This window comes from Rhinatrema bivittatum, chromosome 4 (genome assembly GCF_901001135.1).
Source record: "Rhinatrema bivittatum chromosome 4, aRhiBiv1.1, whole genome shotgun sequence".
Taxonomy (NCBI): domain Eukaryota; kingdom Metazoa; phylum Chordata; class Amphibia; order Gymnophiona; family Rhinatrematidae; genus Rhinatrema; species Rhinatrema bivittatum.
This window is the reverse complement of record NC_042618.1, coordinates 330347331-330419419: the sequence shown is the minus strand read 5'-3', so window position 1 is coordinate 330419419 and position 72089 is coordinate 330347331. Positions and strand designations below refer to the sequence as shown.

The following is a 72089-nucleotide window of genomic DNA, read 5'->3' as shown; positions in this document are numbered from 1 at the left end:
CTTTTGGAAATGATCCGTATTTTTATTTAGGGTATTTACAGGATTTGGTAGTATGAACTCTATGGAGCATATGCATATAGGATGGAAATAAAATGAATTCTAATTAAGTGCAAAGTTGTCTGTTTTAAGTTTTTCTTTTAGAAAGCGAATTAGGAATTTATAGCATAGAAGGGAAAAAAAAAAAGGGGGTTTTAGATTTGTAAAAGGAAGTAGCTCTTATCACAGGGGACAGTGCCTCCTAGAGGTGGACCATCATAGAAAGGAAAGTAGTTTTATGACTGCTTTTTGCTGAATTAAGGTATAACAGCAGTTTGACTTTTAAGGCACCTGTAAAGTTATTTTTTAAATTTAATTTTAATCATTATATTAACTGTCATATATTAGATTTCTTTCCAGGGTACCAAAGCACAAAGCACATCTGTCTCTGTTCCATGGGAGATGAAGAATACAGTTTATTCCAGTTTGATTCCTTTTTCATTTTTAATAGATCTATTTTAATTTTAATCCTGAGTTTTTGTTTTCTTTTGTGGATCGATCCAATTCTTTTATATTTTTAAAGTACTTTTTAATTTTTTGAGCTCAAAAGTTTGTCATGTTGTCTGTTCTATGTTACATGTGTAAAATGAGGAATGAATGAATGCATGCATTATGTAGTCAGTTCTGTGACATATATGTTTTAATGTAAAGTCTAAGTATTTATGTTTGTGGTCTGGACCATTGCATGATGTTTTGAAATAATGTGGGGATTATTTTGCAAATTAAATATAGGGAGTACGTGATATAATAGTATTTTCTTACTACTTAATCGGATTTGTGTACTTTTATTTAGGTTTGAATCCATACACATACATCTAATCTAATGAGCTAAGAGATTCTACTCTGCCATCACTGAATCCTACTAAAAGAACTATATACGCACTGAATGCAGAAATTATTCTTGGCCACAGACATTCTTACATACTATATGGACTGCAATGCTTACAATTTATACCTGATTGTTGTTTTTCTCTTTGTTCTGTGGGAGTGACTTTATGCAGAATCTAGGTTCTTTCATTCTCTGCCCGAACTTAGGTGTTCAAGTTAATGATATCATCTGAAGTGATGTTGTTTTTATTAGTTTGTATGTTCCAAGTTAAGTAGTATTTTCCAGTCTTAGAATTTATAATACTTATATGCTGAATCAGCTAAATGACTATGTACTAGGTTTTTCTTTATCTTTATCTTTATCTATGGAAGCTGCTTTGATTACATAGAGGGTGATGTGTTTCAGTGTGATTCAAAGATGATAATTTAAGGTTCAAGAGGGAGATCTATATATGTTTCTCTTCCACACCAGCATAAGTTATAAGCTATTCCTATTCTTTTGTTTTGCAGCTTATACTTAGGGTAATCACTTTGCTGATCTTTAATATTTCAATATTCTATTTTTTATTCTAATGTCTTCGCTGAACCCTTCTTGGAATATCTTTTTACTATGACACTATTTACTAAATTTTACCTAATGACTGTTTCACTCTCTTTCATAATTATTTCTTCCTAGTGTAGCCTGTGATGCTTATTATGAGATTGTTCTCCTTGAAACAAATATACATATGAGGAGCTTTGTCATGGGGATCTGCAACATTCTATTACTATATCTTTCGGCATATTAATTGCTCATTGTTCTTTTCTTCTTATCTTGGCCCTTTTACTATAAACCCTATCTGTGACTTAAACTATTCTGTTTATAAGCTAGTTTGTTTCCATTTAAGATTCCAAAGGGGAAGATATTTTTCTTAGTTCTGTTTTTTATTTGTATTACATTCCTTCCCTTCCCTGTGCAAAGACTCACACTGATGGTTTATCAATCTTGCTAAGTACATTATTTTGTTTTAGATCATATAATATGCTAAAGACTTTCTCACAGAGTCAGCTTTTTCTTGTTTTTATGATTATCCCCAATTACACTTAGACTTACCATCATCTAAGAAGGGTATTAGCCCCACTTCTCTAGAAGTACCTGAAGACGAAGCAGTATTACTAGCCCTCATCTACCTTAATAACTAATACCCCTTGACTGAAATTGGTTTAGAAACCTTGCCATCCACAGCTGTATCATCTCTTGGACAGATGACTGCCACAATTGAATAAGGACTGTCCATACAGTGACTGCTTTCACTGCTACAGGTGGTTGTCATAATACTGTATAGCACCATTAATACCATACTGAACTAGCATGATGTTTTGGACTTTTGCTATGCCTTTGCATATCATGCATATGCCTCTGCATTTGATCTTCCATCACTAAAGCCTATGACCAGAATATGTCTTATGCTTTGCAACACCTTTATAACTTATCCCACATCATGTATGCACAACACAGTATGAATTCTTCTGCTGATTTTTGTTTTTTCTATTCTATTGGTTTCCTTTACTTTTCTGGTAAGGTGCATTGATTATATCCCTGCTTGCCATTTTAATGAATATTATCCTGGGTAGTTGTTTACAACAACAGTATTCATTGAAAAGATTTGCCCAGTATACCTAGTAGTATATGAGAAACATAGTACTTTCATACTGGTCTCTCTGTGTACTTATCTTTATATGTTATACCACTATTATGTAATTACTTGACTCTGATGTTATTGTTTGAGTAACTAGTGAATGCTTGTGGGAGTATCATTCATATTAATTAGGAATCTAGAGGGACACACACCTATGCACTACACCTGATAAATACCAAGGTTAGTGGTTAGGACACACTTTTAAGTTCCTTTGTCATGGCTCATCATCGAAGACTGGTTGGTGTGACACCTTTTCCATTGACGGTGTCACAAGAGGGAAAATGATATAATTCATAACTCTGGTTCATAATTTTGGCTTATTCAGCCATTCCCAGAATCCTCAGAGGGCTGATTCATACTGACAACTGCTGAAATATAGTGACTTTCTGACTATCACAGATTCAAAGGATGTAGAAGATTTGGGAAACTTGTAGCTCTGCAAAGCCTATAATTAAAGGCCAGGAAGGCATCAATGACAATATTTGCACCACAATACAGGGAAGCTTGGTTCGCATGAAGCCAGGATGCAAGCTTTTGTCTTGCAGAGGCCTATCTCAACGACAGGAGCCAGGTGAAAAGATTCTTCTTTTAAAGTTACAGTTTTAATTAAAGTCCTGGTGCCAGCAAACGGAATTCAGGCCTATTTCCTATTCAGAACCCAGACTTGATATCTGTTTACACAACACAGCGGATCAAGAGAAGATCAGCAGAAACAAAGGCCATCAAAGCTATGTTGATAAAGGAACTTTTATGGTGGGAGGATGGACAGGTGAAGAATTCTCAGTTGGGGGGAGTGATCCTCACAAGCATTTCCTATACATGATAGATTGTCATGACAACAGCATAATGTATCTTTGTAAATGAGTCTTTGGGCAGTCACGCCATTCTGGAAGTTTCGGCAATACTGTATGTTTTAACTATAAAAGTAAGGGCATGTCCTATATTCATTGAGATGCTGTTTATTTAGAAAGGGCACTCCACATACAGCATCTCCCAGGAACACTTTTAAAAAAAAGCCAAATAAAACTGATTTTATACCTTTTACTGAGTCTAAGTGTTCTTGCATGCCTGGCCCTGAGTCCAGAAATTATGGACACAGCTGCCACAGGAGAAATGAAGACCGGCGCAGTCAGCTGCCGATGGAGACAAGCTGTTCAGCTGGGGGCCTTTGTGTGTATATGTATTTGAGATCAGAAGGGTGCTTCTGTGTATGTGTATGTGAGAAAGGAATGGTGCTTCTGTGTGTGTTTTTATGTGTGGTGTGTATGTGAGAAAGGAATAGTGCTTCTGTGTGTGAGACAGGGAAGGTGCTTCATGTATATGAGATAGGATATATAGAAGGAGGTCGTTCAGCGGGGGTTCCGGACCCCCGCTGAACGACCTCCTGCAGTCGATCTCCTGCCGGCGCCATTTTCCATACGGAAAACGATTCGCGGCAAGAAATCGCTCCCGGAACCCCGCTGGACTCCCAGGAACTTTTGGCCAGCTTGGGGGGGCCTCCTGACCCCCACAAGACTTGCCAAAAGTCCAGCGGGGGTCCGGAACGACCTCCTGCGTCGAATCATTTTCGTCTATGGCCGCCGCCATTTTGCGGCGGCCATTTTGGAAAATGGCGCCGGTTGAAGACAACAGGATTCAATTGAGGGGGCCGTTCCGGACCGCCGCCGTTCTGGACCACCGCTGGATCCCCAGGTAATTTAAAGCATTTGGGGGGGGGTTCGGGAGGTTGGGGGATTTAATTTAAAGGGTCGGGGTGGGTTTTAGGGGGTTTTAGTGTGCCGGCTCACGATTTTAACGATTTTCACGATAGTTTACACACCCAAATGGCAACAATACGATTCCCTCCCCCTCCCAGCCGAAATCGATCGTTAAGACGATCGAGGACACGATTCACATCTCTATTGCCTATTAAATGAAGAATTAACTTACTAGAAGTCAATAGTTCATTTTATTCTAGCCAAATGATATGCAGATGACATTTTTCATTCTGCAAATGGTTTTGCAAATTCTTTGGAAAATTCACACAATCATAAATCTATGCTGTGCTGTTCTTATATGGCCATATATGTTTATGATTTGTAATCTATAGATTTTTGTTACAATTTGTATTTATTTTGTTATAAACTGTACCCTGCCGACAGTTATTTGGATGGGTGAATGAGAAATGAAAGGCAGGAGTTTTAAATTTAGCAAGAAAAATAAATCTAATTTCATTGTTTTGTCAAAAAATGTCATGCTTCGCAACTTTTTCCACTAAGGCAAAAAGCCAAAATGTTATAGTTTTCAATGTTTACTATGAATATTAATTTGCCTATTTCAAATTTTGTCTCAACCAATGCAAAAACATATCGCAAAATTAACATTTGAAAAATACACACAAAAACAAATGATGGCTCCCCCACCCCTACATTAATTAGGGGATGTGCGAATAAGTCTAGTTTTGTGCACCGAGTGGATGTTAAAAGCTCGTATCTACCGCCGTGCACACATCTTCAAAGTTTTCAAAATGGGGTGGCATTTTGGGGCATGAGCCAGAGCTGTGCACGTAAATACTTATGTGCCTGGGTGCACGCCAGGATCCCCTGCCGTATAGGTTTACTTCTGCTATGGAGGAGAAGTTATAAAATAAAGAAAAATAGACAGATCTGCTGGGTTTGAGGTTCGGGGCTAACTGGGGGGAGTGAAGGCTATTAAACTAGGGGGTTGTGGAGGACTTACCCCTTAACTGTTGTGATTCTGCTTGCGGGCCAAGCCACAAGCAGAATCTCACCTCCATTCCGCCAGCAGCCACATTCCCGATGCGGCCAGGAGGCTGCCGACACTGGGGTCGTCTCATGACAGACACGGCCTGGACCACCGTGGTGCCGAACACCCAAGCGGCCAGGAGGCCGACGCCGCTGCTGCCGCACCCGTGCGGCCGGACCACCGTGTTTGGGGCAGGGAGCCGCAAATCAGTTTGTCTTTAGCGGCAGGGAGCCACCAGCACCGTCTTGGCCCTGCCTTGTGGCCTAGTGCCATCCCTGCCTGTCCCTCGCATCATGGATGCTGCCACCAGGCTGTCCCTGCTTCTGCCTGCCTCTCTAGGCACGGAGCCGCACCTCCTTACAACATTTACAGGGCCCGCAGCTGGATATGCACCGGGCGCCACCTGATGAAGTCTTCCTGTTTGCCCTATAAAAGGGCTTCATCTTCACTTCTGCCTTGCCTTGCATCAGAGTTTCTTCTCCCTAGAAGCCCCCGTCTTCCAGCGCTCCGTCAGGTCTTTGTCTTCATTGGAGCTCCATGTCCTGTTTTGATTCCTGAATCTTCGTTACTTGCCTTATGTTCCGTGGTCCTGTCTTGATGTCCGTGATCCAGTCTTCATGTTCCTGGTGTTCCGTGATCCAGTCCTGATATTCTATGATGATCCTGTCTTGATGTCCTGAACCCCTGGTTCCTTCTCGTCACCCTTCCTGGTGTGCCATGTCCTGGCTCAAGGACACCTCCTCGTCCGCAGCTCAAGCCTCCAGAGGGTCATCCTACCCTGTAGCCAAGTCCCATCTTGGTCATGTTCCCTGAGGCTCGTTCGTCCCTCAGATTCCCTTATGGCTGCTCTGTCCATGCCTAAGACTCTGTTAGAACCAGCTCCGCTCCAGCGTGGTCCGTGACCAGCCATGGGTGGCTTTGTAGGGCACATCTCAGTGCAGGCTTCTTCTGAATCTTCACCATGTTCCAGCTTCAACTTCCATGAATTCGTCTGGAGTCTGACTTGCATTAATCATGGTCCGCAACCAGTCCCATGGGTCTGCCCTGTGCTGGGCTGTGTAGGGCGCACTGCGTCACAGCCTCAACCCCGTACTTGACTTTGTTCCTGAACCTTGATCCTGAGTCTTCACGTCCCAAGCTTCTCGTCTGTGTCTCCACGTTCCAAGTTCCTTGTCTGAGTCTCCTCGCCTGAGCCTTCCTTGTTCCAAGGTCTTCGTCTGTCCATGGCCTCTGTCCGGCCTGCCACTTCTTGCCATTTCCCGGCAGGTCTGAAAGGGCTTGGAACAGTCGGAGGACTTTTCAAAGACCACCATTGCTTTGTTGGTCTTCCTGAAGCATGCAGGTCCGGTGGAGAGTTCAAACCATCAGTTTCCACCCATGCTTGAACACGTCTCGCCTGCCTCGGTACTGCCTTGGAGCCCTCTGGGGTTGTGCCGTGGCCCAAGGACACACATTTCCCTCAAATGGGACTGCTCTCCTAGCACTCTCTAACAGAATGCAAGGCCATATGTCCAGTGACCATGTTCCTGTGATGGGGCTTGCCTTGTTCCTGGAGTCCTTCTTCAGAGTTTTTGTCCTGAGTTTGTTCTTGGACTTGTATCTGGTCCCAGAACATTTTTTTTTTGATTGGGGACTTCCTTTCCTACGATCTGTTGGAGGCGCCAGCTGTCTGGATTCCATGACCTGCAGAAGGTGCCTGCGTCCAGACATTCTTTTCCACTGTGGTCCAGGTTGGGGTTTTATGACCTGCAGGAGGTGCCTGCATCCTACCTGGCTTTGCTGGTTCTGGTTGTTCCCACTCTGGATTCCCTCCCCGGGTTTTCTTTGAAATTCCTGAGTTCCTTTGTTTCTCGCTTGTTCCTTGTTCTTTTGTTGTTTGTTTCTTAGCTCCGTGTTTATTTCCTTGCTCTGTGCCTGGTTCCTTGTTTGTGTTTGCTGTTTGTTTGCTTGTTTGCTCCGCTTGTCCCTTGTTTTGTTGTTTGTTCCACTTGTTTGTGCTGGTTGTTCCACTTGTTTGTGCTGTTTTTGTCCTTGTTTGTGCTGTTTGTCCCTTGTTTGTGCTGTTTTGTTCCCTTGTTTTGTGCTGTTTTGTTGTTCTTTGCCTTTGCTGTTTTATTCCCTTGTTTTGTTTGCTTGTTGCTTGTTTCTTGTTTTGTATTTCTCATTCTATCTCTGGCAGTTTCTTGTGCTCTCTTTGTTTCAGTCCCTGGAAATTCCAGCTTCCGTTCTTGGACCCTTGTTCTCTCCCTGACGGTATGGACTGATATCTTCATCCACTCTAAGCTGTTGATAAGAGGCTTGAGGAGGGGGTCTTTGAGGAGGGGGTACTGTTGTGATTCTGCTTATGGGCTGAGCCGCAAGCAGCCTCTCACCTCTGTTCCACTGAGAGCCACGTTACTAATGTGGCCAGGAGGCCGCCGACGCTGGAGTCGTCTCGAGGCAGTCACAGCCTGGACCACTGTGCTGCCGACCACCCAAGCGGCCAGGAGGCCGCCGCTGCTGCCGCACCCACGCGGTCCAGACCTCCACGTTTAGGGCCTTCACTCATGGCAGGGAGCCGCGAGTCAGTTTGTCTTTAGGGGCAGGGAGCCGCAGCACCTTCTTGGCCCTGCCTTGCAGCCTAGTGCCATCCCTGCCTGTCCCTCGAGGCATGGACGCCACCACCAGGCTGTCCCTGCTTCTGCCTGCTTCGTCTTCATTGGAGCTCCATGTCCTATTTTGATTCCTGAATCTTCATTTCTTGTTCTGATGTTCCATGGTCCTGTCTTGATGTCTGTGATCTAGTCTTCATGTTCCTGGTGTTCCATGATCCAATCATGTTGTTCCGTGATGATCCTGTCTTGATGTCCTGAACCCCTGGTTCCTCTTCATCACCCTTCCTGGCGTGCCATGTCCTGGCACAAGGCCATCTCCTCGTCCGCAGCTCAAGCCTCCGGAGGGTCATCCTTCCCTGTAGCCAAGACCCGTCTTGGTCATGTTCCTTGAGGCTCGTTCCGGCCCTCAGATTCCCTTGTGGCTGCTCCGTCCATGCCTAAGATTCTGTTAGAACCTGCTTCGCTCCAGTGTGGTCCGTGACCAGCCATGGGTGGCTATGTAGGGCACATCTCAGTGCAGGCTTCTTCTGAATCTTCACTATGTTCCAGCTTCAACTTCCATGAACTCGTCTGGAGTCTGCCTTGCATCAATCATGGTCCGCAACCAATCCCGTGGGTCCGCCCTGTGCTGGGCTGTGTAGGGCACACTGCCTCGCAGCCTCAACCCTGTACTTGACTTTGTTCCTGATTCTTGATCCTGAGTCTTCACGTCCCAAGCTTCTTTCTGTGTCTCCACGTTCCAAGTTCCTCTCCTGAGCCTCCTCGTCTGAGCCTTCTATGTTCCAAGGTCTTCGTCTGTCCATGACCTCTGTCCGGCCGGCCGCTTATTGCCATTATCCAGCGGCAGGTCCAAAAGGGCTTGGAATGGTCGGAGGACTGTTCAAAGACCTCCATTGCGTTGTTGGTCTTCCTGAAGAGTGCAGGTCCGGTGGAGAATTCGAACCATCAGTTTTCACCCATGCTTGGACACGTCTCCCCTGCCTTAGTACCACTTTGGAGCCCTCTAGGGTTGTGCTGTGGTCCTAGGACACACATTTCCCTCAAATGGGACCACTCTCCTAGCGCTCCCTAACATTATCTAGGCAAACTGGGGACAAACTTGTTTAACTGGAAATTGATTTAGGGCACGCCACTTTTAAAATCCCCCAGTTTACGTGGTAGAAGCAGGATTTGCACAAACATGCACATGCCCATTTATAATTTGGCACACAGCTAGACCATTTTATAGCATGGGAGCAAATACGCTCATATGTTATAAAATGTCCACATCCCTAGGCGTGGGCTGATGCACGTAGGCAAATGTGCGCCCACACACTGGTTTGAAAGTTACCATCCCTGGGAAGGGTTTGCACTTATGCTCAAACTCCTACATTTTTAAAAGCATGCACTTAAAATTTCCTAAAAAGTTTCTGTGACAGTTCAGCAGGTATAATTAAGCGTGGGTACTTTCTGTGGGAATTGAAAATCGCTGTAATTTATGCAAGTATTTGCTGTCTAATTTATGTGGGCTATTACAAAATTACCCCCTGAGAGTCTTATGTGAACTTCAATTAATTGGAAAATAAAATCCAGAATCTCTCTTTCATTTGCACCTCTATCAGCTGTTTCAAGACCATCCACCAGTCGCGGCTTTGCATGCAATTGGCCTGCCTTACCTGAGGGTTTAAATCATTTCCACCAGCTCTAGTAATTTCCACCAACCCTTCAAATAGCACTGTTAGTCTGTCCTCTCAAGGACACTCCTCCATTCCAATTCAGCCACCCATGGCAATCCTCTTGCACACTTCAGTGACAACTCCTTCTTTAATAAAAGATTTAGTTAGATTTCACAGTGAAACTATGCAGTTAAGATTCCCCATCAGCAAAAGACATCTGGCTATTAAGGTATGTTGTTGAAAGTATCTAATCACTTCCCATGGTTTAGCAAGCTATTATAAGAGCTGCCAATGGCACCAGCTGTGATTTGCAAATTAAGGCTGATCTGGCTGAAGCAACAATGACAGCAAGCTGAACATTGTAATAAGGCAGAAACAATAAGGATTGCACCCAATGAATGCAATATTAATTTACCACAAATACTTAACATATTAATGTATTTTTCACTTAGTAAATAATGACAATGAAGTAAGAAATGAATATATGTAAAGTACCTTCTAGCTTTTTTGCTTTTAGCTCTTCTTGCTCCAGTGCTCTGGAACAAAACTAGTCTTACTCATCCGAGAGGCTCCTAAAGATTGATGCTTGCACGACTGCCTGCCCTGATATTTAATTTCTTCAGTTATATGTTCTGCTTCAATATTTTATTTTTTTTATTATTCCATTCCTCGACTACTATGTACCACTGCTATTGTGCTCTTTCTATAAGGCACTTTATTAATGCCAAAAATAAATGCATAAATAAGTATATATGGTATTAGTGTAACAAGATTGCCTGCTCATCTAAAGGAAAAATGCTAGGGGTGAAAAGGGGAAATTTTTTTTGTTTCGTTTAGGATGTTTGTTTTTCTAATTCATGTTTAGGTTTGTTTAATGTTTATTTCTGTTGTGTTCCGTGGCCGTGGGAGGCCACAACCGCTGTCCCCTACCTCGTCCTTGGTGGCGACCCGCCGCGGCAGCTTCGGGGGAAACCCCTGACCGGGTGCCCGTTGCCCCTGCGCAGGTCCCCGGCCTGACCGCTGGGTGGAGAGCCGTCCCTGCTCTACCTCCGTGCCGTCCCTGCAGCCTTTCCTCCGCGGAGGAAATCCAAGATGGCCACCGCCATCTTTAGGCACGAGGCTGCGCCTCCTCTTTAGAATTAAAGGGACCTGATCCCTTTAATCCACTGCAGCTGTTCCTTATGAGCCAGAGCAGAGGAAGTATAAAAGGAGGCTTCCTCTGCTCATTCCTCGACCTGGCAACGTCTCCTGTGAGTGTTGTTTGAGTCTGCTTGCTTCAGTGAGTTCCAGCGTCTTGATTCCTTGTTCCAGTTTTGTCTTGGCATTCCTGGTTCCTGACTTCGGATCGGCTAGCGGTGATTCCTGGTTTTGACTTTGGACTGGCAAGTGGTGATTCTCTGGTGTGTGACTTCGGACTGGCAAGTGGTGATCCCTCGGTGTGTGACCTCGGACTGGTAAGCGAGTGGTGATCTCTCGGTGTGTGACCTCGGACTGGTAAGTGACGACTCTCTGGCACTTGACCTTGGACTTCTTCCTGACCATCGCTTCAAGGACCCACCTAAGTCCCAATGGCCCGGGTTCCTACGGGCTCCTGCCAGGGGGACCGCGGGCTTCCAGGGGTGAAGCTCCAGACAGCCCTTGCACCGTATGTCTGTCCCTTGACCTCTCAAAGGTCCACCTAAGTCCCAGAGGTCCGGGTTCCTATGGGCTTCTCCTGGGGGGACCACGGACTTCCAGTGGCGAATACACACCTCCGTTCCTTGACGTCACGCCTTTTCGTCCGCCTTCACAGTCGCACCTGTCTACTGTGCCGAGGGTCAGCTGGTCACATCTTCTGTTCCTGCCTCGCCACCCGACGGATCGTCCTCCAAAGTATACTATCCTCCTGTCGGCCAAAGGGTTCACAAGCCTGAGCATAACAATTTCAGTATGTTTCATTTACTGAATCAAAATAAACATTACAATTAAAATGAACAGAAAGAAAAAAAAAACCTGCCCTTATCCCCTCTTCCACCGTGCCAGAACAGCAACATTTTTGTATATCCATACAACAAATTGGAACTGGCCTTAGGGCAAACCAATGCCATTTTCAAATCAAACCCAGTGGGGCAGGAGCGACTGGGGGATAGCTCCTGCTCCTTTCTACTTTGCAGACCCCAGGAAAGGGATAAGAGACTTCTGGGAGGGATGGGGGTATTTATGGCAAAGGCCAGGGGGAGGGGTAATGGGTAATTTTGTCATTTTGTCATTTTTGGGTGGCTCTCAGGAGGGGTTTTTGTTGACTTTCAGAAAAAAAAAAAGTCAATGAAAAAAAGAATTTTGGAAGGATTTTTTTCCTTTTACTGTGACATGACTTCTGAAACATGTCTGTAGTATAAAACAAGGAAAGGAGTAAGTTTTAAAACTACATTTTGATGCAAAATCCAGAAATACTTTAAATCACAAAATTTACACCAATTCTCAAAGGGAAATTTATTTATTTATTTATTCCAGTTTATATTCTGCTGTATCAAAATTCACTGAAATGCTAATTATGCCAAAAATAGCTGGAAAACTTGAATCAGTACTAATAGAGAAAATTCTGCTATATAATAAAGGCTCTTATTGTATGTAAAGAGTGACCATCCTACAGCGCCCTTGCAACTGGAAGCTTATGCTGAGAAAGCTTTTATGAGCGCTGGGGCTTTATAATCATAGGTCACTTCTTGTGTGCTCATAGAATAAAATCTATGAAAATAATGTATTCCCCCTTCTTCTCTTTAGTTAATGGGGGCTATATAAAGATGCACTTATCTTGCAACGAGAAGTCCAAAAAAATGCAGCTGTACTAAAATCTTCTGCAATTGTCCTTTGGAATCACAGATCAATAGTGCCTTTGTGTCTACTGAGACTGCAATGTTTCGAAATACTTCTTCAGGAAACACAAAGTTATGAGCTGCAAGAGGATGAATTTGCGTGACAAAAATTAAATAAATACAATAGCCTTTTAAAGTCAGCTGGTGGCTTATATAAATAACATGGCTGCAGGATGAGTTGGAACACTTACTGTTTGAAATGTGTGGCCAATGTACCATCGGGAATAGATTGTCGTTGCGCTGTGAATATAACATAAGCGAAGCTAACATGCATTCCAAACTGTCCAAGTCTTTAAAGTGTGATCCTGTCCCGTAGAACATTACTTACTTTTAAGTGCCACAAGCTACCTGCTAGCATTCCTGCCAGAGATTGACACTGGACTTTGACAAAGATGCCGATTTTAAAGGAATCCCAATGGCTGAAAACTGACAACCGGATGTGACGGGGGTAGGCAATACCAAATAAGGTCAATGAAATTTTTAACCGCAGCCATATTAAAAACAAGCCACTGAAAAAGAAAGTAAAAGGCAAAAAATTAAATAAAGCCAAAAAATTGAAAATCACGTGTGAAGTTGCCAACTAGATCACTAAATGTTGACTAGACACCTTCTTTAATTGTTTTTTGTTTTTATGTTGTAAACAGGGTGAAAAAAAGGGAGAACCCCCTCAGTCAGGAAGATGGACTCCGATGAAAGCAACAAAGACATACCAAATAAGGTGTATGGCATTTTTGAGGGCAGCCATCTTTGAAAAAAAGACCGCTAACAATCTAGTGGCTTGTTTATAATGATGTGAAAAAGTGGCCATCTTACTCGTCGGGAAAAATCTCAGCGTTTAAATGAGAGAATATCACTCCACCCTCTCATTTAAACCCGCAGGTTCTACAGACTTCAAACGAAAAATCCATTGATTTTCTTTGATATTTATTATTGCAGCTCTATTACCCCCACGTTTCAAAGGAGGAACATGATAAAGAATAATCCATTTAATTTCTTCAAATTTATGAGAGAAATCTATGCAGTGTTGTACTGTTAGTGCTTTTTTATCTTGATTATTGATACGGCTTTGATGTTCGGTCAAGCGGGTCTGTATTTTTCGTTTTGTGCGCCCAATGTAGATTTTTTGGCAAGGACATTGTAAAGCATACACAACATAATCTGTATTGCAATTGAATCTCTCATTTAAATCTCTCATTTAAACGCTGAGGGGTAGATTTTCAAATACCGCGAATAGGCGTACTTTTGTTGGCGCTCCAGGCGCAAACAAAAGTACGCTGGATTTCAGTAGATACGCGCGTAGCCGCGCGTATCCGCTGAAATCCGGGATCGGCGCGCGCAAGGCTATCGATTTCGTATAGCCGGCGCGCGCCGAGCCGCACAGCCTACCCCCGTTCCCTCCGAGGCCGCTCCGAAATCGGAGCGGCCTCGGAGGGAACTTTCTTTTGCCCTCCCCTCACCTTCCCCTCCCTTCCCCTACCTAACCCACCCGCCCGGCCCTGTCTAAACCCCCCCTTACCTTTGTTGGGGGATTTACGCCTCCCGGAGGGAGAAGTAAATCCCCGCGCGCCAGCGGGCCGCTAGCGTGCCGGGACGCGATCTGGGGGCGGGTCCGGAGGGCGCGGCCCACGCCCCCGGGCCGCCCAGGGCCATAGCCACGCCCCCGGGCCCACCCCCGGAATGCTCCCGACACGCCCCGAAAACGCCGCGCGGTTCGGGCCCGCCCCCGACACGCCCCCGACACGCCCCCTCCGAAAACCCCGGGACTTACGCGAGTCCCGGGGCTCTGCGCGCGCCGGTAGGCCTATGTAAAATAGGCTTACCGGCGTGCAGGGACCTGCTCGCCTAAATCCGCCCGGATTTGGGCGGATTTAGGCGAGCAGGGCTCTTAAAATCCGCCCCTGAGGTTTTTCCCAGCGAGTAAGATGGCCACTTTTCATGTCATTATAAACAAGCCAATAGATTATTAGCGGTCTTTTTTTCAAAGATGGCCGCCCTCAAAAACATCATACACCTTATTTGGTATGTCCTTTGTTGCTTTCATCGGAGTCCATCTTCCCGACTGAGGGGGTTCTCCCTTTTTTTTACCCTGTTTTTACAACATAAAAACAAAAAACAATAAAAGAAGGAATCTAGTCAACATTTAGTGATCTATTTGGCAACTTCACACGTGATTTTCAATTTTTTTGGCTTTATTTAACTTTTTGCCTTTTACTTTCTTTTTCAGCGGCTTGTTTTTAATATGGCTGCGGTTATTTGGTATTGCCTACCCCCGTCACATCCAGTTGTCATTTTTCAGCCAGTGGGATTCCTTTAAAATCGGCGTCTTTGTCAAAGTCCAGTGTCAATCTTGGGCAGGAACACTAACAGGTAGCTTGTGGCACATAAAAGTAAGTAATGTTTTACGGGACAGGATCACACTTTAAAGACTTGGACAGTTTGGAATGCATGTTAGCTTCGCTTATGTTATATTCACAGCGCCATGACAATCTATTCCCAATGGTACATTGACCGCACTTTTCAAACAGTAAGGGGTACATTTTCAAAAACAGCGCACGCGCGTACTTTTGTTCGCGCACCAGGTGCAAACAAAAGTACGCTGGATTTTATAAGATACGTGCGTAGCCACGCGTATCTTATAAAATCCGGGGTCGGCGCGCACAAGGGGGTGCACATTTGTGCAACCTGCGCGTGCCGAGCCCGGTGCGCGCTGCCTGTTCTCTCTGAGGCCGCTCCGAATTCGGGGCGGCCTCGGAGGGAACTTTCCTTCCGCCTCCCCTCACCTTCCCCTCCCTTCCCCTACCTAACCCACCCCCCCCCCCGGCCCTATCTAAACCCCCCCCCCACCTTTGTCGGCAGATGTATGCCTACCCGAGGCAGGTGTAAATCTGCACGCGCCAGCGGGCTGCTGGCGCGCCATCACCCGAACCCAGACCCGCCCCAAACTGCCCCCTGACCCCCGGACACGCCTCCAAACATGCCCCCTCACGCCCCTTTTATGAAGCTCCGGGACTTACGCGCGTCCCGGGGCTATGCGCGAGCCGGCGGCCTATGCAAAATAGGCACGCCGGCGCGCAAGTACCCTGTGCACGTAAATCCAGCCGGATTTACGCGCGCAGAGCTTTTAAAATCCGGCCCTAAGTGTTCCAACTCATCCTGCAGCCATGTTATTTATATAAGCCACCAGCTGACTTTAAAAGGCTATTGTATTTATTTAATTTTTGTTGCACAGATTCATCCTCTTGCAGCTCATAACTTTGTGTTCCCTGAAGAAGAAGCATTTCGAAACATGGCAGTGTCAGTAGACACAAAGGCACTACCATATTTTTCATGCTAATCTGGGAATGCCTGGGAAAATAATAGTGCCTTCAGTTTTTCCTAAATTTTAAATAATCTGCCTCATTTCTTACTTCTATAGGCAAAGAGTTCCACAACATAGGGGCAGCAATACAAAATGCTTTCATTCTATTTTCTTACTTACGAAATTGATTGAAAGAATAATGAAATATTATTTAGAAGCCGATCTAAGTGGATTGCTGGGAAGATACCACTGCAACCAATTCTGTAAACAACAGGGTCCCAATTTTCAAAGATATTCAGTTTTGTAAGTTATCCAGTTATAATTTATCCAGCTAATTTAGAAGGGATATTCAGCAGCATGGCCATGCTGCTGAATATAACTGGATAAGTTCTAGTCAGCTGGATAAGTTATATCTGGATAACTTTAGACCTACTATTGAGCAGGTCTAACTTATTCAATTAACTTAACTGGATAAGTGCCTAAATTCAGCTTTATCTGGTTAAGATAACCAAACAAGTTAGACCTGCTTAGTAGATCAAAATTATACAGATATACAGTAACTTATCCAGCTAACTGGGACTAATACTCATTCCCCAGCATAACCCACAAATCAAATGAACAGCAGCATTTTGTATTAATTGCAATATGTCAACTGAGATATAAGGCAGTGCAGTAATCTATATTGATAAGTACTAATGGTTGCACAACTAATCTGAAATCCCAGGTTGTCTTTCCCTTTGAACTATGTGTAGTTTTAGGTCCTTTTAGGATGGGTAATTTTCAAATACCAATTCTGGGAAGGGTGGTGGTGGAGTTATTTAAAATTCAATGCAAAATTACACATTTGGTGCATCTAAAAATGCTGAAAGTAATCACAAATATATATAAAAAAATTATCCTAAAATAATTAGGGTTAAAACAATATTTGAAAAGCTTTCAACAAAAGTAAATATAAAATTAACTTTAAAAATCAACTGAATTTCTTGCCAAAAGGTATAAAAACAATTCATCTGTTACTAATTTTAACTTATAGGTTAATGCCACCTTGTGGCTGATCTTTAAATTTTTTTTTGTCTGTTAGTTTAGTCTTGTGGTGTTTGCTGGGTAACAGAACATGGTACCTGTTCACTAGAAGCTTTCAGTTGTCTTTATTAGGGATGTAAATCATTTTTTGAAGATTTAAAATATCGTCCGATACTTTTTAAATCGTCATTAATCGTTAAAGAGTGCGATACAATAGAAATTCCACCGATTTATCGTGAAAAAATCGTTAATCGGGTTAGTGCACACTAACGGGAGTTAGGACACAACCTAAAAACCCACCCCGACCCTTTAAAACTGCTCCCTTAGCCTCCACCACCCTCCCAACCCCCCCAAAAAGTTTTAAAACTACCTGGTGGCCCAGTGGGCCCCGGGAGCGATCTCCCACTCTCGGACCGTCAGCTGCCACTAATAAAAATGGCACCGATGGCCCTTTGCCCTTACCATATGACAGGGTAACCGTGCCATTGGCCGGCCCCTGTCACATGGTAGGAGCTCTGGACGGCCAGAGCCATTTTTAAAGATGGCGCCGGCTGTCCACTGGATGGCCCGTGCCATTTTTAAAGATGGTTTTTTGTTTATCGGCCGACAGCCCAAGCGCGAGAGAACGCTCCCGGGACCCCCGCTGGACCACCAGGTAATTTTAAAACATTTTTGGGGGGGTCGGGAGGATGGTGGAGGCTAAGGGAGCGGTTTTAAAGGGTCGGGGTGGGTTTTTTGTTTATCGGATCGGGCGCAACCGATAAAAAAAAAACGATCGGGCCGGACGAAAAAAAATGCACGATTTGAATCGGAACCAGAACTGAACCGATTCCGGTTCCGATTCACATCTCTAGTCTTTATTTCTATATATGAAACATAGTGTCAGAAGAATCTAAAACTGTATTGCTTCCCTACATCTGAAGTAGAGGGTTTCTGAAGTACAGTGGGCTCAGGAACTGTGAGCAGAACGCGAAAATGGTAACATACAAACTGTCATGCATGTGCACATTTGCACACATACATCAGCCTGAGCCCAGGTACGTGGTCCTCTTAAAACATATGAGCACATGTTATAAAATAGCCTGGCTGCTCACACATGTGTGTCAAATTTTATGTGGGCGTGAACATGTGCACACAAATCCCACTTCTACTGCATAAATCGGGGGATTTTGAAAGGGGCACATGCTGAGACCATTTCCAGTTTTACCAGGCTATTAAAAGGGGGGTTTGGAATTAGGATCTCCAAACCCCCCTTTTAATAGCCTTCATGCCCCCCAATTATCACGACCCTTAAAAATCCCGCAAATATGCCTATTTTTTTTTCTATTTTATTACTTGCACGTCATCAATGGCAGAAGTAAAGTTATATGGTAGGAGGCCTCAGCACAGACTGGATCACGTATTTATTCACACACCTCAGGTTCACATCCCAAAATGCCCATGCCCCATCCAGACCATTGCCATGTCCTGCCCCTTTTGGCAAACTTCTGAGACATGCACAATCCGGAAGATACATGCGTATTTTGGCAGCTTTTAAAATCTGCTCAGTGCGCATAAGCCTGCCATATTTGTGCATTCCCTAATTAATGCATGCGTCAGGCTTTTAAAATTCACCTTAAAACTTGCAGTAATATTGACAGGTTTAGGATTGCATATGCCCTCCAATAGATGCTGAAGCACAAGAACATTTCTGCATCATGGCAGCTGAAGTTTTCACTAACCTTAATGCCTTCAAGGGATAGACTGCTGTTAGCAACTGCTATGACACTGAAATACTCTCATGCTTCAGCATTGAATTCTGTTGTCCTCAATGGTTGGCTAGAAAAGAAGGAAGTATTAACTACCATAAGGGAATACCAGTCATTCAGGGATAAAATTAGCATACAAAATGGCATTCAGTTCAAAGGACCAAGGGCCATTATATCTAAATAGGTACAATCAGAAATGCTAACATGTATTCATTCCAGCCATACTGATGGGAAGCATGTTACAGGCAGGCATGCAATACCCTATATTGGCCTAACATGCAAGGTGAAATCAAAGACTTTGTCAGCAATTGTAATATGGGTAACCAGGACTCATGGCACCTCTCCCCTGGCTCCCTTTACAATATATTAGGGATGTGCAGCCAAAAAGTTTTCGTTGCATTCGTGATTCGGATTCGTCGGAGCGCAAATGCGTTACAATCGGCCGTATGGCACCCCGATGCGTTAATATGGCGAGTTAAATTCATGTCCCGGCTAAAATTAAAATTAACGACAACCCCCCACCCTCCTGACCCCCCCAAGACTTACCAAAACTCCCTGGTGGTCCAGCGGGGAATCCAGAAGCCATCCCTGCATTCTCACACCCTCGTTTGCCTGTTTCATCACGGCACCGATAGCCTGTGTCACAGGGGCTACCGGTGCCATTGGTCAGCCCCTGTCACATGGTCACCGGAGCCATCTTGTGCTCCTACCATGTGACAGGGGCTGACCAATGGCACCGGTAGCCCCTGTGACATAGTATGGGCAAAGGCTATTGGTGCCATTTTGAGTCCTGGCATCGGACGACCGGCGTGCAGGTCACTCCGGGACCCCCGTTGGACCCACAGGGACTTTTGGACAGCTTGGGGGGGCCTCCTGACCCCCACAAGACTTGCCAAAAGTCCAGCGGGGGTCCGGGAGCGACCTCCTACACGCCGGCCGTCCGATGCCAATACTCAAAATGGCGCCAATCGCCTTTGCCCTCACTATGTCACACATAGTGAGGGCAAAGGCGATCGGCGCCATTTTGAGACGCGATCACTTTGTGTCCTCCTACACACCGGCCGTCCGATGCCAATACTCAAAATGGCGCCGATTGCCTTTGCCCTCACTATGTCACACATAGTGAGGGCGATCACTTTGCATCTCAAGACGCGATCACTTTGCGTCTCAAAATGGCGCCGATCGCCTTTGCCCTCACTATGTGTGACATAGTGAGGGCAAAGGTGATCGGCGCCATTTTGAGTATTGGCATCGGACGGCCGGCGTGCAGGAGGTCGCTCCCGGACCCCCGCTGGACTTTTGGCAAGTCTTGTGGGGGTCAGGAGGCCCCCCAAGCTGGCCAAAAGTCCCTGTGGGTCCAACGAGGGTCCCGGAGCGACCTCCTGCACGCCGGCCGTCCTATGCCAGGACTCAAAATGGCGCCGATAGCCTTTGCCCATACTATGTCACAGGGGCTACCGGTGCCATTGGTCAGCCCCTGTCACATGGTAGGAGCACAAGATGGCGCCGGTGACCATGTGACGGGGCTGACCAATGGCACCGGTAGCCCCTGTGACACAGGCTATCGGCGCCGTGATGAAACCGGCAAACGAGGGTGTGAGAATGCAGGGATGGCTTCTGGATTCCCCGCTGGACCACCAGGGAGTTTTGGTAAGTCTTCGGGGGGTCAGGAGGGTGGGGGTTTTAAATTTTTATTTAGGAGGCCGAATAAAACAGAAATCTGTTAAATATGTGGGGAGTCGCAATGCGTTTCGCCTCCCCACATATTTAACAGATAGGACAAAATAAGTTGCGGATTACAAATACGTGGAAAACGGATGCACACCTCTACAATATAACTGATCACAAGAAAAATACAAGAAACAACTGATTGGAATGTAAAAAAAGGCCACAGCTTTATTAACATAACAGTTCACCAGAGCTACCAAGAGCCAAACACAATATATCCCCAAGGATACATCCACCTTGCACCAGCAAGATGTTTCCCTCTACAGGCCACCAAGCCTGTAACTACCAGCAGTATCCTGCTGCTCACCGTGACTCCCACCACACCCTCATTGTAACTGAACCCAATCACATGCATAAACTCAAAGTACACAGCGTCAAGATAACCTGCTACCTAGCGGATTCCTTGATATCACCCTCAAATTAACCATAGCTCTGGTATCTCCGCCAAAGGGGAACAGGGTAGGTGAAAACCAACCACCCAGCTGCCCCCACCCAAAATAAAGATGCGGCTGAAACAACCAGCTATAGGACATACTCCAAGGTCTCCTGAATAGCAGTATTAAATAAATCAGTACCAATTCCCGAAAGGTGCACTCTGTCCCTTCCATAGAGACCTGGACCAAGCATGATTAACATGCAAGCCATAATGGGCACAAAACCAAGCACCAGTCTGCCTATTCAGTTTAGGCCTACTGTGACCCCAAATCTTAGAACCCATACAAACAGGCTTTGGAATAATATCTGACCAACACAAAACCATGCCAGGCAATGAAGACATCAAAACATAAAAGTCCTATCGAGCTGAATCCAAAAAGTTGAAGACAGGACCAATCGCCCAAATCGTTGCCCCCCAAGATGGATCAGAAATACTGTAGGAGGTGGCCACTTGGATAAGAAGGACCAAACGAACGAGAGCAACTGGTCCCAACAAATCCCATGGTGCCCGAGCCAACTCACTCGCATACAATGCCAAGCCAGACCAAGATGAGGGCCATAAGGTCACTTTGCACCAAGTAATGAGCTGAAACCACATAAGAGTGCCCAATAATCCTGTTTAAAAAATACCTGACTGAAGTGTTAAAAATGCCAAATGAAACCATGCCTGTATAACTAAAGCACATTTCCTTTTTCACAATACTACAGATAAAGGTTCAGATAAAGAAAAACAATAATCTCAATTAAATATTACAGAAATGCTAGAGCTATCTCAGGAAGATGTGAGAGGGATACTCCTTGTGAGCTTTGCATTCCTACAGGATAAGAATACTGTTCTTAGATATTTTTTTAGGAATAGGAATCTTTTGTACTACAGCCAGAAATTATGGCTTTTTCCTGATATAATACGCATAACTCAGGAAAGGAGGAAGAAATTCCTCTCAATGAGGACAGACGCTTTGGGAATATGTTCTAAATTCACACTCCGTTATCCCTGTAAGTGTGTATTAAAATATTAGAATTCTACACTTGTATATTTTGAACCAGTACAATTAAGGGCATTTTTGGATGCTCACCCTAGATAAACAGCTATATACTCTCTTGGTAGGCATATGATTAAGAAGTTGAATCTCTGATACTTTATTTTGTATTACATAATTTTGCTTCAGTTATGTTACTGGTCTCTTGTCTCGCTCCTCAGTTTTCCAAAAATTAGGAGGAATTGCTTATTATAATGTACAATTTAAGATGTGTAAGTTGTAATTAGTATATCTTTTGAAAGAACCTCTTATTTTCTGTCACAAGTATATATTTGTGTTTGTTATGTAAAATCATATCAAAATAAAATAAAATTAAAATAAAGATTGCCCAATAATCCAAGCAAAGAACACATTGCCACAGTTACAATTTATCCCTATGAACATAGGATGCAAATGCCCCAGACTTCCAGTGACCCTTGCGATAAATCACACAGCCAGAAAGGCCAGAATCTGCCGCCAAGGTGGCTGCCCCTATGCAAAAGAAATGAGTCCCATATTTACCACTCCCAAGACCAAGGACCCCCAGAACTTTCTGCAACACCGAAGCAAACTGGCACCTGATAAGAGGGGTGCAATCAGCATGCACCAAAAAAGCGGTACCACCAAATGGGTACACAAGCAAGTATGCTCGGATATTAGAGACTGGACAAGTCCACAAGCCAGGATCCTTTCCCCACCTGATCAGTCTTAGACTAGTATATCTTCAGATGTACCCTGTCCCAAATATGGGCCGCCACCAAAGACCTAGATAAGCTCCGTGACTTGGCTGAAGTAATATAATCAGACATCAATTCCTTGAAACCGGCTCCCATGACCAACTATGAGTAAACAGAAATTGTAACACTTTAGAACACCCACTGGTGTAGGACGTCTATGTCTATGATGCTACTGATGCCCTCAACAATTTCCATGTCTCGGGATTCCATAATGACATAGAGAATCGGGAATCACTGCTCCATCTCAATCTGCAGTTGGTGCCACCTTTTTTAAACAGATCCCACTTAGAACGAGAAAGAGAGTCGGCAATTTTATTATCAACCCCTGGAATATGATGAGCAGAGGCCACTAGATACAACTGTAAGCAACGCAAAACAACTCATACTATAAATCAGCCACCAGAATACACTTCACTGAAACTTATTGATGACCTGGACAACCTCCAAATTATCGCACCAGAACCCTACTTTCTTGTTTCGCAATCTGTCACCCCAAATGACCAAAGCAACAACGATGGGGAACAATTCCAAGAAGGTAATATTCTTGATCGAGCCAGCCGTGACCCAAGACTCAGGCCATGCAGTGGCACACCAAGCACCCTGGCAGTAGACACCAAAACCAATTCCCCCAACAGTATCAGAAAAGAGCTCTGAATCCCGATTAGAAAGTGATTCCACTTGCCAAACCGACATTCCGTTAAAATAGCTCAAAAAGGTGACCCAAACCCTCAGATACTCACGTATCCTATGGGTACTCTGAATAAGGAGGTGCCGTCTCTGAACCCCAGACATTGCCATAGACTACTGGCACAAAAAAACACTGCCAATGGTAATAGCACGACACGCAAAATATAGACTACCCACCAATGACTGCATTTGGTGAAGCGTGACCTTCTGCACCCACAATACACCCACCACTAGCAATTTCAACTGGTCTACCTTAGTCAATGGCAAACAGGACACCATAGCCACCGAATCCAATTCAATGCCCAAAAACACCAGACGAGTAACAGGCCCCTCTGTCTTGCCCCGTGCAATTGGAATGCCAAAACAACTGCCACACTAGGAAAACTAGGCATAATATGAGCACATAACCCAGAACCAGCTGGCTCTACAAACAAAAAAATCATCCAAATAATGAACAATAACACCAACAATGACAACCCGCTCCGTGAACCAAGGTACAAAAAAACTAACATCTCAAAATAAGCACAGGAAACAGAGCAGCCCATAGGCATGCACTTGTCAAAATAATACCGGTTCCAAAATTGAAAACCCAGCAGCAGGAAACTATCAGAACTCAAAGAAGACAGAAAGTGGATCTGATATCTATCTTGGTCATTAAGGGTTCAGGACCATAATGATGAACTAAATGAATTGCAGAATCAAAAAAAGCATAATGTACGGAACAAAAATGTTAGGATTTGTAGGTGTGGGGGCCCCTGGGCCGAGGTGAGGGATGGAATCGCCCACAGGGAGGAGCCTTGTGAGCCTCACCATCGGGAGGTGAGGTCTCAGTGACGACAGACACAGCTATAGATTAGAGTCTTTATTAAGAAATAGATAGGCACTGTCCGTGGCATGGGGAATGCAGGAGAAAGAGAGTCAGTGCAGTGGGGTATACCCAAGGGAATAACTCTGTAGTGAAGATATGGCAATGGTCCGCAGAGCGGGATACACCGATGAGGTTCCTCAGTAGAGCTAATACAGTAGTGGTTCGTGGAGCAGGGTACACCAGTGAGGGTTCCTCAGTAGAGGTGATACGGTAGTGGCCCGCAGCACGGGGTACACCGATGAGGGTGCTTAACTTAGCGATGACACAGTAGTGATCCGCAGCACAGGATGCACTGATGAGGGTTCCACACTAGAGATGGTACGGAAGTGGTCCGCAGCGCGGGGTACACCAAATAAGTTTCCTCACTAGAGATGGTACAGTAATGATCCTCAGCGTGGAGGTACTCACAGTAGCGAAGGTTCCAAGAGAAACTCCAGGGAATGGGGCAGGTAACAGTCCAAGGCGTTAGGCGCTCCGAGGAGCAGATAGCCAGAGACGAGGAAAGGGCCCCCGAGGAGCGGGTAGCCAGCACGTCTCACGCCTAAGAGTCAGTAACAGTAACAGGAAGTCCGTAGTAAGTGAAGCAGATTCAGCAATGAGGGAACTCGTTGGTAAGTTGTCGGTAGGCAGGGCCAGCCGGCGTAAGTATCCTGGTGGAATGACGTCATACGGAGGGGACGCTCCTGAGGTTCCCGCCATGACGTACTTAAGACTGGCCCGTGCATGCGCGCATGCGCTTAAGGGATTCCGAGGGCAAAATGGTGGTCGTAGTGTCTGTGCCGTCCAGGGAGGCCTGGGATTGGTAGGAAGGCCAGCGATAGCTGGTGGAGGCCACAAGTTTACCCAACAGAATCAATGCTGTAAAGAAAGAGGTGAGCAAGAGCGGTCGCAGCGGTGGGAGGTTGCAATTAATTTAATTTGAAGGTTTGGGGTGGGTTTGAGGTTGTTTTTTTTAGTGCCCCTTTCTCCCCATCCCCCGAAATATGATAAGAAAACCACATGAAATTTTGTGGGTTTTCTTATCGTTTCATTGCCCCCCCCCCTAAAAAAAAAACAACCGAATAGGAAATATTGTCTCTATTTCCTATTTCATTGCAAACGAATGCACATCCCTAATATTTACTTCTGCTCTTAATGAGGTGCAAGTCTGCAGAAAACTCATTTTAGAGCAAAAACCACTGGGTGAGAGGTTTGGGTAAACAGAGGAGAGTACATACTGAAGAACCAGAGGGATCTGGATGACCTCAAGAGACACTGGGCAAACGGATAGATTAATTGGTAATATTGGGAATGTATTTCACATGAGAATGTTTTAAAATCCACTTTCCCAAGCATGTTAAAATCAACAAATTTGTAAGGAAGATATGCAAATTATATTTGCACTTAAAATTAGGCGTATATATATGTGCGGTAGGCATATTTTAAATCATAGGTGCGCACGATTTAAAATTTCTGCATTTGGATACCTGCACACTCATTTTAAAGTTATCGTCCCTCAGCTTTCAGTTGTCTTTATTTCTTCATATGAAACATCACCCTCTATTTCTGACAGTAAAGTTTAGTGTGTGTATCCCCTTGCTGGCATTTACAAATTTCAAAACATGGATAGAAGAAACAAATCTAACGTTCAGTAAGTTTCATAAAAAATAAAATAAATAATAAAAAAAATGATTTCCTTAAAAGTAGCAATGTTACTGTGACTTTATCTATCTTTCTGTTTTGTTGAGTTTAATTATCAAAATCTCAGGAGAAGGATACTTATGGGCTTGATAGATAACAGGAAGAAGGGAGAGGGTGGGTAAGACTGAATGTTCATCTAGGGTGCCCAACACTCTTGCACTGGCCTTGGCTGTGAGTGAAACAATATTCAACCAGGAAATCTGCCTGGGTAAATACATGTTTATTTGTACAAATTCTTTTGAAAATGGTTTTGAAGAGATAATCAGTACCCTGAGTATTGTTCCAATAGGCTTGCTTCCTGGAGGTATTTCTCAGTTGGTATAGCTGTCAGAACATCACGTTACCTAATTACTAAAGAAAATCATGTCAGGAATATCTTATAAGGTTAATTTCCCAGTGGCAGGTACCATCAAACAAAGACATGATTTCCCCTGAATACACATTTGTTCATACTCAAATTTCAGCTGCAGGTACATTTCCCTATGTTGTCTTCTGCTGAAGGTTATCAACCATTCAATATATTTTTACTTTCATGAATCAAAACTTCAAATCTTTCAATACTCTTCTTCAGGTTTGTCCCTGGGCATTTGAGAATGTGTTCCTTTTTAATTGCTTTCTACTAATGTCTAATTCGGCTAGGTGTCTTACAGTCGATGCTGCTATGCCCTTCATCAGATCAATAAACATGCTTCTTGAATGACTGTAAGGCTCAAATGGTTAAAATAAAACACTGCTTTTTCTGCCTAATCTATATTTCTCTAAAAAGAAAATCTACGAAGAGTTCTTGCATTGATCTTCATCACTGGCTTCTATGTATATATCTATACACACAAAAAATCCAGTAAGCTGATTTTAGGACGAGATAGAAAATTCTGATCCTTGAGTGCCGCAAACAGGTCTGATTTTTAGGATATCCACAATGAATATGCATGAATATGCATAATATATTTGCATTCAGTTGAGGCAGTGCATGCATATATATATCTCATGCATATTCAGTTGGATTTCATGAAACATAGAGACTTGTTTATGGCACTTGAGGACCAGAGAGGACAACTCTATTGTATGACATAACCTCAAATTGATATCACTGAGTGTATCTGAAGCAGGTCAGGTACAATAAATTAAATTATGGAAGACATTTTCTAAAAGCGGCATATATGCCCTTATGTAACCCACTTAGCACAAATGTGAAGTGTACATGTGCATATCCGATTTTAAAAAGGGCAACATAGGCACGTATACTCGCTTTCATGAGCAAACATATGCGCGAACAAAGTGGGCAAGTTGGACATGGTTTACACCTTTTATAAATATCATATGCGTGAACATCATCAAGATTGTGTGAGCAGTTTTACTACTGCTAATTCAAACTTGCATTACCTTTTATAACTTGGTATTTGGTGGCTGGCTTCTCATATGAGCATAGGATATGCCATACTGGGTCAGACCAAAGGTCCATCAAGCCCAGATCCTGTTTCCAACAGTGGCCAATCCAGATCATAAGTACCTGATAGAATCCCAAAAGGTCGATATATTCCATGCTGCTTATCTCATGCAACTAACTTCGCTCCTCCCCAAAATGCCTCCTACCCACCCCTGGAATGCCCCCAATGCGTTATGCAGCTAGAATTTAATCACATATGGCTTTTAATATCCCTGGTTAGCCATTTAGATGGATAACTTTTTAGTTATCCGTCTAAATGACTTTTGAATATTGACCTCATCCAAGATAGAATGAAAATATTTTTTGTATAGCCATGGCAAGAAGAGTGTCTGTTTTTAGCACAATAGCATTGCATGATCATGCTCTGGCAAGACTGGTAACAGTGTGAATGTAGTGTAGTAAATTTCCAGGTTTTATTTCCATCATTCACTCTGTGTTCCCTTTCCTACCAGATCATTGTATCTCCTGTGCTAACTCAATCTATAACTCTATGGTAGCTTTTTATATATGCTATTTGTTGCCAAGTGGGTGATAAGCATTGTTCATTACTAAATTCCAAAGATTCACAACTTTTCTACAGGCCAGGATTGGATACTTGCGGATGGGGAGGGAAGGGCTTTATGCCCCTCCTTTCATTTGCACATATTTGCATGAAAAGGGACATTCAAAGTACAATCTTCTGAGCTAAAAATATCATTTACAACATGTATATTATATAGACATGCAATGTTTTGATGATAAACAGAAAACCCAGCAAAATAGATGTTTGGAACCCATATGGCATAAGGCCTATTGCAGCATGCATTGGGTATGCGCTTTGCACTCAGAAAGACATGAATAAACAAATACAATATTGTAAACCTCCCATACCAAAATAACATTAACTGCTAGTACTCAAGCAGTAACAACCCTACTTATGAAAAGGCAACCCTGCAAATATTACATCAGGCCCTAAAACACCAATACACGCTCCCATTAGGAAAGCAGAATAAGTTAGATTACCTAAAAATACCTGAATAATAAAATATTCCTGTACCTAAAAATATTGTACAAAATAAGTACAGTCATGCATCTGGGGTGCAGTAATTCAAATGTAAGATAAGTGGACTTTGTTGCTGTGGTGAGGTTGGCTTAACCTACAGGGAGGGCCCTGTAGGTCCTCACTGACAGAGTGCAGACCTAAACAAGGAAGAGACAAGTCAGGAGCTTCACCTATACCAGCCCCTTTCACCTTGGGTTCAGCCCTTGGGTTCCAGGTGTCAGCAGGTCTTAGGCAAGAATCTATTAGGAGGAGACTATACTGTAGGTCCAGATCCAAGACAGGTTCATAGGCAGGGGGTGGAAAAGAGTGGTCGATATTTGGGCTGAGGTCAGAGGCAGGCAGAAGACAAAAATGGTCACTCTGAGGTGAAATCCAGAACTCAGTCAGAAGGTAGGTGAGGAACGTGAGGAGAAGGACTGACATGGACTGGAGAAGGCGAGGCAAGCTATGTTAGAAAGACAAGGCAGGCAGCGCTGGAGAGACATGGCAGGCTGGGCTGGAGAGATGAGGCAGACAATAATTGGAGAGCGAAGCAGGCAGGAACTGGAACGCAGATGCAACAACTCACACTACTAGGTAGTTGACCAGTTGCTCAGGTGAAGAGAGGATGCCCTGAAAGGTCCTTTATAGGGCTGAAGAAGTGGCATCATCATCAGTGGGCTCTGTAAGCAGTTACCCACCACAGGCCCTTTAAGTTCCACATGGTCTGCTGCACGTGCGCCTAGAGGAGCCTCTGGGAGGAGTGTCAATGCAGTGTCTTGCTGTGAAGAAAGGAACCAGGTGCTCAGGCTTTGGGGTGAGTGGTGCAACTCAAGGGAACTACCTGTGGGCCATGAAACATAGAATTACCCCCCTCCCCATGCCCTTTCCTCAAGGTCTGAGGCTTCGGCTTGAGGGGAAATTGATGGTGGAATTCTCTTACCAGAAGAGGTGCATTAAGGTTGGCTGCCTGCTCCCAGGAATTCTTTTCTGATTCATAGTGTTTCCATGATATGAGGTATTCTACCCTGTTATGATGTCTGCAAGAGTCCAAAATCTCCTGTATTTGAAACTGTGTATCTTCTTCAGAGGAAACTTCTGTAGGTTTGGGAGGTCAATGAGATGGCTAGGAGAAAAATCAGTGGTTTCAACAGGGACACATAGAATACGTTGTATACTCTTAATCTGCTGATAAGTTTGAGTTTATAGGTCACTATAAAGTGAGGTGCCAGGTGAAGAGAAGGGTTATGAAGGCATAGTGCTGAGTTCTCAGCCACACTAGGTCTCCCACTCAGAGCTGAAGAGTTGATCTGCATCTGACCTGCGTGTTTTTTGGTCTGGGCAGCAATCTTGGACATAAGTTGATTTGTTTGTACCTACAGGTCCTGGAGTTCCTATGCAGTAAGTCAGGCTGCAGTGCAGGTCACTGAAAGAGGAAGACGTATAGTAACTCATGAATGTTTAGCAATGAGAAGTAGAAAGATCGGTAAAAGGCAAAGATTCTTTATTATCACAGTATGTAGAAATTAGGCCCAACTCTGGCCAAGTTTCGATCTGTTGAATGAGCTGCCTCAGGGGCTACTGTGATGATGGATCGTGTTATCTCAATAATGTTGTCTTTTTAATCCACAAGCAGTGTTCCAATATTTGTCTCTGTTCTGTCACATGGTTGTGCGTTTCTCCTTAAAAGATTATTTTTACTGCACTACAGGAAAAGTATTGTGTGCTCCGTATCAAGCATTGCAAATTCTGCCTGAAAAATAGAAACCTGCTTCAAGGCAATTATGACTCAGACGGCACTTCCCTCTTGCCGTTGGCATCTTAGTGCAGGAAAAACCAGAACTGAACCTTTGAACCAAAGGCAGAATTTGCAATGCTAGGCCTCAGTGCTGGAACCAGGACTCAAGGCCTGGCTCAGGCACAAGGCATAGGTTTCAGGGCCAAGGCCAGGCCCCAGCAACAGTCTTAAGCCCCTCTCTGGGTCCGACCAGGGGGCCATACCAATCCTGCACCAGGCCAAGTGTCCATCTCCAGCGCAACAGTTTTAGGGCTTTTTTAAAGAAAGTTCTTTCTCGGAGACATCTTACTTCCTTAGGTAGTCTGTTCCATAGGAGTGGTCTTGGGGAGAAAAATGTTCATTCTCTGGATTCCTCAAGGTGGGTGAGCTTCGGTGGAGGAGCATCTAGTAGCATTAGATTAGATGATCTGAGTGGATGGAGGGGTCATGGATTTTTATTGTTGAGGAGAACCATGGGGAGTGTAGTTTGTGAATTGAGGAGTGTAGGATCATGGCAAGCTTGTATTTTACTCGGTAAGAGATAGGGAGCTAGTGTAGAGCATTGAGTACAGGAGAGATGTGATTGTGCATGGGAGTGCTGGTAAGGAGTCTTGCTGCTGAGTTTTGTATAATTTGTAGTGGGTGGGTTGCATAGGAAGGTAGGCCTGTCAGGAGGGAGTTACAGAAGTCTACCCAGAGAAAAGTATGGGGGTACCTTCCTAGTGTGGCGCTTACTACCCTTAACAATAAGCCTACATATTGCTAACACAACTCCATCATTGATCTTTGCTTCAACGGCAAGAAGTAATAGGGAATTGGATTAAGCAGTAACCAATGAGGACCCTGACTTTTACAGTTTGGGAAACTGATAAGCATGAGGGTAACCTGCATGGCGCAGCAGATACTACCATAAGCTTGCTGGGTAGACTGGTTGGACCATTTGGTTCTTTTCTGCTGTCATTTCTCTCTTTCTATGTCATGTTTCTATGGGTTGCCAGGAGAAATTGTTGTGTGTATATTTTTCATTTTATTTGGGGTTTTTTTTTTTTTGGTGGGGCCGCCCAGGGTGAGTGGGGGAAGGGAGGATCTAAAAAGACTTGCAATGATTTTTACAGTCTTTCTAAAGGATGCTATGTTGGGTCGCAGGGCCCTTTAAATCTACTGTGGAAGCATCAGGACCCATTAGGGACTTGGTACTTCCAAGGTAGATTAACAATTGTACAAAAAGTGTAGATAAAATAGCGTGGCTACAAATCAGCTGCGTTGTTTGTTTTATTTATTTATTTATTTATTTATTTATTTGGTATATCTTTTTATTGAATTTCCGAATAACGACCATCCTATACAAACATATGTAATAAAGAACAGTAATACAGGCATGTGTTACTCGTATACGTTAATGCAAATCAGCATACAATGGTAATACCAGAATAATATATTGAGAATATTAATATATTGAAAATATTAATAATGGAAAGACCAATAATAATAATATATTAACATAACAATAAACACCGAACAGTGATCTGTATACTTGTAACCAATTTTTGTGCAACCTTCTCAGTGCCATAGGATGCAGAACCCTCTGAAAAGTCTAACACCAGAACATATACTATGCTCATAACGTCTGCAATAGACTCAAATACCATGTCTTGAAACACCTTTCACACTTAATGGAACAATAGGTACATATCAAAAGAGAATCCACTGTGGTCTTCCCCCATCCCTCCCTTTCTCCCACCCGTCCCCAAGCAGTACTTGAATCTGGTAGAATACATAGGTTCTCTATAAATTAATAAGAAGGTGGATAGACAACGCGTTAATTAGGTGACATCTGTTACGTATAGCCTCAATTATGTGTAACCACTAGTGGTTGGTACAGTATTCCAAAGTTCTGCCTCTTAATGGGTGCTGACCCGCACCTTGTAGACTGCCCAATGAGTAAAGTCTATGCAGCTTGTGAAGTTAGGTACATATACCTCCGCCTCCTTCCCCATCTCCGCAGGGTTCATCTAGCTGAAGTGGGAGGATCTCCTACTATCTTGTTGGGGGTCAGTCTGATATTTATGAAATGGTAACCAAATCTGGGTTGTAACAGATTTTTTGTGTTCTGTCTGTGAATTAGCCATCATCTGCTCAAAGGTGGCTAACTTTATCATTTTTTGCTTCCAATGATTGGGTGCGTCTTCGGATAGCCAATTATGAAGAATTATTTGCTTGGCCACTAGACTTGCATTATAAGAACATAAGAACATAAGAAAATGCCATACTGGGTCAGACCAAGGGTCCATCAAGCCCAGCATGATCCTTGCAGTGCAAAATAGGGATCTGGGGGAAAGGCAACATATATGAGCCCAAAAGCCAGGCCTTGGGCATAAGGGGAAAAGCATAGCTCGAGATCTGAGAACAGAAGTTTTGAATAGAAGACCAATAACTTGCAATCTTTGGGCATGACCTGAAACTGTGATAGAAATCCTCCACTGCCAACTAACATTTAAGACATGTAGGGGACGTGCAGATCCCCATTCTATAGGCTGTGGCCGGTGATATATACAGTTGTCAGATAAATTTAAACTGCAGTTCTCTCATTTGAACATTTTCTGTAACTTGCAGAGAGTTCCACAGAAATATTTTAACTTGGTCTACCGTAATTTCCATTCCCGAGATTTTTTCCCATTTCCCAACTATTTGTGACAGACCATTTGTAACTACATAAGGTCTTAGTATTTTAGAAAACATAGAGCTAGTATAGCGCATATTTTTCCCTTCACCCAGAATACCTTCCAGTTGCTCCCTCTGTGTCGCTGGTGCCACCGGAATCCCACTGAGGGTAATGTAATGGCGTAATTGAAGATAGGCATAGAATACCGAATTAGGAAGGTGATATTTGTCCCTAAGATCCTGAAAGCTGTACAGAGTATTAATGTATGGAATAAACATTTGGGAAAGCAACCGTATCCCCGCTCTGGCCCAATCTTGAAATACCAATGTTCCTTGTCCCGGTTGAAAGAGGGGATTACCACATATCGATAATAGCGAGGTCTCCGTTCCAGTAAAGCTTGTCAGCTTGCCTAGGTGAGACCAAGCCTTCCTACCTGCTTCAATCAACAAAAAATGTTTACAAGACAATGGAAGAGAGGCCGGAGACCTCTATCACGCAACTGCGTGATAGAGGTCTCCGGCCTCTATCACGCAGTTGCATGATAGAGGCCGGAGACCAGTCCCCCAGCCAACTTTGTATGTAATGCATTGGGGAGAAACACTCAGTACCCTGAAGACAGTCCCTGACATGACGTAACATGCAATCCAGGTTGTATTATTGGAAATCAGGACAATTCAGGCCACCTTCAGATAGCAGGCTGCATATATACTTAAGGCTAAACGTGCCCTTTTTCCTTTCCATAAGAATGTTCAAAATTTTCTGTTAATGGCTTTAAGATCTTTTCTGGACAGCCATATCAGCTGTCCAGAAAAAAACAGGTCGTTTTTTGACTCGGATACTTCGTGGTAAAGTTCGGTTTTTCTCGTTTAGTTTTTTTGAAAACCGAAAAAAAACTAAACGGGGAAAACCGAAACCGGCCCAAAAAATGACGTGGGAAAACGAAGCTAAAAAAAACCCCACCCCAAGCATTTAAATTCATTTTAATACATTACATACAACCCCCCCACCATCTCGATCCCTCCCCAAGACTTACCAACATCCCTGGTGGTCCAGCGGGGTCCCGCAAGCCATTTGTCCCTACGTGCCTGGCGTGCCAGCCTCGCCCAAAATGGTGCCAATAGCCTCTGAACTACTTTGTCACAGGGGCTACTGGCGCCATTGGTCAGCCCCTGTCACATGGACATCGGTGCCATCTTGTGCTCCTACCTTGTGACAGGGGTTGAGCAATGGCACCAGTAGCCCCTGTGACATAGTATGGGAAAGGCTATCGGTGCCATTTTGATTACTGGCAGCTGACAACGAAATCTCTCCCGGACCCCCGCTGGACCCCCAGGGCTTTTGTTGTTAGCGACTGTCATGAGGAATATGGTCTTTAGAAGAAGTGGAAGAAAGTTGGTGGTAGATTTGAGGTCGATGTATAGCCTGGGACAAAGTTGAATAACAGATGGTTTGTGGTAAAAGCTTATTATATACTCTTGGTAGTAAATGTGTCCTTGGTATTAGTTTTAGATGTATTTAAAATTTAGGTTTGTTTTCTCAGTGGTTGCAGTCCCCTTGAGGAAGCAGACAGATGTGAAACAGGGGCCACTTGTTGGGGTCAGACCACAGTGAATAGTCGCTAACAACAATATGAAGGACGGTTGCCCTGAAGGGAAGAGATCAATACAAGGAAGTCAGCTGGATGAAGATAAATTGAGGATATGCAACAGTGGTGTACATTGTTATAAAATTATGTTTTAGTGAGGTAAAAGGTAAAAATGGGCGAAAGCCAGGTATAGATTATAAGTGGTTGTAAACACAGGGAATTTATGTGTATAACATTGCATTAAGATGATGAAAAATATTGTTGTATAGACCTTTTTGGTCATATGGCTGACTATGGCCTTGTATTTGATGGGATGTTTTTAGAGTGTGAATGAGTGTGTGTGAGTGTTTGTATTTTAGGACACATTTCCTAAAACATTTAAAAATTTGAGATAATAAAACTGTATGCTTTTCTCTTATAAATTGGTGTGGTTTGTTTGGCCTAGAGAGGCCGCTTCGCGGTGGCGTCCCCATGAGGGAGACGCCGCCAAGCTCTGTCTCCTGATTCCTCCCATCCTAGGCACGTGCGCGATGGGGGAGGTTTTAAAGGGCCAGTGGCGGGAAACCACAGCCCGCCCTCGGGAGTGACGTCAGACGCCGGCGGGAATTTAAACCCGGCATCTGACTAGCTTCCTTGCCTTGCAACGAGGTTAACTCCCAGGAGTCACTAGTTGCTGTTTCTGATCCTGCTGTTCCGGTTCCAGATTCTTCTCGGCCTGCTTACTTGGTTCCTGACTTCGGCTTTGCTCCTGATTCTCCGTGTCTGCCACCTGCCTCGACTTCTGGTCAGTCTCCGCTAGTCGCTTCGCTGACTTCACCCAAGACCCAGCGGTCCGGGGCCTCACGGGCTCTTCCTGGTGGAATCTTGGGCTTCCAGGGTGAAGATACCATCAGTTCTTCAAGTCTCGCTGCCGTCTCCTAAGTCCCAGCAGTCTGGGTCCTCACGGGCTCCTCTCGGGGGGATCTCGGGCTTCCAGGGTGAAGACTCCATCTTCTCCTCCATTGTGGTGCCGCCTCCCAGCCTGTTACATTGCCGCGGAGATCTCTCATCCATCCGTCACCCTCCGCCCAGCTGGCCCAAGGGTCCACCATTCTGTCTGCAACAGTTTGCAAGGCCATGGACCCGGCGGACATCTCCGGACTGCAAGCCATTCCTGGAATGACTCAATGGTTGCAGCAACAGCAGCACTGCCTCGATGTTCTGGCCGCAACCGTCGAACGTTTGGAAAACTGGCTGGAAGGCACCCCCCAGAACCACCGCCGGTGCAACCTCCGGTTTCCACAGTAAGCATAACTGCTCCCACTCAGCTTCCTGCTCCCTCTCGCTACTCAGGCAATGCCAGGGGCTGCCGGGGATTCTTGAACCAGTGCTACATAAGGTTCTTGCTACTTCCTGGTCAATTTCCTTCGCATTCCTTGAAGGTAGCCTTTATCTTATCATTGCTGGAGGGGAAAGCGCTGAGTTGGGCGTCACCGATGTGGGAGCATCAGGATCCACTGTTGATTAACCTGCAGCAGTTTGTTCTCAATTTCAAGCAAGCCTTCGACGAACCCTCACGCCTGCCGACAGCTACGTCAGAGCTATTACAGCTAACACAGGGAGACTGGCAGACTATGCTATCGGTTTCGCACTCTCGCTATGGAGGTAGACTGGCGTGATGACAGTCTGCGGGGAGTTTTTCTGGAAGGCTTGTCAGGCCGCATTAAGGATGAATTGGCTGCCAGAGACATTCCTGACAACCTCAATGAGGTAATTGATTTAGCTGGTCGGATTGATCGTTGCCTCCAGCAAAGGGCAAAGGAGGGACTACCGCCATGCCGTTCCATACCTCTGGCACCTGTCTTTTCTAGACTGATGACAACATCCTCAGATCAAGGAACGTCGCATCCTGAACTGTCAGCTGAGGAACCAATGCGGTTGGGTCGGACGCCTTTGACAGCGGAAGAGAGACGAAGATGCCGGGCATTGTGCTTGTGTCTATACTGTGGCAGCAAGGGCCATTTTCTAGCCCAGTGCAAGGAGCATCTGGAAAACGCCAGAGCCTAGGCAGTTGTGAGGAGCTACTCCTAGGCTGTGCTAATTCTGCTCCTCAATGTACCATACCAGTGACCCTAGAATACCCTGGAGGATCTTTTAATACTCTTGCCTTCATCGATTCCGGAGCAGGTGGGAACTTTATCTTGGCTGATTTGGTGTAACTGTTCCTCGCAAACCTCCTCTACGAATCACTTCTATCTGAGGCACAGTTCTCCCAGGAAGTATTTTTGACTCCATGGCTCCCTTTACTCTCCGAACCGGAGCACTGCATTCTGAGGAAATATCTTTCCTGATTTTGGAAAAGGCAGTTCATTTGGTGGTACTGGGATTACCGTGGTTGCAGCAGCATTCTCCCATAATTCATTGGGATTCCTTACAAATAGCTCAGTGGAGCTCCTTTTGCTTGTCCAACTGTCTTAAGGTTCCGAGGCCTCCTGTCATGTCCATACTAAGTACTACCATTTTGCCTCCTACACAATACATGGAATTTGCGGAGATGTTCTCTAAAAGGAAAGTGGAGATTTTACCAAGACATCATCCTTTCGACTGTGCCATAGACATACTACCAGGCACCACGCCACCACGTGAAAGGGTGTATCCCCTATCTCTGACAGAGACACGCGCAATGTCAGAATATATCTCTGAGAATCTCGCCAAAGGATTTATCCGACCCTCTCGGTCGTCTGCCGGAGCGGGGTTTTTCTTCGTGGGGGAAAAGGATGGCATGCTCAGGCCATGTATTGATTACAGAGGCTTAAATGCCATTACCAAGCGAGACCGGTACCCCCTTCCACTGATTCCTGAACTCCAGGACAGACTACAAGGGGCCAAGGTCTTTACAAAACTCGATCTGTGAGGAGCTTACAATCTGGTTCGCATCTGTCCAGGAGACGAATGGAAGACTGGCTTCAACACTAGAGATGGACATTATGAGTATCTGGTAATGCCGTTTGGCCTATGTAATACTCCGGCTGTCTTCCAAAATCTCATGAATAAGGTGATGCGTGAGATGCTGAACTCTTACATCATAGTATATCTGGATGACGTTTTGATTTATTCGCGAGATTTGGAGTCCCATCACCAACATGTCAAGCAAGTATTACAAGTCTTGAAAGAAAATCAGCTGTATGCGAAATTGGAGAAATGTATGTTCGAATGTGAGTTGTTGCCCTTCTTGGGGTACATCGTTTCATCTACTGGTTTTCACATGGATCCAGAGAAGGTCTCAGCTATCACAAACTGGCCCCGTCCAGTGGGGGTGAAAGCCTTACAGCACTTTCTCGGATTCGCAAACTTCTACAGACAGTTTATCCCTCATTATTCTCTTAGAGTGGCACCTCTTACCGCGTTGACTTGAAAGGGGGCTGATGCTAAAGAATGGCCTGAAGCAGCTTGTCGTGCTTTTTAGGATTTAAAACAAGCCTTTTTGCTGGACACTTGTTTGTACCATCTGGATCCGTGACGTCCTTTCATTGTGGAAGTGGATGCTTCCAGCATTGCGGTAGGAGCGATACTCAGCCAACACTCTGACACAGGCAAACAGCTCCCATGCTCCTATTTTTCCAAAAAGTTCTTGCCAGCCAAGTTTAATTACAGTATAGGAGATAAGGAACTCTTGGCAATTAAGTTGGCCTTCGAGGAGTGGCGGCAATGGCTGGAGGGAGTAACTCACCCTATCATAGTCTACACCGACCATAAAAACTTGGAGTTCCTGTGCCAAGCACAACGACTGAACCCTAGACAAGCCCGGTGGTCTCTTTTCTTTAATCGTTTTGATTTTACTCTGCGCTACCATCCAGCAGCCAAAAATATCCGTGTGGATGCCTTGTCTCGAACTACAGAGCTAGAGGAGGAAGAGGAGCATCCTCAGTACATCTTGGATCCCGCTAAAATCAACTTAGCGGCTGTAACTGTAAGTCCGCTAGGCAGAACAGTAGTTCCAAAGCATCTCCCGAAGAAGGGTCTTAATATGAGCTTACGATTCCCTGTCCGGTGGTCACGCTGGCTGAGACAGGACGTTGGACTTGTTGAACCGCTATTACTGGTGGCCAAACACGAGACAAGACGTACGAAATTATGTGAGTTCGTGCCCCACCTGCGCCAGGCAAAAACCTCGAATTGGACAACCTTGGGGGTTATTGCAGCCACTGCCTGTACCTACTGAGCCTTGGACTCACATAGCCACGGACTTTGTAGTAGATTTGCCTTCATCCAAAGGGAATATGGTCATATGGGTCATTGTGGACTGTTTTTCCAAGATGGCTCATTTTGTCCCACTTCCCAAGTTGCCATAAGCATCAGAGTTGGCACAACTTTTCACTCAGCATATCTTTAGAATTCACGGACTCCCGCAAGACATCGTATCAGATCGGGGACCACAGTTCACAGCCCGATACTGGAGGGCGTTGTGCAAAATGTTTGGGGTGCAACTTAGTTTCTCCACAGCTTTTCATCCCCAAAGTAATGGCCAGACAGAATGTATGAACCGCTCGCTAAAGACATTTCTTCACGCCTTTGCTACTGATAGGCAAGACAACTGGGTAACGTTACTACCGTGGGCAGAATTTTCGTATAATAACCATAGGCACTCAGTCATGGGAAAGTCACCTTTCCACATTGTGTACGGTGAACAACTCAAACCACCGTTACCCTTGCCAATATCCATTCCTTCACCAGCAGCGCAATTGTCCGTTCAACAATTGCAAGACCTGTGGAGTTCCATTCAGGTTCAGCTCGCCAAAGCAGTAAGCAAGACTAAGACTTGTACGGATCGCCAGCCAGCACCTGTATTCCTACCAGGGGATAAGGTTTGGCTAAGTACTAAGAACATTCATCTACGTCTTCCTTCTCGGAAGCTAGCTCCTAAGTACTGTAGACCTTTCCACGTTGCTGTAAGAGTGGGGCTTGTGTCATATTGACTTCGCCTTCCCACTACTCTACGTATCCATGTGTTCCACGTTTCCCTCCTTAAGCCAGTAATTCTTTCTCGATATCATCGTAGATCGCCAGAGCCCACCAACCCACCAGCTCAAGATGGCACTAACTTTCAAAAAGGAGATAGAGCAGCTTTAAAACTAGAACAAGGGGGAAAGCCGATAGTCACTCAGCAGTGCATGGTTCGGAGAAATGTATCCTTGAAGGATACTAATGAAACAGGAGAGTTAGGGCATCCTAACAGAGAGGTTCCATTAAAAGCAAATATAGTTCATATGCCTATATGTAAAATATCACCAAAGCTAATGATTTCCGAATTATCCCAAACAACTGAAAAGCAGGTTGTTAAAACAAGCAAAAACCACACTTTGAAATGTCTGTATGCCAATGCCAGAAGTCTAAGAAGTAAGATGGGAGAGTTAGAGTTGACATAATTGGCATCACAGAGACTTGGTGGAAGGAGGATAACCAATGGGACAGTGCTATATCAGGGTACAAATTTTATCGCAATGATAGGGAGGATCAACTTGGTGGGGGTGTGGCACTTTATGTCCGGGAGGGTATAGAGTCCAACAGGATAAAGATCATACAAGAGAGTAAATGCTCAGTAGAATCTATATGGGTAGAAATCCCATGTGTGTTGGGTAAGAATATAGTGATAGGAGTATACTACCGTCCACCTGGACAAAATGGTCAGATAGATGATGAAATGCTAAGAGAAATCAGGGAAGCAAACCAATTTGGCAGTGCAATAATAATGGGAGATTTCAATTACCCCAATATTGACTGGGTAAATGTAACATCAGGGCTAGAGATATAAAGTTCCTGGATGTAATAAATGATTGCTTCATGGAGCAATTGGTTCAGGAACCAACAAGAGAGGGAGCTATTTTAGATTTAATTCTTAGTGGAACGCAGGATTTGGTGAGAGAAGTAACGGTGGTGGGGCCACTTGGCAACAGTGATTATAACATGATCAAATTTAAACTAATAACTGGAAGGGGGACAATAAGTAAATCTGCAGCTCTAACACTAAATTTTAAAAAGGAAAACTTTGATAAAATGAGGAAAATAGTTAGAAAAAAACTGAAAGGTGCAGCTGCAAAGGTTAAAAGTGTTCAACAGGCGTGGACATTGTTTAAAAATACAATCCTAGAGGCGCAGTCCATATGTATTCCGCGCATTAAGAAAGGTGGAAGGAAGGCAAAACGATTACCATCATGGTTAAAAGGTGAGGTGAAAGAGGCTATTTTAGCCAAAAAAAATCCTTCAAAAATTGGAAGAAGGATCCATCTGAAGAAAATAGGTAAGCATTGTCAAGGTAAGTGTAAAACATTGATAAGACAGGCGAAGAGAGAATTTGAAATGAAGTTGGCCATAGAGGTAAAAACTCATAATAAACACTTTTTTAAATATATCCAAAGCAAGAAACCTGTGAGGGAGTCGGTTGGACCATTAGATGACAGAGGGGTTAAAGGGGCTCTTAGGGAAGATAAGGCCATTGCAGAAAGACTAAATGAATTCTTTGCCTCCGTGTTTACTAATGAGGATGTTGGGGAGATACCAGTTCCAGAGATGGTTTTCAGGGGTGATGAGTAAGACGAACTGAACGAAATCACTGTGAACCTGGAAGATGTAGTAGGCCAGATTGACAAACTAAAGAGTAGCAAATCACCTGGACCGGATGGTATGCATCCTAGGGTTCTGAAGGAACTCTAAAAGGAAATTTCTGATCTATTAGTAAAAGATTTGTAACCTATCATTAAAATCATCCATTGTACCTGAAGACTGGAGGGTGGCCAATGTAACCCCAATATTTAAAAAAGGCTCCAGGGGCGATCCGGGTAACTATAGACTAGTGAGCCTGACTTCAGTGCCGGGAAAAATAGTGGAAACTATTCTCAAGATCAAAATCATAGAGCATATAGAAAGACATGATTTAATGGGACACAGTCAACATGGATTTACCCAAGGGAAGTCTTGCCTAACAAATCTGCTTCATTTTTTTGAAGGGGTTAATAAACATGTGGATAAAGGTGAACCGGTAGATGTAGTGTATTTGGATTTTCAGAAGGTGTTTGACAAAGTCCCTCATGAGAGGCTTCTACGAAAACTAAAAAGTCATGGGATAGGAGACGATGTCCTTTCGTGGATTACAAACTGGTTAAAAGACAGGAAACAGAGAGTAGGATTAAATGGTCAATTTTCTCAGTGGAAAAGGGTAAATAGTGGAGTGCCTCAGGGATCTGTACTTGGACCGGTGCTTTTCAATATATATATAAATGATCTGGAAAGGAATACATAGAGTGAGGTTATCAAATTTGCAGATGATACAAAATTATTCAGAGTAGTTAAATCACAAGCAGACTGTGATACATTACAGGAGGACCTTGCAAGACTGGAAGATTGGGCATCCAAATGGCAGATGAAATTTAATGTGGACAAGTGCAAGGTGTTGCATATAGGGAAAAATAACCCTTGCTGTAGTTACACGATGTTAGGTTCCATATTAGGAGCTACCACCCAGGAAAAAGATCTAGGCATCATAGTGGATAATACTTTAAAATCGTCGGCTCAGTGTGCTGCAGCAGTCAAAAAAGCAAATAGAATGTTAGGAATTATTAGGAAGGGAATGGTTAATAGAACGTAAAATGTCATAATGCCTCTGTATCTCTCCATGGTGAGACCGCACCTTGAATACTGTGTACAATTCTGGTCGCTACATCTCAAAAAAGATATAATTGCGATGGAGAAGGTGCAGAGAAGGGCTACCAAAATGATAAGGGGAATGAAACAGCTCCCCTATGAGGAAAGACTAAAGAGGTTAGGACTTTTCAGTTTGGAGAAGAGACGGCTGATGGGGGATATGATAGAGGTCTTTAAGATCATGAGAGGTCTTGAATGAGTAGATGTGACTCGTTTATTTACACTTTCGAATAATAGAAGGACTAGGGGGCATTACATGAAGTTAGCAAGTAGCACATTTAAGACTAATCGGAGAAAATTATTTTTCACTCAGCGCACAATAAAGCTCTGGAATTTGTTGCCAGAGGATGTGGTTAGTGCAGTTAGTGTAGCTGGGTTCAAAAAAGGTTTGGATAAGTTCTTGGAGGAGAAGTCCATTAATGGCTATTAATTAGAGATGTGAATCGTGTCCTCGATCATCTTAACGATCGATTTCGGCTGGGAGGGGGAGGGAATCGTATTGTTGCCGTTTGGGAGTTTAAAGTATCGTGAAAATCATGAAAATCGTGAGCCGGCACACTAAAACCCCCTAAAACCCACCCCCGACCCTTTAAATTAAATCCCCCACCCTCCCGAACCCCCCCCCCCAAATGCCTTAAATTACCTGGGGGTCCAGCGGCGGTCCGGAACGGCAGCGGTCCAGAACGGCCTCCTGCAATTGAATCGTGTTGTCTTCATCCGGCGCCATTTTTCAAAATGGCGGCGCAAAATGGCGGCGGCCATAGACCAACACGATTCGACTGCAGGAGGTCGTTCCGGACCCCCGCTGGACTTTTGGCAAGTCTTGTGGGGGTCAGGAGGCCCCCCCAAGCTGGCCAAAAGTCCCTGGGGGTCCAGCGGGGGTCCGGAAAACGATCTCCTGCCGCGAATCGTTTTCCGTACGGAAAATGGCGCCGGCAGGAGATCGACTGCAGGAGGTCATTCAGCGGCGGTCCGGAACCCCCGCTGAACGACTTCCTGCAGTCGATATCCTGCCGGCACCATTTTCCGTACGGAAAACGATTTGCGGCAGGAGATCGTTTTCCGGACCCCCGCTGGACCCCCAGGGACTTTTGGCCAGCTTGGGGGGGCCTCCTGACCCCCACAAGACTTGCCAAAAGTCCAGCGGGGGTCCGGAACGACCTCCTGCAGTCGAATCGTGTTGGTCTATGGCCGCCGCCATTTTGCGCCGCCATTTTGAAAAATGGCGCCGGCTGAAGACAACACGATTCAATTGCAGGAGGCCGTTCCGGACCGCTGCCGTTCCGGACCGCCGCTGGACCCCCAGGTAATTTAAGGCATTTGGGGGGGGGGATTCGGGAGGGTGGGGGATTTAATTTAAAGGGTTGTGGGTGGGTTTTAGGGGGTTTTAGTGTGCCGGTTTTCCTGCTCTCCCCCTTCCTCCGATTTACGATTTTTTGACGATAAATCGGGGGAATTGGTATTGTATCGTGGCCCTAACGATTTTTGACAATTTAAAATATATCGGACGATATTTTAAATCGTCAAAAAACGATTCACATCCCTACTATTAATCAATTATACTTAGGGAATCGCCACTGCTATTAACTGCATCAGTAGCATAGGTTCTTCTTAGTGTTTGGGTAATTGCCAGGTTCTTGTGGCCTGGTTTTGGCCTCTTTTGGAAACAGGATGCTGGGCTTGATGGACCCTTGGTCTCACCCAGCATGGCAATTTCTTATGTTCTTATGTTCTTATGATCCAACTTATCTCGTTCGAGAGGTTCTGGACTTTCAATTCCATTGTTGGCAATGGGAATATCTGCTCGCCTGGGAGGGATGTGGTGCAGAGGAGAACACCTGGGAACCTGCTCGTTATATCCTTGTCAAATCGCTCCTGAGGCAATTTCATGCTGATCATCCCGGGAGACCTGGTCCTCTGAAGAGGGGGCGTAAGAGGGGGGGTAGTGTTGCAGCCCCGATCGCGAGGTTCGCGACTGAGTCCCTACCTCTCTCTCCCCTGTGGGCGTCCTCTGGCAAACGATGGCGTTTCTTCGGCCTAGACAGGCCGCTCCGTGGCGGCGTCCCCATGAGGGAGATGCCGCCGAGCTACGTCTCCTGACTCCTCCACTCCTAGGCACACGTGCGTGTGATGGGGGAGGTTTTAAGAGCCAGTGGTGGGATACCACAGCCCGCTCTCGGGAATGACATCAGACGCCGGGGGGAATTTAAACCCGGCGTCTGACTAGCTTCCTTGCCTTGCAACGAAGTTAACTCCCAGCAGTCACTAATTGCTGTTCTTGATCCTGCTGTTCCGGTTCTCGGCCTGCTTACTTGTTTCCTGACTTCGGCTCTGCTCCTGATTCTCTGTGTCTGCTGTCTGCCTCCGCTTCTCGCTTCATTGACTTCACCTAAGTCCCAGCAGTCCGGGTCCTCACGGGCTCTTCCCGGGGGGATCTCGGGCTTCCAGGGTGAAGACTCCATTTTCTCTTCCGTCGTGGTGCCGTCTCCCGGCCTGTTACATTGCCGCGGAGCTCTCTCATTCATCCGTCACCCTCCGCCAGGCCGGCCCAAGGGTCCACCGTTCTGTCCGCAACAGGTAATGAAGAAAGAGGCCTGTAGTTGTTAAGGTCTAATGGATCACTACCAGGTTTTTTCAGAAGAAGCTTCACTGAAGCTTTCTTCAAGGTATTAGGGATTACTCCTTGAGTTAAGGATAGATTCACTAGAATATAAAAGACCTGATTTTCAAAAGCATTTATGTGCTTAAAAATGTATTTTACATGTGTAAGTGGACTTTTGAAAAATGCTGCAGTATACGCCATTGAATTGTCCATAAGTGCACTTTACACAAGTAAATGGCTTTTGAAAATTGCTATGATAGTATATTACATTTACATGAGTAAATCCTTTGAAAATTCATGTCAGGGAGAGTGTGATGGTGACCTTAAATATTTTTAGAGTAGATATATTACAAGGATTCAGAGAGCAATGCAAAGGATTCAATCTTGAAATAATCTGTATAAACTGCTTGATGGAGATACTGTCAAATGAGTTCCAGGAAGAGGCCACATCTTAGTCAGAATTCATGTACCAAAAAGGCAAAGCTATTGGTTAATTTAGATATTTTAGAATTAATGTGAAGCATATAATCATCACAATCTATATTAATTGCTGGTCCTTGAGCATTTATGGTAGAATCTCTAGGAACTGCTGTAAATTTCTTTGCAATTTTAAAGGGTTCTTTGGGGTCATAGCCAATTTCTCTAATACATTTTGAAAAATAAGACTGGATTCATTAATTAAGGAACAATAAGAATTTAAAACTGATTTATAGTGAGACAGTGAATCATTGGTGCATAGCTTGTGCCACTTATGCTCACTATGATGGAGCATTTGTCTATGGACTTTTATGGCAGGTGTTAACCTGGGAAGATGTTTAGTTTGGGACTTATGTTCCACTGAAAGAGGAGCAAGTTTGACAACAATGTTAGTCAGAATTGATTCCTAACAGGAAACTCCTGAATCAATGTTATTACTAGGATGAAGGGAGTCAAACTTAGCTATTATCAAATTTGAGAATTCTTGACTATCAATGTGTCTTCTCTGCAAAATAAAATCATGAGAAGAAGAATCAGAGACCTGCTTTGTAATTGAGAATGGACCATGAGATCTAATTAATGAATGGATGGATCACTGAACAGCCCTTACCACTAGGGTATTATTAGTACAGTTGTCAATTAGAACTTTATTAATAAAGACAAGGTCAAGAGTATGACTTTGCTTATGAGTAGCACTTTGAATTAGTTGTTCCCACCCTAGAGAGGATAATATATCTAGAAACAGTGAGCATTGGGCAGGAACTGGATCAAGATCAATATAGAAATTAAAATCCCCCAGGATAATCATATTAGTTAGATTGGCTTTGGAAGAAACCAACTATTCAAAGAAGGGGGAGAGGTTTTGTTGCAACAGAGTAGGAGGACAGTATACCAGACATAAAATGAAATCATCAGAATAGAGGAATAAGGATTCATAGGACAAATCACCACTCAGATCCTCGTAAGTCATATTCCATTGTTCTTTGTAAATTACCATTAGTCCTCTATCCCTTCCTTTTTTCCTCAGTTGAGAGACAGCTAAATAACTGGGAAAGCAAATTTGATTAAGTACCACACAACACAGAATTGAGAAGCCATGTTTCTGTGATACAAAATTAATCTGACCTTTTTTCAACAATTAAATAATAGATAATATTCATTGTAATACATATTCCATTGATAATAATGGAAACCTCAGATGGAGGGGAGGGAGGAGAAGCACCACTGAAAGTGGTTTGAGTTGAATCAAACAAGATGGCCACCAAGGAACTAAGTGATGATTTACTCCTTGAAGATCACCATACCTACCTTGATACCTAAAAATAGGAATTTGGGAGTAGACAGTGACCATTTGATGTTGCACAAATAATGATACATTCTCTTGCTCATTGCTTCTCATAGCGCACAAAGGAGCTCCTTTGTCACATTCCTTCATATGCGTGATACAGTGTGTGCATCACGGCGCGCCTCTAGTATCAACCATCAGCTCTTGACCCCCCATACAGATGATATCAGCAGGAGGTGGGGCTTATTCCTGATGACAACTGGGCCTGCGGGAAGTCAAGGCTGGAGCAGAAACATTTCCTATCATTGTGGGGGCAAAGAGGACAAAGCCCCGATATTCCAGAGAGGTAAGACATATCAGCATTGGCTAGCTTTTCAACAAGAGAGAGAGCTTCTTCTCATCTTCAACCACCAGCTATTGACCATGACCACCCCCCTCCACGCAGATGACATCAGGGTTATATTAGATGTTTTGAGTAGAGATGTGAATCGGAACCGGAATCGGTTCAGTTCCGATTCAAATCGTGCATTTTTTTTCATCCAGCGCAATCGTTTTTTTGTTTTTTTATCGGCTGCGCCTGATCCGATAAACAAAAAACCCACCCCGACCCTTTAAAACCGCCCCCTTAGCCTCCAACACCCTCCCGTTCCCCCCAAAGATGTTTTAAAATTACCTGGTGGTCCAGTAGGCCCCAGGAGCGATCTCCCGCTCTCGGGCCGTCGGCTGCCACTAATAAAAATGGCGCCGATGGCCCTTTGCCCTTACCATGTGACAGGGTAACCGTGCCATTGGCCGGCCCCTGACACATGGTAGGAGCACTGGATGGCCGGCGCCATCTTTAATCTTTATTTATTTATTTATTTAAAAACTTTTCTATACCGTAGTTTAGTAGTATACCATCACAACGGTTTACAGATAGGCACATAAATAAGTCTGGTTAGGATTATAAATTAGCTAGTAGGTGCCAATAAAGTTTTGGTTACATGAATCAAATAATATACGCTATTTGGATTGTGGATTGGAAATTCCATTTATATGAATAATAGGATATTCATATGAGAATACTGTACTCTTAAATTAATCTTTAGGTATGAGAAAAAATAATAAATAATAAAGGAGGGATAACTGCTATTTGTTGACTTTTAACAGTCTGCCGGAGTTCTCTTTCTTGTCCGCTAGTATTCCTTACTCCCCACTCTCATTGTGAAAAGCTTTTTTGAAGAGCCATGTTTTTAAATTTTTAAAGAGTTTTAGAACTTTCATTAGTCTTATTTCGAGTGGTAGTGTGTTCCATAATATTGGACCGGCTAGGGATAGTGCTCTCTCTCTTACTTGCGTCAGTTTTGCTGTCTTTACAGAGGGAATGGTTAGTAGAGCTTTATTGGCTGATCTTAGATTTCTCTGGGGGACATGTAGTCGTAGTGCAGTGTTTAGCTAGTCAGTTTTTTCCTCATAGATTAGTTTGTGGATTGTGCATAGTGTTTTAAATTGCACTCTTTGTTCAATTGGCAGCCAGTGTAATTCAGTGAGTGTTTGAGTGATGTGGTCTCTTCTGCTTTTTCCAGTTAGAATTCTGGCTGCAGAGTTCTGTAGGATTTGTAGTGGTCTTAGTGTTTTATACGGTAATCCAAGGAAGAGTGTGTTACAATAGTCTGTGCTCGCGAATATAAGTGCATGAAGAACGGTTCTAAAGTTCGCTTGGGTTAATAGGGGTTTTAGCCTTCTAAGCACCATAAGTTTGGCATAACCTTCCCTAACTTTCACTGATATGTGTTGCTTAAGATTGAGTTCATTGTCAATTATTAAACCTAGGTTTCTGGCTTTTTCGTTTAGTTCCACTATCTGATCCTTTTTAAGTTTGATGGGATTCTGTATTAATTCAGTGGTTTTTCTTTCAAGGTGTATGAATTCTGTCTTTTCAATATTAATTACCAGTTCCATTTGGCTTAATAGATGTTTTATTATATCTAGGTACAACATTGCTAAGTTTAGTGTTTTTTCAATTGTTTCCTCTACTGGTAGGATTAGCTGAATGTCGTCAGCGCATATGTAATGTATGATACCTAGTCCTGCCAAGAGGTGGCATAGAGGCAGCATGTAGATATTAAATAGAGTTGCCGAAAGTGCTGACCCCTGTGGGACCCCAGTCATTAGCTTGATTTTGTCTGATATTGTGTTTTTTATCTGTACCTGAAAAAATCTATTGTGTAGGTAGGAGCGGAACCACTCAATTGTTTTGTTTTGTAGTCCTGTTTCTTCAAGCCTTTTTATTAGTATGCTGTGATTTACTGTGTCAAATACTGCTGACAGGTCTAGTAATATCATAATGTAGTGTTTTCCGCTGTCAAACCCCCGTAATACATTATCTGTTAGTGAGATTAGTAATGTTTCAGTGCTATAGTGTTTTCTGAAGCCGTGTTGTGAGGGGTAAAGTATGTTATTGTTGTCTAGATGTTCTGCCAGTTGCTTTTGTACTGTTTTTTCTATTAATTTAGCAAGCATGGGTAAGTTTGAAACAGGTCTATAGTTACTTAAGACATTTGGGTCACTGTTCTTTTTCTTCAGTATTGGTTTAATTATTGCACCTTTAAGAGAGTCTGGCATTAGTCCTTCACTAAGTGACAGGTTAATTATTTTTGCTATAGTATAGGAGGTTATATCAGCTAGTTTTTTGATGTCCATGGTGGGAATGGTGTCAATCTTATGTGGAGCGGGGTTCAAATTTTTTAACATGGATTCCACTTCTCTCTGGGATACCTCGTCGAATGTGTCCCATGGTGTTACATCTCTTTTGTGCATCTTAATTTCCTGCTTAGTTAAGATTGGTATCTTTGGTTAAGGTTAGTGATTTTATCTGAGAAATACTGTGCTATTTCGTTGCATTTATTTTCTTTAGGGGTTTGGGGCGCCTCTGTGTTATCATTAGTCAGATTTTTTACTATGTTAAATAATGCTCTTGGGTTGTTTGTAAATTTCTCAATTTTTGCGCTAAAGAATTGTTTTTTTGCATCGAGAATTACTTTTTTATAATAAGCTAGTTGTTTCCTAAATTTGGTTAGGTTTTCAGCTGATTTGTCTTTTTTCCATTTTTTTTCCTTTTTTCTCAGACTTTGCTTGATTTCCTTTATCCTCTCGTTAAACCATGGGTTTTTTGTTTTAGGCTCGTGTATTTGCATTGTTTTTGTGGGGTTAATGTCTTCAGCCAATTTATTTGTGCTAGTCAGCCATTCTGTAGTTGCGGTTACACAGTCTTTGTGGTCAAAGTGTATTAGTGTCTCTTCTAGTTTATATTTTAATGTTTCAATGTTAAAAGGTAGACGATATTTAAACTCTAATGTTTTATTTTCCTGTATTTCTTTTGGTTTTATGCATTTAATAGTGGACTGAATTAGGAAATGGTCTGACCATGGAATTTGCTTATATTTAGTGTTCATGTGTTCAAAGAAGCTATGGTTGATGTAAGTGAGGTCCAGTGAGTGTCCCGCTTTGTGAGTAGGTCTATCTGTGATTAATGTGAATCCTATTGCTGTCATCAAATCGTTAAAGAAAAAGGTGGACACATTTTATACTTAGCCATGAGCAAGTGAAGTGAGTGACATGAAGGTGTACTACTACTGAACATGAGCAAGTGAAGTGAGTGACATGAAGGTGTACTGAACACTCCCTCATGTGATACTCCCCTGTTTAATGTTTTGGATTTCCAGAATACTGAATGAAGGCTGATAGCATGGAAAATCTGTTAATTTACAGGTTTTGATATCTGTCATAGAGACAACCTCTAAGAGGTAGTAGGTTATTTTAGTTTTCATGCTGACATTCCAGCTGTCAATAATAATAATATAATAAGTTATTTCTTGTTGCACACTTTCCTATAGATGTTCAAGAAGGAAATTATTGTGCAGGTCTTACTCTTTACACAGGAGGTTGATAATTATGGTCACCCATGATAAAGGTCATGTGCACCTGATGTTGTTTTGACCAAGGCATTTCACTCCTGCACATCTCAAGTTCAGGTTTCATGGATTGAAGTTAATATTGTTCTGAGGGTTAGAAAATGCATCAACAGTTTTGCTCATTGAAGTCCTCTGAAAATGAATGTTTTTGAGATGCATTCACTTGACAGTTAATCAATACATGTAGGATGACTTCCTGATCACCAGCCCAATTGTGATTCTGAGAACATGGTTCATATTGGCAATACGGCACCTTATGCTTTCCTATTTATTTATTTATTTATTTAACAATTCTTTCATGCCACAGTCTACTATATCACACAATGAGTTATTTATAAAATACATTACATACATAATAAAAGCAACACTTAAAACAGAAAAAGAAACAATCACAAAACTTACTCCTGCATTCCTAGATTTCATGATTTCTATAAATTCATAAAATACGTGATCAAGGCTGTCGGAAAGGGCAAGTGAGATGGGTGGCTGCCTGAGGCGCCAGGCTAGGCGGGGGGAGGGGGAGATACCAGCACACCATGCTGTCCAGCTGTCAGTGGCAGAAGTAAGCTCCACTAGCAGCTGCTATCATTGACTGGGGCTTAGGCTGTATCATTGGATGGTGACCTTTTGGCCAGTCGCATCTGACAGGGATCCCCTACTTCCTGCCCCCCCCCCCCCCGCAAGATAGCCTGGGGACGTTTTTGCCTGGTGACAGCTCTGTAAATGACCATATCATATAGTTCCATCCATCCTCTCCTCACTGATACATACTGTAGATATATTTTGCAGTATGATGTAATAGAAAAAGAAATTATTATAAGCTAAGTAGAATACTTAAGTTGAAGCTGATTCATTAGGACCTGGTGCATTAATCCACTAATAATGTCCTATTTTGGTGATTTAACTGTTCAGAATGTTTTTGTCATAACCTTCTTCTTAAAAATATGACAAAAATCCTTAAACATACCTGAACAAAATATTACTGATTTTATTTATTTATTTATTTTAAATTTTTATATACCGGAATTCCTGTATGCAATACAAATCAGTCCGGTTTACAAGTAACGAAAGAGGTTGCCCTGGTCTGGGAAGTTAGACCTGGGTTTTTTTACATAGAACAGCTCCCGGAAGGGGAGGAGTCGGGGCGGACTCCGCGACGACTTCGCTGACAGCAAAAAGGTAAGGGCCCTTTTTGCTGTCACTAGCATGCCCAATAGCACCACCTTTTATGATGGTGCTATTGGGTGCGAAAGCCTGCAGTAGCTGCGGTAGCTTAGAAAATCTAGGCCTTAGGCCCTTCCTGATAGGCAGGGGGCATTCCTGCCCAAAGGCAACATCCCCAAGGCCCACCATGTATTGCAAAAGCTAGTATATTATTCCCCAAGCCAGAGGGCCACCCTGGTTCATACACTGTGCCGTTGACCTAGTGGCAGCCCCAATTTGCTGGCCCATCAGACTCTCCCAAACTACTTTTAAGGACTGACACCTGATGTGACAACAAAAATTGACTATGCATATTCTAACATTAAACAATTATATGCTACATTAAACTAATGTGACATCCTACTAGCCAAAATGACACAGGTGGGACAAGGTAATTAAACAGAGGGAAATCCTAACACAACTCTCTGATATCCTATAAACTATATTACTTCACAGAGAGACAACATACATAATAATATAATTTATTATTTATTTAGAAAACACAAGGTGTTCACCTATCTAAACATTTTAAAATCTAAACTTACACATTCAACCACCATTCACACACCAACATAAAAATTCTGTGTTACACAAACAATTCTGAATTACAGTTAACCAATACACATCATTATTACAATTTTAAGACAAAGATTTATTTTATATTGCTTGACTTATTTTGTATATCCTATCCATGTCCTGTTCATGTCCTGTCCAACAAAGGATCTCTTTGTTTCGCCTTCCAATCAGGCTTCCTCAGGGACTCGGTCTCAAAAAAGCCGGTTGATTTTCTCCCAATATTTCTGTCTTGAGACCTTTTATATTTATATCCTTACTAAACAACCAAAAACAAAATACAAAAACGTTATCATTTTCTTCAAAAAGTTGATGAATCAACCAATAACATTTATATTAACCCGCAGCTTACCTCTCAGAAAATAGAAATCTCCGCACAATTTTTATTCTACCTTCAATATAAGTCAGGGTTATTTCCAAAACGGACATCTCTTCCAGAATCAACTTTTGATCACTACAATAAAATAGCCAAGACATTATATAAACCTTACCCCAGAAAACTATCCCAAACTTTTACCCCATATCCCAATTTACTCACACAGCTCAATAATGAAAAACGTTACAACCAAGCATCAACACTGGTTCCAAGCCTCTAATAGTATTCCTCCGATAATTCATAAGCCTTAATTCATTATGGAACCTTGCGTGTGCCTCATTGTATCTATTAAAAACCAACAATAAAACATTCTTTATAACATATCCTTTAAATACAAACTTACCATTTACTTTATAACACTCCTAACCACAATCGATTCACCTTCGCCATACTTACATGTGACCTGACGTAACATTCTATCCTTCAAACAATCCATTTCTCCACCCCTTCAATTAGTTCTCATTTAGAAAAATGCATGCCATTCAATGGCATCATTTAAACCCAATGGTATAACAGTACGCCAATTAAAAATGAAACGTTGTTCCATTCTTCTCAAAGCTCCGGACAAATCCCCACCATACTTTAATGTAACTTTATTAATCACAAAAAATCGGATCTCATCAACAGAATGATTTTTTAGCACCCAATGTTCTACCAAAGGGGCATGTTCTCGACGCGTCCTAATGCGACTGCGATGCTCAATAATTCTTAAACGTATTGGACGCGCCATTTAAAGAATCCGTATAAGATTCCGGGGAGATTTGATTGTAATTCCAGCGGTGTAGTATACGCCATACTTTGCCCATGTGGGTTGATCTACGTGGGTCAAACGGCGCGTCCAATACGTTTAAGAATTATTGAGCATCGCAGTCGCATTAGGACGCGTCGAGAACATGCCCCTTTGGTAGAACATTGGGTGCTAAAAAATCATTCTGTTGATGAGATCCGATTTTTTGTGATTAATAAAGTTACATTAAAGTATGGTGGGGATTTGTCCGGAGCTTTGAGAAGAATGGAACAACGTTTCATTTTTAATTGGCGTACTGTTATACCATTGGGTTTAAATGATGCCATTGAATGGCATGCATTTTTCTAAATGAGAACTAATTGAAGGGGTGGAGAAATGGATTGTTTGAAGGATAGTATATAAAGTTTCAGGTATTCAACATCGTTACTTCATTTCCGGCGTAGAATGTTACGTCAGGTCACATGTAAGTATGGTGAAGGTGAATCGATTGTGGTTAGGAGTGTTATAAAGTAAATGGTAAGTTTGTATTTAAAGGATATGTTATAAAGAATGTTTTATTGTTGGTTTTTAATAGATACAATGAGGCACACGCAAGGTTCCATAATGAATTAAGGCTTATGAATTATCGGAGGAATACTATTAGAGGCTTGGAACCAGTGTTGATGCTTGGTTGTAACGTTTTTCATTATTGAGCTGTGTGAGTAAATTGGGATATGGGGTAAAAGTTTGGGATAGTTTCTGGGGTAAGGTTTATATAATGTCTTGGCTATTTTATTGTAGTGATCAAAAGTTGATTCTGGAAGAGATGTCCGTTTTGGAAATAACCCTGACTTATATTGAAGGTAGAATAAAAATTGTGCGGAGATTTCTATTTTCTGAGAGGTAAGCTGCGGGTTAATATAAATGTTATTGGTTGATTCATCAACTTTTTGAAGAAAATGATAAAGTTTTTGTATTTTGTTTTTGGTTGTTTAGTAAGGATATAAATATAAAAGGTCTCAAGACAGAAATATTGGGAGAAAATCAACCGGCTTTTTTGAGACCGAGTCCCTGAGGAAGCCTGATTGGAAGGCGAAACAAAGAGATCCTTTGTTGGACAGGACATGAACAGGACATGGATAGGATATACAAAATAAGTCAAGCAATATAAAATAAATCTTTGTCTTAAAATTGTAATAATGATGTGTATTGGTTAACTGTAATTCAGAATTGTTTGTGTAACACAGAATTTTTATGTTGGTGTGTGAATGGTGGTTGAATGTGTAAGTTTAGATTTTAAAATGTTTAGATAGGTGAACACCTTGTGTTTTCTAAATAAATAATAAATTATATTATTATGTATGTTGTCTCTCTGTGAAGTAATATAGTTTACAGGTGGGACAAGGGCAGGGGAAGCAGCTAGCCAAAAGGGGAGGGGAATAGGCTCCTCCCCCTTTATTTCTCAGCCAGTCAGCCCCTCCTCCCCATCCCAATAGCCAATCACTACATGGGACTGGCTGTTTCCCCCCTTCACCATGACATCACAGTCATGTGGCATCTCGGGTAGGACCTGGAAGTACAATCACTAAACCATATGGCTCCTCATGGCCATTGGGGGGAAGCACCATGTACCACCTGAACCATGCAGCTAGGTCCTCCTCAGACCCTTCACCTCCATCTTGTCTGACTGCTAGGAGGTCCCACCGGACATGGGCCAATTGTGCCCCTTTCTCCCCACCAAACTGATTAGCTGTTTTTCTTTCCCCCATTCTATTGTTGGGGGGGGGGTATCTGTCAGCTGGGCCAGTGCAGTGCTGGAAGGGGCTGGCCCAGATATCCCATCAGCAATGGCAGCCTGCACACCATGGGGGAGGGGCAGGACTGGTGGGGACAGAAGCTGCCCACCTCTCTTCACCTCCTCTAGACAGAACATGTATTTATTTATTAATAGGGCGGGTAAGAAATGTTAGTGTCGGTAAATGCCTCGTCCATCAAGGAGTACTACCTTTAAACTGAGAGATATTATAATTAGTGCCCCTAGAATCCCGTGATTGTGCGGCCATGGGATGAACTGCATACTTGTTGCTGCATATTTGACAATCTACCACAAAATCAACATTTCTGAAAGCTCTCGCACCTTTCCTTTCAGTTTTTTGAAGAAAGCTGCAGCGTGCCTGCCTGCTTTTAGTCTCTACTCCTGCTTCAGCCCGCTGCCCTCAAAAACAGCCTGCAGGGAATCCTCTCCTTCTGTTGTTTCACACACCATCCTTCCTCCTGTCCTGAAGTAAACAGGAGAGTGGGGTGACGTTGGAATGGATAGAGGAAGCAGTCTGAATGTTTGATCCCTCAAAGACCTCTTGAATCCTTATCAAGCCAAAGATTGATATAATTGATATAATTCCTGGATGATGTCTTTTTTAGAAAAATGTCATCTTTATACAAAGGTTCCTGCACATCTGTTTGTGGCCATACACCATTTACAAAGACCTGGATGTGTTTTTTGAAGTCTGCAACTGAGGGTGTCTCACAGCAGGCAAAGAGGGCATTAATTTCAGTTCATAGAAGCTTTGATGGCTGACACTACTGCTGCATTTCAGATTTATGCTACTGACCCCTTTTCTTGTATCTGTTACCATGTATCCAATTTATGTGCACATATCTGCTGCCACTGAGGGCATTTAGCATACAGAAGCTTATATACTTGGAAAGATGACAAGGACTTTCTCAATAAAATATAAAAAGGACAATTGCACTGTATTTCAATAGAGATGTGCATTCGTTTTTGCCGAATTGGAAAATTGCAACGAAATTGTCCAATTCGGCATGTTTCAGGGAGCCCGAAAAAAATCTGGATTTTCCCATTTTTTCGCAAAAATTCGTTTTTCTGATTAGTGCGCACTAACGGGAGTCAGTGCGTGCTAACTCCCGTTAGCGCGCACTAACAAAAAGTAACAAAAAGTAACAAAATCTAACGTTTTTTGTTAGTGCGCGCTAACGGGAGTTAGCGCACACTAACGTGGAGTTAGCGCACACTAACTAAAAATCGATTTTTCGTGAAAAAAAAGACCCGAACCGAAAAAACCCGACATTTTCCATGGCGGCCGAAAAACGAAGAATGACACGAACACAAAAAACGATGCACATCTCTATATTTCAATTCAAAACAAAGTAATATTTTACAGTTAAAAGTGTTGCAGTGTCGGCCGCGCTCTTCGCAACCGGCTCCTTACCTTCTCCCGGCTCCGCTTCGGGGGAACAAGCTAGCCCCACAAGTCCGCCGCTGCGGCCTACCCGCGGCGCTCCCACGAGGGAGACACCGTCGGGAATCACCAGCCCCGCCTCTAGGCCTCGTGCGCGCGCAGAGGGAGTCCTTTTGAAGGCCCTCTGGCGCGAAGAACCGGACACGCCCCCTTTTGACATCAGACGCCGAGGGGGATTTAAACCCGGCGTCTAATGTCCTCCCCTGCCTTGCAACGTGGTTGCTCTGCCGAGTATCTAGTTGCTGTTCCTGCCTGCTCGTCCCGGATCCCTGCCAGCCTGCCTGCCTGTCCCGCTGTTCCTGCCTGCTCGTTCCGGATCCCTGCCAGCCTGCCTGCTTACCTGTCTGTCCTGCTGTTCCTGCCTGCTTGTCCAGGATCTCTACCTGCCCGCCTGCCTGCCTGCCAGCCTTGACTCCGGTCCGTCTCTTCGTATCTGATTCCTGCTGCCTGCCTTGACTCCGGTCCGTCTCTTCGTATCTGATTCCTGCTGCCTGCCTTGACTCCGGTCCGTCTCTCCGCACCCGATTCCTGCTGCTCGCCTTATCACAGCCTGTCCAGATCCTTGGTCCGCTCCAGGTCTCCTTCCCGCCGGACTTTCTCCTAAGTCCCAGCGGTCCGGGTCCCTACGGGCTCCTCCTGGGGGGACCGCGGACTTCCAGGGCGAAGACATCTAAGTCCTAGCAACCCGGGCTTCAACAGCTCCTCTGGGGAGGACACGGGTTTCCAGGTGAAGTCTCGGGACCATCAGCGTGTGTTTGCCTCCCGACCGTCCTCCTTCATCGGTCAGCCCAAGGATCCACTTCTGGACTACAACAAAAAGCTTGTAATATATGTCTTAACTTGATTAAGTGTTGGTTTTTGTACTTGGTACAAAATCAGAGAAAAATAAAACAACTAAAAAACTAAGGGGGTCATTTTCTAAAGGGATTGCACGTGAAAAGGGACTTTTCGCATGTGAAAAGACCCTTATCGTGTGCGATAGCTAAATCGGGACAGAGTCGGGGCGGAATCCGCACTGGAAGGGGAGAAGTCGGGGCAGCATCAGGGCGGATTCAGCGGATTCGCTGATGGTGAAAAGGTAGGACACCTTATCGTTGCCAGTAGCGTGCCCAATAGCGCCACCTTTCATGGTGGTGCTATTGGGTGCGAAAGCCGGCAGCGATTACACCGCAGTGGTGCGATCGCTGCCGGCTTTCACAGGCCTGCCCCCTGCTTCGCTCCCCCCCCCCCCAGGTACCGCCAAATTCACAGAGCCGCGATAGTTTAGAAAATCCGGCCGTAAATTCTCCAAACATAGCATAACATCCAAATCCACACATTGATATAATGCATAAAATCAAAGAATATTAATTCAATAGCTTAGAAAGTTCAGTTGTCGAAAAAGTTTAGCAGTGTGTCTGTTTTCTGGGGGGATGGGACATGGGAGAGGAGGAGAGACCAAAGATTCACCTCAAACAGCTTCAAACTATTTACTGGAGGGGAGCATAGTTACATAGTCTAAAGGAGAGATACCTATATGATGTTAACTAGGAATAAATACTTGTTGGGTATAAATGCATAGATGTTTGCTAGGTATAGAAAAGTCATAAGTATCTATATACAACAATTGGGAGGAATAAAGGGAGTTTAATATTTATATTCAAAGATATTTGGGACTATATATAGAGAATTAATGAGATTTCTATCCATTTAGTTCTGTTGAATACTCTTTGCAAGGTGGTTTAAGATAAAATATAATATCTTATTGTAGTTTATGTATTAGTGAATAGAAAATGCTGCATTAAAGAACCATGTTTTAATCAGTTCCTTGAAGGCTAAGAGATCTTGAACAAATCTGATTTGGGAGTTCCATGGACAGAGAGTGAGAGCAAGAGCAAGCCTTGCTGCAATACCATCTCCCTAGATAGGTATTTGTATCCCTATGGTAGGCCCACCTAGTAACTCAAGGTGAGGTTTAGGTATTAGTGTAGGGGTTAGGGGTCACTTTGACATGCAGAGTGAGATGTACAAACAGAACAGTACACTCTTGTGAAGATTTGATGTCCTTCGGAATGAGAAAACTCACACAATGATGAGATTTGTACAATGTTCTCTCAACCTAGCTTGATGTTACCCAGGTTGAGAGAACATTGTACAAATCTCATCATTGTGTGAGTTTCCTCACCCCAAGGACATCAAATCTTCACAAGAGTGCACTGCTCTGTTCGTACTAGAGATGTGAATCGTGTGATCAATCGTCTTAACGATCGATTTCCACTGGGGGGGGGAGGGAATCGGATCGTCGCGGTTTTGTTTTTGTAAATATCGTGTAAATAGTAAATCGGGGGAGGGCGGGAAAACCGGCACACTAAAACATCCCTAAAACCCACCCCGACCCTTTAAAATAAATCCCCCACCCTCCCGAACCCCCCCAAAATGCCTTAAATTACCTGGGGTCCAGAGCGGGGGTCCCGGTGTGATCTTTTACTCTCGGGCCTGCGGTGCTTGTAGAAATGGCGCCGGCACTACCTTTGCCCTGTCATATGACAGGTCAAAGGTAGCGCCGGGGCCATTTTGTATGGCAAAACGACGTCAGGAGCGTAGGAGATCGCTCCCGGACCTCCGCTGGACCCCCAGGGACTTTTGGCCAGCTTGGGGGGGGCCTCCTGACCCCCACAAGACTTGCCAAAAGTCCAGCGGGGGTCCGGGAGCGACCTCCTGCACGCGAATCGTTTTGCCGTATGGCCGGCGCCATTTTGCGTAAAATGGCGCCGGCCGTACGGCAAAACGATTCGAGTGCAGGAGGTCGCTCCCGGACCCCCCAAGCTGGCCAAAAGTCCCTGGGGGTCCAGCGGAGGTCCGGGAGTGATCTCCTACGCTCCTGACATCGGGGGACAAAAAACAAAATGGCGCCGGCCATACGCTGTATGGCCGGCGCCATTTTGTACGGCAAAACGATTCGAGTGCAGGAGGTCGCTCCCGGACCCCCGCTGGACTTTTGGCAAGTCTTGTGGGGGTCAGGAGGCCCCCCCAAGCTGGACAAAAGTCCCTGGGGGTCCAGCGGGGGTCCGGGAGCGATCTCCTACGCTCCTGACGTCGGGGGACAGAAAACAAAATGGCGCTGGCGCTACCTTTGACCTGTCATATGACAGGGCAAAGGTAGCGCCGGCGCCATTTCTACAACGCACCGCAGGCCCGAGAGTAAAAGATCACACCGGGACCCCCGCTCTGGACCCCAGGTAATTTAAGGCATTTTGGGGGGGTTCGGGAGGGTGGGGGATTTATTTTAAAGGGTCGGGGTGGGTTTTAGGGTTGTTTTAGTGTGCCGGTTTTTCCGCCCTCCCCCTTCCCCTCCCCCTTCCCCCAATTTACGATTTTTGACGATAAATCGGGGGCATTACTTCGGATTCATAAGCCAGCCAGAGCACTTAGGTCTTCACAACTTAATTTACTTGAAGTTCCTTCAGTGAGATCAGCCCATTTATATTATACAAGAGAAACATCTTTCTCCATAGCGGCACCTAATTGCTGGAACATGATTCCTTTTGAATTACGATCTATCGAGGATGTCAAAAAATTTAAAGCTGTTTTCAAGGAATATTTGTTGAATCGTGTGTATAACTGTTAAAAGTAATACTTGAATAAGTTAATGCATAACGCAATGAATATCAGACAACATTTCACGAGTTAGTCTCTATTAATTTATTTATTTGTAGTTGTCGTTGTTTGTGTTGTTTTTACTATGTATGTGTATTTTGTATATCGCTTAGGCCTAACAGTGTTAAGCGATTAATAAATTTTATAAATGAATGAAATGAATGAATGAATTCCTATTGTATCGCGCTTCTAACGATTTTTGACGATTTAAAATATATCGGACGATATTTTAAATCGTCAAAAAACGATTCACATCCCTAGTTCGTACGTCTCACTCTGCATGTCAAACTGGCCCCTAACCCATACACTACTACCTAAACTTCACCTCGAGTTACTAGGTGGGCCTCATATAGAGGTATAAATACCTAACTACCAGAAGGATCTCTCTCTCATATATTTATATTAAGGTAGTGTACATTGTGATAAATAGGCTGTTACCATAAAACATGCCCCTCTTCCTATCACATGCAATAGTTTGATGAATCTAGCCCATAGAGTGTCACAGATCTTGAGGTTGATTTGTGCCATGCCTCATTTTGTGTGATAATGAGTTGGGAGCCAGTGAATGGTTTTCACAGTGGGGGTAATGTGATTAAATTTCTTTGTCATTGTTATCATGCAGGCTGCAGCATTCTGTATGAGAAGAGTGCAGTTATTCAGAGTGTTGGGGATCCTGCTGTAGAGAGTGTTATAACAGTCATAAGTGGTGTAACTGGTAGAAAGTGGTTTTCAACATAAATTGAATCTGGCTTTGATAGCAAGTTGAGAGCCCTCGATGAAGCTAAGCCTCCAAACTTGGTAGGTGAAGATCAGGGTTTTTCCATCAAGAATCACATCTGGGATAGGGCAGTTGGGTTCTCAATCCATAACATCTCCATTTTCTTTGGGTTAAGACTAAGTTTGTTTGATGTAGCCAGCTGGCAATTAATGATAGTCATTTGTTGAGATTGCCAATAGCTGAGTCTGGATTTGTATTGAGAGGAACCGGTAGTTGTATGTCATTGGCAAAGGAGTAATATGCGATGTGACAGTCTCTGATGAGTTTACTGCGAGAGTCCATGTAAATATTGAATAATATGGGTAAGAGGATGCAACCTTGTGGTACACCACAGGATAGATCTTGTGGCTCTGAGTTGTTCCAAGGGCTACTGACTGAGTGCGTTTAGAAAGGAAAGAGTATTCCAAGCTAGGTCTGAGCCTTTCTCTCCAAGGTTATTTAGTCTGGAAATGTGGAGATTGTGGTCAATAGTATCAGATTCTGTGGAGAAATCCAAGGCTGTTAGTAGTGCAAATTGTCCATGATCTATGTGGAGACATTGCTCATCAACCAGGCTAATTAGTATTGTTTCAGTGCTGTGGTATGAACAGAAACCACAGTGGTAGAGGTCTAGAGCATTGATGGTCAGACAGTTGTAGTAATACTGCCTTTTCTATGATCTTGCTTAGGAAAGGAAGATTTGAGATTGGGCAGCAGTTGTTTGGGTCACTGGGGATCCAGATTCAGTTTTTTCACAGTTGGTTTTATTATTGCTCTTTTTAGGAAGTTTGGTAATGGGATTCTATGAGATACAGTGATGATGGTCTGGATGAGATGGAATAGTCCTGGTTTGGTTTGTTGAAGTAACCAGGATGGGCAGGGATCTTTGTAAGTGGAGAGCAAGGTATCTGCATCTTCTTCATATAGTGGATTGAAGTTTGTTAATGAATGTTATGAAAAAGATCTTTGTGTTTATGTGAGGTTTCCAGTAGGTCAGCTATCCAATTCTGAGCAGATGCATGCTATTTTATCCATGAATAATGTGGCGAGTTTATTACAGTGGGTCTCGGAATAAATTAGCAACTTTATTCAAACTATTACAATGTGATGACTCTTATTCCATCCTCAAGCTTGGGCAATAATAGTCCACCAAAAAACTACAAATTTTATTCCATTTACAATCACCCCTTAGAACATCATTTAGCAATTAGGAAAGCACAAGATGTTTATTACAGAAAGTTTATTTATTTACCTAATTTCTAGTACTATGATTCACAAATCTCGGCAGATCACATCATAACACACATAATAATTATACAAAGATAAAACATAACATATGCAAACAAGGACATACCATAAAGTATACTAAAATAAAATGTCAGACCTCATCAAACAAAAACAATAAAAATAGTATTAGCGTTGTCTGCCAAGTTCAAGGCTACCCTATTGTAATACTTCATTTTGTCTATTGTGACTATGTATTGAAAGCAAAGGAAAACAAGTGAGTTTTTAAAAGCCTCCTGAACTGAAGCAAGTCAATCCTCTGCCCTAATCTCCTTGGGTAACTCATTCCACAGTACAGGAGCGGTCATGCTAAACATCCTGGGGTCCATATTCAGCTGGCTGTTTAGTGGACAAGTTATCCGGCTAAAGTTAGCCGGATAACTTGTTGCAGATGGAGAAACATCGCACTACATATCTCCAATTAAAGTTATCCATCTAACCATATTGGATAACTTTAACATAACTGGATATTCTTTTTTAAATATCTCTGGTTATGTATAAAGTTATTGGGCTATGGTTAATCAGATAACTGTAGACTTAACCGGCCTTATTTTAAAAGAATATAGCTGATTAAGTAACATTCCTGTTAAAAACAAACAAACAAAAAACTAACATTGTGTCCTTTTCCCCACCTCCCTCCCACCTGAGTTGCAAAGGCCCTATGGGGCCAAACTAGCCACTCCCTCCCCAAAACAGCCCATTTCATATTTAAACAAAAATTCTTGGGGCCAGGAGTCCCTCCTCCCCACTCTTTGTTCCTTCTTCCCCTTTTCATTTTCAGTATATCTGATGGGCTCAGATCCCCCCCATGCCTACCCCAACCCTTTCCCTTCTACCCCTCGCACCTTATCTTTATTTATACTGGATCTCTAGTTTCAGGATAGTCTCTTACCATGATCCAAGACCGGCGCTTCTGATGACACATGCCGTTGTTAGTCTACTATGATGAAAGCTATCACGATCTTCGAGAATATAGCCGGTTAAGTCTAAAGTTATATGGCCACACAAAGCCAGATAGCTTTAGACCTGATTCCAGCAGGTCTAAAGTTATGTGGCTAACATAGCAAGATATGACCGAGATTTAGCTTAGTTAGCCAGATAATGGAACCCCAACATGGAACGCCCCCCAAAGTGTCCCTTTTAGATCCGGCTAAATTATAGCCAGATAGCAACATATTTGGCAATAATTTAGCCAGATAAGAGGCTCAATATGCCATATAACCCATTTAGACAGATAACTTGTGAATTCTATGCCTAAATGGGTTTTGAATATTTCTAAACATGGAAAGTTTAGCTAGCCTAGGAGATGGTACATCGAGCAGTTTTTTAGAAACGGAGTGTTAAGATTATGTAGGATGGTATCTTTGAACAGAGGAGATGAGGCAATGAGGAGCAAGACTGAGGAGAGGTGTAAAGACCAGACGCAGCACCTTGAACCGCACAACGCACATGGGAAGCAATGGGAAGCCAGTGTAGTTTGGATTAGAAGGGTGTTGCGTGGTTGTGCAACAAGGCACCGGTTTCAAGATGAGCTGCAGAGTTTTGAATTAATTGCAGAGATTTAAGCGATGATGAAGGAAATCCTAAATGCAATGAATTGCAGTACTCAAGTGATTAAATGATTAAGGCTTGGGTTATGGTGCAAAAATCAGAAGGACAGAGATATGGTTTTACAGAGTGCCACATGTGCATTTTAAAATACAATGACAATTAAAGAATTAATGTACCCTGGCACGATCTCCTCAGGCTCTGTAAGCAGCTCTTCTTGAAGTCCTTTTGTATGGAGTGAATTGCTTCATCTAATTGTTTTACAGTAGGCAAGACTGCTGCGTACATCTTGGACATAAATTCTGTGTTCTTCTGCCAAACACTCAGATTTGAACACTTGAGATTCATTAACCCAATGCCCCTTCCAGTAAGGCTTTACTTCTGTCTTTTAAATGCTTGAAAATAGAGAAAACATTTGAAAGGAATGGTACAATTCATTGCTCAGAGTTACTAACGGACCTCTGAACATCTATCTCCTCTTTATTTAAGAGACTGAAGAAAATGCTTTTTGGGGGCTATTTTAAAAACTTCTGTTATTAATTAAATGCACGCTAGCCTCATATGAACTGGTAATGCTCTCTCTCCCTCTCTGATTTCAGCCAATTTACCTCAATTTCAATCAGCAATGTTTTCTAGTATTTCAAATGTGGAGTGCAAGCACTGTAAGTGGTCAAATGCTGCATTAGTTTTATGATGCAGACCAACAAGTAAGAAACACTAAGAATGAGACATTTTGAGGTTTTCAACCAGAAAGATAATGATAAACTAATCCTACGAATGAAACATCATTCAAGTGTAAGAAGTAAACAGCCGTTCAATAAGTAAAAGGAAGGATGTTTGAGAGGCATGCACAAATTTGATTTCACGTGTGACCTCACCAAGATTTAATTAAGGGCCAGCCAAGTGGTTCCATGGCAGGGCTGTAAGCTACCATGCAGGATTTGATTCCTAAGCTCAGTTTCTGTGTCTTGTGTCAGCAGGCAATGCTCCTCCCATCTCTCCAGGCATAAGGGAATACCAGCCTGTTGATTGCTTCCTAATCTCTGGAGGATAGTGGCAAACAAAGGCTCATGTTGCCAAACCCATGGAAGATATTAATTCCAATTGAAATGGAAGCCCAAAGACACAGGAAGAAACTGGCAGCAAAAAAAAAAAAAAAGATTTATTTTAAGGTCAGGTCTCCAGAGGAGATGAGACCCAGATTCTGGATGGCAACTTTAGTCATACCTGCGATTTCTGCCCATCATAGTGAAAATTGGAGTCACCAGGACTTCTGTCTCTCGCTATTCCTGTTTGATATTTTTAGGAGAGCCCTGGTTGAAATTTTTCAGGAGTTGTGGTGTCATTGGACATGTTCATGCTGATAACACCCAGTTTTTTATTCCATTCAGAGAAAGAGAGTAGGGGTGAGACCTACACTGAAGAAGGCAACCCTTGACCCTACTGACCTGCCTCCAATAACCCCTTCCTAGATAAAGTCATTGAAAAGAGTACTACTCCAACTAACCAATAATCTATGTACTACAAACTCTTTAGACCTATACCAATCAGGCTTCACATTACACTACAGCACTGAAACCACACTATTAAGCCTAGTTGACGAACTATGACTCTGTCTCAATCAGGGAAACTCAGGTTTACTCATACTCTTGACCTTTCAGCTATTTTTGACACAGTGGATCACAACCTCCTTCTCACCCAACTGCATAACATTAGGTTGGTAGGCCCAACACTCATCTGGTTCTTAACTTCTTATCTTTTCTCCAAGACTGCACCTAAGCTATTTCCATAAGAGCAGTCTTCTCTAAACCCCACTCACTTTCTTGTGGAGTACCCTAAGGTTCCATTCTTTCCCCCATACTCTTTAATATTTATCTATCCCCCTTGGGCAAACTCATCAGTGAATGCCACATCGCCCATTACTCCTACACTGATGACATTCAACTACTAATCCCAATTGCCTTAAACCAGGTTGAAGCCATCACGTAACCCAACACTGTGCCGGGGTGTTGTCCACCATGGGTGCCAGCAAGGAAGTTGGTGGCCTTGAGCAGAGCCCATCCTGCTAGCGGTAGAAGAAGAGGGAGGCCTCTGAGCTGTGAGCGGTGGAAGCACTGGTTGGCCACAGGTCTGGAGCCAGCAACTATATAGCCTTTTCTTCTTCCCATCCCTGTGGCCCAGAAGAGGAAGTGGTGGGTCTGTGCGGGTGGGAAGAAGGAAAGGTCATGCAGTTGCGGCCCGAAGCAGGAGAAAATGTAACAGCACTGCCTCCCACCCTCCCCACCACAGATGCAGGAAGTAGAGCCACACCAGCCCCTGTGGCACCTCAAGAAAAATGAAGAATCCCCATCTGTCATGGGGGCTGAAGTAGAAAGCTGCTGCTGTGCTTCTGATGGGGAGTGGGGTAGGAAGTTAGAGAGTGTTTGTGTCTATGTGTGTGTGAGAGCATGTCTGTGTGTGTCTTGGAGAGTCTGTGTGTTAGAGCATGTCTATGTGTGTGTGTGTGTGTGAGTGCATGTTTGTGTGTGAGAGAGGGAGCTGTGTGAAGGGGTGTGTATGTGAGAGAGAGGGGTGTGTGAAGGGGTGAGTGTGCAAGAGAGATAGGGAGCCTGTGTGAGGGAGAGGGGAACCAGAGATCACTGGGAGGGGGGAGGAGGGACAGAGAAGTGATTCTGGGGGTGGGGGGGGGGAGTGTCAAATACTTTAGGTATGCCACTGTACATAGGAATCCCCAACACACTAAACTGCCACCTTCAACTTATACAAAATGCTGCTGTCTGCATGATAATAAATGCACACAAATTTTATCAAATCACTCCAATCCTGAAAAGCCTATTCTGGCTGCCTATATTTTACCACACCAATGTCAAAATCCTGATTTTAGCATACAAATCCCTCAAAAAGCTTATCTCTACCAACCTCCACAGCTTCATCATCCTCTAAAAGCCAGCGCATCCATTATGCTCACTGATTCAAGCCTGCCTTGTAACACTATGCCCCAGAACTATGTGCCTCATAACCACCAAGAAAATGATCTTTGCAGGCTCTATTTCAACCCTCCGAAACACCCTATGCCTGTACATCAGGTCTGGTGCAGACCTCCTAACATTTAGGTAATCAGTGACAACCTGCCTCTTTAAAGCAGATTTCAACATGAGCCAACCCTGAATTAATTAAAAACGTACCATTTAGACCACCATAAACCACCTTTGACCCTCAGAAGATATCAAACAAATTATACCATAACTCCTTGAGTTGTTCTTGCTTATGGGTTCCCCCCAACACTAGGGGTGTGCATTCGGATTGACCGCATTAGTAAAACGCAACTCATATTTTTTTTTTACTTAAAAAATTGATTCGACATAAACGATCGGATTTCCCACATATCGAACATAGATATGTTCGATATGTGGGAAATTGCGATTGTTGAGCCAAAATAAAAATATAAACCCCCTCACCCTCCTTAATCCCCCCCCCCCCCCAGACTTACCACAACTCCCTGGTGATCGAGCGAGGAGTGAGGACGTCATTTCTGCAATCCTTGGCGAGAAGCATGTGACGTCGGCGGCACGTCGAGTGACGCGGCGTCACGTGATTCCCGGCTCGTTCGCGCCGGACGGCTCGTTCGGCCCAAAAAGAACTTTTGGCCAGCTTGGGGGGGCCTCCTGACCCCCCCAGCTTGGGGGGGTCAGGAGGGGGGGGGGGGATTAAGGAGGGTGAGGGGGTTTAAATTTTTTTTTTGCACATATGTACATATACCCAACTCATTGGATTTTTTTTATGTCCATATTGGCCGCAAGTGGGACCCCCTTTTGGACATAAAAAATATGAACATAAAATTTTGCTCTGCACATCCCTACCCAACACAATGTAGCAATACTGAAACACTGTGTAGTACCGCAAGCAAAAGCCCAAAGCTACTGCTGATTTTGTCTTTGTACACTGAAACAGAACTTTGACTTTGTGTAAGTGCAGTGGTTTGTGGGGGGAGTACCTGCAGACCATCAAATGCAACTGTACTCCATCTTAAGACACCCTCCTGAGGACTTGAGTTTGCAGTGGTACTGGCGACAAAAGTCTTTTTTCCTTATTTTGCACTTATGGTGCAGACCTCCTTTAGCTATCTCTGGGTTTCTTGGCATTGGTGGTAGCTTTTTCAACCAAACGATTAGTTTTTCCCCATAGTTCATGCTAAAGCTTAGCAGTAAGCGAAGGGACTGTCTCTTCCAAACTGTGTTGGCGGAGGACAGCCCCTACCACGAGGGTACAGACTCTTGGTTGGTAGAACTAGACAGGATTGTTGGATTCTTTCTAATCACTCTTTTACTCTTCTCCAGAAGTTGTGTCTATAGAATTAGTATCTCTTCATCTTTGCCTTTGATAAATGAGTCAAGTCTTTTCTTAGTGAAATTATGTTCTTTTTCCAAATTCTTTCATTGATCTCTCTTGTTCCAACTATTCTTGTAATTGCATGTAGACTACTTTAAGGTTATTTTTCTGGAGGTGCTCTAGAGAGGTTTTAGTTCCTCTGGATTACCTACAGAGAGTTGGAAGTGTTGGAAGAATGGCCACCAGGATTACCGAGAAAGAGTCCTTTGGATTCCATACAAGATTTTGAGCATCCAGGTCCCAAGTGGATGAGTTCCGAGGTGGCCGAATCAAACTATGGCTGATGTCTCCACAGCCATGGCCGACCTAGTATAACCAGACTCATGGCTATGGATGGATGTGGAAATTGATGATTTCTGTGTGTGAGGTCCAAAAACATAAAGTAAGGGGCATGGTGGACTGGGTCACCTGTCCTGGAAGGGGATCTACGAAAATGGATGAGTAATAGGGGTGGAGTCAAGGGAACAATTGTTATTTGGAACTGCTCAACATGCTCTTTCTTTATGAAGCTCCCCCCAGAGCCAGAGTCCACTAGAACCCGGGTGGAGAAACATATGGGAGATTGTTCCAAGGTGACTGGCAGGATGAACTGGGGGGTCGATGCTGTGAGCCTGAGGTTCATCCATCCAAATGACTTGGGGCATTGTACTCTCCTCATTCTCTCAGGGCATTGTGCTAAGACATGATCTTGGGCTGCACAAACCAAGCAAAGACCTGTGTCTGCTCTTTTCTTCAGGAGCCAGACAACATCAGCTGAATTGATGGGCTCTTCCTGTGAAAGAGGCACTGGCTTAGCACTGTCAGGCATGGGTGAGAGTTGGGAGAGCAGTGCCCATAAGATATATTTATGTGTCGAGCAGCTCTCTCAGGCTGTTTCCTGGAGGCCCCTGTCTATTTCCCCATGAGGTCAATGAGCGCTAGGGATGTGCATTTGTATTTTGACAATAAGGAAATTTTATACGAAATTCCCTAAATCATCATGGATCAGTAACGTCGAAAACCAATTCCATTTTCCCTGAATTTTCGGCGAAAATTGGTTTTTGGGTTAGCGCGCACTAACAGGAGTTAGCACATACTATCTCCTGTTAGTGTGCACTAACAAAACCATTATTTTTTGTTACTTTTTGCACTAAGCCGAAAACAGATTTTTCACGAAAAAAAAAATGCTGATCCGATTTTTCACGAAAAAAAAATGCTGATCCGCGGGAAAACGAGATTTTCCCGCAGCCACACGAACCCGAAAACGAAAATGATCAGACACCCGATGCACATCTCTAATGTGCACTTCCAGGCGGGAAACTCATCCTTAATTTTTGGTGATAGGCCTAATAAGAATATAGCAAGCAAGTTGCCTCCCTGCCAATTCAGCTCTGTTGCCAGGGTTTTAAACTCTATGGTGTATTCTGCCAGGGTTCTGGAGCCATGATAGTCTGGAGCCATGATAGTCATATGGCCAGGCTCTTCAAAGATTGTCTTAAACAGATCTGTGAATTGCTGAAAATTGTGCAGCAAAGGATCTAGATAATTCCAAAGGGGGGAGGCCCAAGCTAGGGCTATTCTGTCATTCTGTCCAATAAAGAGAGGATATAGGTAATTTTGACCAAATCATCCAGAAACAGTGGTGCTTGTTGGAAAAAGTTCAAATAGCACTGATTCAAAAATCCCCAACATTTCTGGGGGTCCCCAGCATACTGGGGTGGAGCTGGTAATTGTGGTATGGGTAGCTGGTTACTAGAGGCAGTACTGATACTGCTGCTGGTGAAGGCAAAATGATGGGCACAGTCATAAGAACATAAGAACATAAGAAAATGCCATACTGGGTCAGACCAAAGGTCCATCAAGCCCAGCATCCTGTTTCAAATAGTGGCCAATCCAGGCCATAAGAACCTGGCAAGTACCCAGAAACTAAGTCTATTCCATGTTACCATTGCTAATGTCAGTGGCTATTCTCTAAGTGAACTTAATAGCAGGTAATGGACTTCTCCTCCAAGAACTTATCCAATCCTTTTTTAAACACAGCTATACTAACTGCACTGACCACATCCTCTGGTAACAAATTCCAGAGTTTAATTGTGCGTTGAGTAAAAAAGAACTTTCTCAGATTAGTTTTAAATGTGCCCCATGCTAACTTCATGGAGTGCCCCCTAGTCTTTCTACTATCCGAAAGAGTAAATAACCGATTCACATTTACCCGTTCTAGACCTCTCATGATTTTAAACACCTCTATCATATCCCCCCTCAGTCGTCTCTTCTCCAAGCTGAAAAGTCCTAACCTCTTTAGTCTTTCCTCGTAGGGAAGTTGTTCCATTCCCCTTATCATTTTGGTAGCCCTTCTCTGTACCTTCTCCATCGCAATTATATCTTTTTTGAGATGCGGCGACGAGAATTGTACACAGTATTCAAGGTGCGGTCTCACCATGGAGCGATACAGAGGCATTATGACATTTTCCGTTTTATTCACCATTCCCTTTCTAATAATTCCCAACATTCTGTTTGCTTTTTTGACTGCCACAGCACACTGAATCGATGATTTCAATGTGTTATCCACTATGACACCTAGATCTCTTTCTTGGGTGGTAGCACCTAATATGGAACCCAACATTGTGTAATTATAGCATGGGTTATTTTTCCCTATATGCATCACCTTGCACTTATCCACATTAAATTTCATCTGCCATTTGGTTGCCCAATTTTCCAGTCTCACAAGGTCTTCCTGCAATTTATCACAATCTGCTTGTGATTTAACTACTCTGAACAATTTTGTGTCATCTGTAAATTTGATTATCTCACTCATCGTATTTCTTTCCAGATCATTTATAAATATATTGAAAAGTAAGGGTCCCAATAAAGATCCCTGAGGCACTCCACTGTCCACTCCCTTCCACTGAGAAAATTGTCCATTTAATCCTACTCTCTGTTTCCTGTCTTTTAGCCAGTTTGCAATCCATGAAAGGACATCGCCACCTATCCCATGACTTTTTACTTGTCCTAGAAGCCTCTCATGAGGAACTTTGTCAAACGCCTTCTGAAAATCCAAGTATACTATATCTACCGGTTCACCTTTATCCACATGTTTATTAACTCCTTCAAAAAAGTGAAGCAGATTTGTGAGGCAAGACTTGCCCTGGGTAAAGCCATGCTGACTTTGTTCCATTAAACCATGTCTTTCTATATGTTCTGTGATTTTGATGCCAGTCAAGGCATCCAGTCATTTGGCAAGACTATGAATACCAGTGCCATGAATGCCAGGGCCGCCTATTGCTCCTGGAGTGTATGGGCGATGCCAGGGATAGCTTGCAGTGTGGTCTGATCTACTGTATCCATGGCTTTGACAATCTCTAGGAGTCATGGACCCTTGCGCCGAGGTGGAGTTGGTGCAAACTGCAGGGAGGTGAAGTCAAACGATGCAGAGGCCCAACTTGAGCTTTGCATATACCAGCTCACTTTCCCCTTGGGTTAAGCCTTTGGGTCCTGGAGCCAGCAGGTCTTAAATGGGGGTCCTCTGCAAAAGATCAGTCTGTTGTGGTCACTGAGCCAGAGTAAAGGAAGTACAGGTGCATCTGGAAGCAGGCCAGAGTCAGTGGCAGGCAGCATTCGGAATATCCAGAAAGCAGGCAGTGGTCAGTGGCAGCAGCATTCGGAATATCCAAGAGGCAGGCAGTGGTCAATGGCAGGTGGCGTTTAGGAATATCCAGGAAGCAGGCAGTAGTTAATACTGGGTATCTGTCCAAATGGAAGGCAGGATGGATAGGAAGACAGGCAGATGAGAAGATGAAGAAGAACTGAATTCCTGAAGACAATGAAGCCAGAACTGAAGATGAAGACAAGGACCACTGGAACTGAATAAAAATACAAGGAACACTGGAACTGCAGCTGAGGAACACAGAGCAACTCACACTAATGAGCAGTAGACCTGTTGCCAAGGCAAGAACTGTAGAGAAGCAAGGACGGCCTGTGAAATCATCAGTGGGCAATTTCCCACCACGGGCCCTTTAAATCTGGTGATGTTGGCTGCCAATGGAAGGCTAAGGAGTGTGTTGGCGGCATTCTACCGCGAGCCACATTGGGAGTGTCAGGCCTAGTTGAATGCAATTGTCTGCTGTGTGGCTGCACGGGGATCCTTGGTGGCATTGGGGGCCGATGGCAATGGCACAGGGCTGGAGGGTAAGTCTGGTGGTTCACAGGGGGGACCCACAGACTGCCAAATGCAACACAGAGGGCCTATATGCAGCTAA

General features: G+C 43.7%; 2 long non-coding RNA genes across 2 annotated transcripts; one reads left to right on the top strand and one right to left on the bottom strand.

The window, feature by feature from the left end:
• Positions 1-51780: 51780 nt before the first annotated feature.
• On the bottom strand, positions 51781-52298 carry LOC115089518. The gene is made up of 2 exons (XR_003856137.1): positions 52230-52298; positions 51781-52136 (listed from the first exon to the last, which is right to left on the bottom strand). It is a non-coding gene; the product is annotated as an uncharacterized LOC115089518 (long non-coding RNA).
• A 1516-nt stretch (positions 52299-53814) lies between these two features.
• Positions 53815-54332, top strand: LOC115089517. The gene is made up of 2 exons (XR_003856136.1): positions 53815-53883; positions 53977-54332. It is a non-coding gene; the product is annotated as an uncharacterized LOC115089517 (long non-coding RNA).
• The last annotated feature ends 17757 nt before the right edge of the window (positions 54333-72089 follow it).